Raw genomic sequence first — 72089 nt, forward strand, 5'->3', positions numbered from 1 at the left:
TTCGGGATCCGGAGTTCTTTCTGTTAAAAACGTCTGAGCATGCTCCCGAACTTTTTGTAGAAAGGCTTACAGGGAAAAAAGTGCCTTTAAAAGAACAAAACTGCGGTTCCCAATAAAATGGTTCTCAAATTACGCCATCCGATCAAAGATATGCTCGCCGGCGGTATTTCGGTGGACACAAGATGCGACGAATGCACCGGTGGGGCACGCATTCAGCCCGGGTTAAATAATGAAAGGTGGTGAAAATTATTCCAAAGCCTCCACTAAAGCAGTTTACTTTGTACCCGGACCAAATGGGTCGTTTGCTGACGTTGCAAGCAACAACTATTCTAGGGTTTACAAGGATGAATGATTTTGTCTCATATAGCCTAAAATTATACCAAGCACCTATAGTTGAATTTGCTTCTCACACGTTTAGCGACGATACATACATTAATAAAAAGAAATATTGAAGTGCACTGAGTGAAGAAGTAATAAATCGGGTATATAAGAAGCGCCTCTAAACTTTTAGCCGAACTTGTCCTCCTCCACAGTGCCGCCGTATTGTACTCCACCTTGTTCCCCCGTTTTTAGGAGAGCCTCAGCGTTTCATTCCCCCCCTCCCCCCCCCTTTTGTGTAAGAATTCCTTCGTTAATTTACTTGAACTTCTCATGCGCTTAATGTATTAAGGATTTTTTTGGTATGCATTTCTGCCCCTAATAATCAGGTGTATAACCTTGCAAGGAGAGTCTTGAAGGGTGCAGTTAATATACACATTAATGATGAAATACTCAGCTCCGTCACAGGTCGGGTCGACGAAACTTCACAGGGGACAATGTCGGCAGCACTTTTGTTACCACATCTGCAAAACATCTTGATTGTTCAGAAGCAGCATACGAAGCATTTAACCGTTGCACGGTGGTCCATGGCGATGCAAATCAGGCTGCAGAGTACCAGACGCATAGCAATGCTTCTAAAACGTGCCTCGAAATCTATGGTCAAAGAACAATATTGGTACTAAAGTGTGAATGTAGCAACGTTCAATTCTACTATTCCGCTTTGCTGAGGTTTAATAATTTCACCTGTATTGGAGATTTCCCACCACAGAGCCGTAAGTTGAAATAATAGCGAGGTTTATATTCATTATTATGAGAAATTTCAATCATTGTCTCCAAAGAGTCTGAAAAAAAAAAAGTGGAGGGGACTTACGCTACCCTACTCGAAGTCACCGGCGGCTGAAGAGTGAGTAGTGCGAGGCCGCGATCGTTTCAACAAGAATTTCAGCGTTCCTCTCGAACCGTGCTTCCATGCCAATGCACCGGCAACAACGCGTCAGCTAGAGGCCGAAAAAACACGGTATACGAGCGGTGTTCCCCGTCATAAACGGGATTGCGCGCGCAACCTCTCGCTTCCCTTCCCACCCTGGCACGCTTCCCAAGTTCGCCACGCTGTCGTCGCGCGGTCTTCATTCAGAGGTTGCCCTTCCCGCCGCCGCAGCGCTTCGCTACTTTGCTGCGGCTGTCATTTTTTTTCCCTTCTTGCGCTTCTCTCTGTGCCTCCTTTGCTCTCTGCGCGGAGCTCGTGCTGTCAGGCCACAGCTTTATTTGTTTATTTTCTTGCGGGGCCGCCGTTTCGTCGCCCCTCAGCGCAGCAGCTGTCGGTTACACCATTGCTCTTGTCGCTCCCGAGAACACAACGCAGTGCAGGCAAAATAAGGGCGCGTCGGGAGGAAAGACTGTGCGCGGTAAAGCGTACGAAACACGCGCTGACTTTCACCGCGGGGGCTTTTTGAAAATATGCGTGTTTCGGAGCAACGCCAGTGCATTAATGCGACACTTCGAGGAAATCTCAAAGTGCGAAAAAACAGAACAACAACAACTAAACTTCTAATGGATTTTATATGCCACAGAATAAGAACTTGTTCTCGTGAAAACGGTGTAAATGGAACTCACAAATTAACTTCTATCATGTCGTGTTCCACAAAGTGGCGCGAGAGATATTATGCGAGTAACGTTGCTCATCATCCACGCCGTTAGGCTGAAAAGCTTGGATATTGGCATAGTGTATTTTCTATTTCGTGCCGCGATACATCAGTAAGGCGGGACAAATTTCCTGCCTAGAAAAAAATCTGTTCGGTTCTTCTGCTACATTTAAAACATCATTATTCTCTCTGAATCACGACCTTTACAAATTTATTGAAATACACTAAGCAATTTAACTCATCATGTTTCATTACGCCCGTACGTCATAAAAATGCATTAAATTCACTGCATTTGTATTATTTCTGTATGCAGTCGGCAAGTAGTTTATGAAGTTAAGTGTTATAACAAGCGAAAAGAGGTAATACGACAATAAAGCAAGATAGTTCATTCGACTTGAATAACAGTTAGAAACACTCATTAAGTTTTTCTCGTGGGCTATGATTCCAATGAAGAACTGAATAAGAAACTTGTTTGTCGAGTGAAAAGGGGATCGGCTGCGCATTAGTGGTTAATTCACGCTTGGAAAGATCTAAGACATTCCGTGTACAGGGGCAACGTTACATTACGTTATAGTACGTTATAGGAGTTAAGTCGTATTCCGCTACTGACGCAACTGCAAGTCCATTGTTGTTTGCTGTGTAGTTGGAGATTTTATGAAGCGAGTGTCATTGGCAGACCGGGGCGAAACCAATATACAATCGCGGAGAACTAGCGATTTCTCTAAGAGTAATGTATCCGAAATGCTCGCACCGCATTCTGCGTATCAAGTCTATTCTCACCTGAAGGTGAGCACGGTTAGTGGCCTGTACGACTTGTGACTCTCGGGGTCGGCCATTGGTCGTCCCCAGAAGTCGTTCATCCAGAGCGAAGAGCCGCGTGTCCCGTGCCGACGTTCTCCTGTGACATCGGGGTTTCCCACGACTGCCACCATGTCGTCGTGCACGAACTCTCCGTCGAGCGAGTTGAGATAGCACAGCACGGCAACCACACCGGCGCAAACCGCGGGCAGACACCTGACAAGACTCGAGCACCACCACTTTGAGCACGCACATCTATCGGTAGCCACGGACGCACCGCTCTCTAATCCTGCACGCCGCTTTTGCCGTTGGTGAAGTCGCTTCCTTTGCTCCGGCACTGGTGGCGTGTCGTCCGCAGTGGTCACAGCTGGTTTCCAGTACTTCCGCCATCGCGCGGACAGGCCGTCTCTCAAGAGACCGACCAAGTCAGCAACAAAGCGCACAACACCGATTCCGCGGAAGAAGTTCGAACCGATGCTATTAGACTTAGCGTCCGACCGTCGTGCCGATCTTATCGTAGCAGATGAATTGTCTTTGGAACTCTGCAGATAGTTATGAAGAACAGCTGCCTCACTGTTTGCGGCAGTCCAGGTTGCACACTCCATGGTAAACACCAACAACAAATACTTCTTCGTCCTTGCTTTGGAGAAAGGTGACGCCCTGTAGTCTCAAAACTCTATAAAGTTCTATGCCACCGATCGCCTCAGCACGAGCCGGCTTCGTGGTGCAGATCGTACGTCCATGGATCCAGTGATCATTAGGCGTTGTTATCGAAACGGAGAGAATGGTGCTCAGGCACCGACCAAAAGCTCCTTCAAGGCAAAGCCCACTTCAAGGCAAAGCCCACAGACAGTGGCACGTTATTAGCGGGTAGGTCCGAGAACATATGTGCATTCACAAAACCGCCGTTGACTTCAAGCATGTACATCTGACTTGAATCTTGACTGGGGAAGCTGAGAAGATACCACGGCGTCCCAGTTGCCAGACGCAGCGATACCCTTCCGAGTGCTCTGAGTTTGCGAGGCTAACAGAGCGACTGCGAGTGGGCCGCGACGGTACTGTTCCAGAGGTCGAACCCATGATGAGCGAGCCGCTCGGCCACGGTGGGCAGCGCAGCCGAAAACGCCGCCGGTTCCACCTGGCTGCTCCCGGCGCCCAGACGTGGGAAGGAAGCCGAAACAAACAATGCGCTGGCGGCACATCCGGTGGCTACGCGGTCCCCATTGTGGCCGGCGTGCTAACTGCCTTCGGGACAGGCGCTGTGAGCCGTTTGGAAGACCCGGCTTCACGCTGAGGTTTTCCCGCGGTACGCTTCAGGCCCGAACTGATCGTCCGGCCCGCCGGCACTGCGGTCGCCCCTCGGGGTGAGCGGGGGCTCGGCGAGGGTAAAGGACGGGCACTGGAAGAGAGTGGGATGAGCACGAGGTGGAGAGACCATTTCACGAGGGGGAGCGGAACGTCAGTTCAACGAGCAGCAACAGAAAGGCAACGCGCGTGCGTACTGGCGCTGGTGCGCTCTGTTGGAGAGAGTTAGCCCGCTGGATTCCGATAGGTTAGCGGGAGAGCGAGAGCCGGTCTCTCTGCTGCGCCCACGACGTGGGAGACCACCAGCGCCGCCGCTGCTGCCGCAGAGTTCGCACCGTGGGTCTGCTCAGTTCGAGAACCCCGTGAGGTGCTGCCATCTGTGGGTCAATAGAGAAGGAAGAATTAGAATTCGGGAGCACAGGAAGTGGCGGAAGGGAGAGAGTGAAGTTCCGCTCTCGTGCAGGTTCGTCAGGAAAGAGGCAATTTGGGATGCCACTTGAGGACACCCAGAGGAGCACGACGAGACGAGGGGATGCGGGAATCAGAGAAGGCTGGCTGGGCGTCAGGTGTGAGTGGTTATATTTAGGAGTTTGATTTTTGTGTGTGTGTGTGTCAGTGCGCTACCAATACGTCCTGCATTCGCCAATTTCACCAGTGTTTGTCTGGTATTTGGCTTCTAGGCAGTGGTGGTTGGCAGGCAGCGGCGGAGGCTGAATTAAAGCTATATAAAACAGGTTTTGACCAGGGAGGGCTCTGAAGCCCCCTACGGGGCAAAATGAGTCCAGTCGGTCGCTGCACCATCGCCGCAGCTGAATACACCGAGCGTATAACTGCAAATATGTCGAGCTGTGCTTTACACGTCATAGCCTTCATCAACCTCCATGCCGGCGCAATGGATCCGGAAAACACCGTTGTCGCATTCATCTCCTAATGTGTATTGTACGAATAAAAACATGAATGGAACGCAACCACTACAAGGCCACCTAACACTGATTTCAGAGAGTTTTGACTGATGGCTGCTTAAAGCTTGAAAACCGAGGTTCTAAGTGAAATCGAGGTAAAAACTGCACCTAATTCGCTTTTAGCGTAAGCACCCTAGATGGCCTGTCATTTTCAATATCATTGTTTAACCTCTTTTAAAGGCTGCTACCAGGTTACGGGTATGAGCAAAGCTGAACACAGAACACTACAGAAAGACACAAAACAGGCACAAAAATTTCGGACTAAACTCCATTTCGACAACAAAACAGGTCCAAATTTTGTGTGTCGGTGTGACAATATATTTAGGAAAATATTATTGTTTAAAATAAAAAAAATGAAAAGATACAATGTCACAATTTTACTAGGCAATATTCAAAAGCAAAACAATTCACTAAAAATATAGGTAGACAGGCTGCTCACTGTATCAGTTAGGCAATGCGTTCCTCTCCCAAACCGATTAGAAGGGAGAGTACGTAAACGTGTTAGAGTGAAATTTGAAATCTTGTAAATGTTTACAGTGTCAATGGCAATGAACATGTTCAAACTTTGCGCGCTTTTGCCCTATTGATCCCAAAAAGCTTGTTCCTCGTTTTTCGGTGGATAATATTTTCACCTTCTGAATTGCTTGTTCGGTGATTTACTGTGGCCACCCTATCATCAGCAGTTTACTTTCAAGTGCATGGGTACTAATGTATGGGGATTAACACTCCACATTGACATGGCCTATGAGATATGATAGGTGAGGGCCTCAGATTATCTCCAATCACCTGATGGTCTTTATCTTCACCAGACGGCTCCCAGCACAAGGGCGCCGCGTTTCTGCCCCAATCGAACGCACCCGCCGCGGATGGGATTCCGCGTGCTCGTAGTCGTTAGCCATTTAGCAACGTTTTTAGACCTAATCTAAAAACGTTGCCATTTAGCTACCGAGGCGAGGCCCCAGTACACAGAAAAACACTGGGAGCTAAGCTCATAGAAATTATCGCTATCGTTATTCCGTAACGCAAAACGAATGTGAAGTGTAAATCTAGGAACCAGGTTTACATGCTTGTAGTTTATACGTAGCTGTCTGCTTAGCTAGAGGGAGGGGCACGACTTGATGCGCGTGTTGATGGCAGCGATAGAAGCGCCGCTGTCTTCGCTGTAGCCAAAACATGATACGTTCTCGTTGAGCACATGCACGCATTTGCGTAATTGGCAATGCGGAAAGGAAAGACGACTTCAATGCCAAGGCAGGGAAAAAGCAGGCAGAAGATCAGGCAGTGGGTGATAATGGCATTGGTTCTAGGAATAGCAGGGAGGAGTTACTAGTTGATTTTGCAGAGTGCAATAACTTAAGAATGATGAACATCTTCTGCAGCAAACGGAAGAATCGGAAGTGGACGTGGAAAAGCCCTAAGGCGGAGAATAAAAATGAAATCGACTTCATAATGTGTTCTAACCCCACCGTTGTGCAGGACGTAGAGGTAATCGGGAAGGTGCGATGCAGTGAACACAGGATGGTAAGGTCTCGAATTTGTCTAAATCTGAAAATGGAACGAAACAGATTAGAAAGAAAGAAGTTCATCAACGAATCCGCGGTGAGGGGGAGGGCAGAAGAGTTCAGGATCTCGCTACAGAATAGATATTTAGCTCTAACCGAGGATGACGACATTAGCCTAGAAGCAATGAACAATAATTTCAGAGATATTATTACTGAGTGCGCTGTAGAAGTAGGCGGTAGGATAGTTAGAGAGGATACCGGTAAGCTGTCTTAGGAAACGAAGGATATGATTAAAAGATGCCAAAGTATGAAAGTTTCCAATCCAGCAGACCAGATAGAATTGGCAGATACCAAAGCTAATCCATAGGCGCAAAGTGGCTGATATAAGGAAGTTTAACATGGAGAAAATTGAGCATGCTGTAAAGAACGGGGGAAGCCTTAAAGGGATGAAGAAGAAAGTGAGCATAGGGAAAAATCAGATGTATGCGCTAAGGGACAAAGCGGACAATGTCATCACGAATATGGACAAGATAGTCAAAGTAGCCGATGAGTTCTATACTGATCTCTTGAGCAGCCAATGAAGTCGGGACTATAATGAGATTGGCGGTAGGGAAATGCAGTCAGACGTTCCGCCAGTGACGAAGGACGAAGTTAAGAAAGCATTAGAAAATGAAAAGGGGGAAAGTAGCTGGAGGTGATCAGGTAATTATAGATTTGTTAAAGGACGGGGGCGATATCGTGCTAGAAAAACTGGTAACCCTGTATATGCAATCTCTCGTGTCATCGACGATACCGGACTCATGGAGGAACGCAAACATTATCTTAATTCATAAGAAAGGGGACGCTGAGGACTTGAAAAATTACAGATAAATTAAATTACCTTACCGTCTGTTATGTATAAGGTATATACCAAAGTAATCGCTAATTGAAGCAGGCCAACTTTAGACTGCAACCAAGCAAAAGATCAAGCACGCTTTCATAAAGGATACTGTAGTATTCTAAAGAATACTGAGCATTTTTCTATCACATGGTTTATGGTATATCCATACCATCCACCAGGCGATAGAAAAATGCTCTGAATATAAACAGCCCTTATACATAGCTTTCATTCATTACGAAAAAGCATTTGACCCAGTAGAAACCTCGGCAGGCATACACCATCGTGAAATCAGGGTATAGAGGAGCCGTACGTGCAAATGCTGGACGATATATATATATATATATATATATATATATATATATATATATATATATATATGAAGGAAAGAAGCCAACAGTCGGCGAGGCCAAGGAAAGCGTTGGGGATGGTACTTTATGTCGTTTTTTTTTTTTTTTTGTAATGTTTACTTGGATAATCACAGAAATTAGTAACGTAATCTGTTTAGGGGAAAGATAATTAGACACAAAGTAGAAGAAAAAAACAACGTGCCGATGGTGGGATCTATATATATATATATATATATATATAAAGGGTGCACAGCAACCATAGTTCTGCATAAAGAAAGTATCAAATTCTTATAAAGAAGATTGTTAAGCAAGGAGACATGATCTCCCCAGTACTATTCACAGCTTGGTTAGACGAAGTATTCAGAGACTTGGAATGGGAGCAGTTAGTGATAAGAGTAGATAGAGAATACCTCAATAATCTGCGATTTGCTGATGACATTGCCTTGCTAAGTAACTCCGGGGATGAACTGCAAAGAATGATTGATGACCTAGACAGGAAAAGTAAAAAAGTGGGCTTGATAATCAATATGCAGAAGACTTGTTCAATAGCCTAGGAAAGGAACAGCAGTTTACGTTTGGTAGCGAAGCCCTGGAAGTAGTAGGCGAATATATCTATTTTGGACAGGTAGTAACCGCAGATCCGGACCATGAAAGGGAAATAGCAAGGGGCATAAGACTGGGATGGAGCGCTTTTGGCAAGCCCTCCCAGATTATGACTAGCAGCTTACCGGTATCGCTCAAGAGGAAAGCATACAATAGTTGCCAACAGTTGCATCTTACCTGTATTTACCTATGGGGCTGCAACGCAGAAGCTAACAAAGAGGGTTTTACTTAAGTTGAGGACAACGCAGAAGGCTATGGAAAGAAAAATGTTAGGGATAGCGTTAAGAGATAGGAAACGTGCAGAGTGGACCAGAGAAATAACTCAAGTCACTGACATTCTAATGGGAATCAAGAAGAAGATATGGGCTGGGTAGGACATGTAGCGCGAAGAAAGGATAACCGATGGTCACTTAGGGCAACAATCTGGATTCGAAGGTAAGGAAAGCGCAGCAGGAGACGGCACAAAATTAGGTGGGCCGATGAAGTTGAGAAGTTCGCAGGGGTCAAGTGGATGCAGCTCGCACAGAACTGGGTAAATTGGAGGAATATGGGAGAGGCCTTTGCCCTGCAGTGGGTATAGTCAGGCTGCTGCTGCTGATGATGATGACGACGCATTTGCGACTGTGTCGTACATGCAGCTGATAAAAATGCTTAACCTTCTAAAAACGTAAGAGGGTGGTTATAGTCAACAGTGGCTTACTGAGCAGCGGCTCGGAGGTGGTGCTTCCCAGACCACACACGCATCAAAGCAAGTGGACACAAAGATGAAATTGCTAAACGGAGCTGCTTAACCGAAAATGCTACCTTCGCATCATGGCCTGCTTGGTTAGATGTTAAATTTTTTTTTTAGTTCATATTTTACTAAAAATCACCCAGCAATGAGTTGCACGCAATAAACATGAGTACACACCTTTTTTTAGGTTCAAGCATAATGCCAAAAACTGAAATCTTAGATATCTTTTCTGTCCTGAAAGTTTAAAGTTGAAACTTAGATAAAAAAGCTTATACGCTGTGCAGATCGTATTTTTTCTGTCTTCTGTATACATTACCAGGAAACAATAAATATCATTCGGGAAATAGAAAGTTCCCTCAATTGTCTCGGATAAGCAAGCCGATTCTTGAGGCCGAGCAGAAGAACTCCCTGAAGAAATGTTCATATTGGAATGGTACAGCGGAAAAAGACACAAGACGAAAAGGAAGAAGACGGACAGACGTGCGGTTACTCGCAACTAAGGTTAATTGAAAAAAAAAAAGAACACCTCCTTATACAAGCCTTGCAAGTGATAACAAGAAGCTGGAGCCTTTGCGCGAAACACATTACAAGGACTCAAAACATAACATAAGTCACAATCACTGGATGATAAGTTTCTAAAAATAATTTCGGCCCCTCTCCCTAGAAAATTAAAGACAAGATTATGAATTATCAAGGAACGACAACTCTTTATCGACTAGAAAAACAGAAGGCTGGCTTGCACATGGCCGATTGTCTTTTCCTGATCAAGTAGGCCTCCGTCAGCCCTCTTTGTGTTTTATCCAGTGTTCGCTACTAAACGGCGGCAGTTTTTTTTTTTCTTTTCAACTTTTTACAGTTGCGACAGCGATCTTTCAAATGGGAGTAGTTAATATCAGAGAGAGATCTCAGACCTTCTCGCAGACCAATGTTTATGCGTCTTACGGTTTGTTTTGTGTATAATTTGCTGCATCACAGTGGAATTTCGCACACTACGGCGCACGAGCATTCTACAATGCTTGACCTGTCCGACACATGGCATTTAAAGGGGTTAAATTTAGTCAACCTCTAATCGCGATCCCTAAACGCACGGGGGAGCCCAGTCAACTTATACGGATCTGAAAAAACAACGCCAACATTGAAACGTCATGCTACGTCTTTTAAATTATAGGCTACTTTGTGTGCATGGGGAACGGCAGCCATTTTTCAGCTGCCGTATGCCTCTATTAATAATCCACTGCCCCTCCCCTACCGGTCGCAAAAGCGTTTCGCACGTTGCCGAGATGAAAGATACTGAAGCGCCCGAAATTTTCAGTCTGCCTACCTGCGACCGCACACCATCTGGGATATTATGATGACACGTGCTCTGTAGGCCTGAGCAAATGCGAGAAAAATCGATTTTATTTTTTACATTTTTACAGTTGCCAGACAAATAGTATAGCACGGGTGTTTGGGACCTTGGCGAATACAACCAACATATGTGATCACTCTTAAAAACCAAATTCAAACTTAAATACTGGAGAGTGTTTTCTGAAGAAACTTCAACTGTGAAAGACAGCTCGGTGGCAGTTTTGCGAAGCAACTTAAGGATGTCAACTTTAGCCTGGCTTAATTTGTCTATATCAATGGAAATAAAACAAATCATCTATATATGTGAAAATGTGTGTTGCTAGTCTAATGATGTGCTTGTAGTTTGCATTGTCGACTTCACTAAATATTGCTCAGTACTGGTGCTACCTTTGACCCATTGCAAATGTGAAAAAGATGAAAAGGAATAGATGAAAAACAACTGCCTCCCTTTAGTTGTGAGCCCTAAGGTTTTATTTCGACGTCGGGATAAAACAACAAGAGAGCTGATAGAGGTCAAGCATTATGGTGTCGCAGCGCTGGCAGAAAAGGGCAAAAGGACTAGGGACACACACAACTGCACTGACACACAACTGTCAGAGCAGTTGTGTGTCCTTTTGCCCTTGTCCTTTCGTCCTTAGTCCTTTTGCCCTTGTCTGCCAGCGCTGCGACACCATAATGCTTGACACCCACCACCAACTAGCCCAGCAGCATGCCCGACATAGGCTGATGGAGGCCTACTTGATCTGAAAAAGACAATTGCAATGTGTAAGTCAGCCTTCTGGTATACTAGTCAATAAAGAGGTGTCGTTCTTTGATAATTCATAACATTGTCCTTAATTTTTAAGGCAGAGGGGAGGAAGTCACATATAAAAGCTTACAATTCAGTGATTGCGATTTATGTTATATACTGGCTTTTTGCAATGTGCTTCGCGCTAGGACTCGACTTCTTGTTATCACTTGAAATACTTTTGTAAAGATGTGTGTTTTTTTCCCAATAAAGTTTAATTGCGAGTCAGCGCACGACTTTCCGTCTCCTTCCTTTTCATTCTTTGTCTTTTTGCATTGTACCTTTCCAATATGAACCAATATCAACTCTCCTAAGTGTCTATCCTTCTTTACTGCGAATATGCCTCGCACTCGCAAAGGTTTCCGCTACATCAGGAACACAAGCGGAAACAGCCTGTCTTCCGCTAGGTGGGACTGCCGCCATAGAACCTATGCGTGCCTATCTCGACATGTCTTCCATGGGAAGAATGACTTCCTACACCGTATCCACCTAACTCACTGTAACTTCGTCTTTGATCAAGCGGTGCATCGCCAGCTCCTCTCCCTATTGATCAGCCACAGAAACTACTAGCTTTGGCCTTTCATCCTGGACACTCTCGGCATTAAAGTGAAGGAGTTTGTTCTAGATGTGAATGCAAAGAGTCTCATGGCGCAGGGAGTGTTTCGGCAAGCTATCCTCTCCTACATAACACAGAATTATATATGCAGCTCACCTACATTTTCCCCGCCCGTTTCACTACTCAAGAAACTTCTTCCTGTGACTTTTATGTGTCCTCAGAAAGCCATTGCTTTTCTTACCGACTACACCGGAAGATATCCATTACGACAGCTGGGCTTCACGGCACTGAAGAAGCTGTTTTCTCTATAGCGAGAATAGTGAAAACGTCGGCAGGCGATTGGCCGTGGGAAACTGCGGCAAATCCCCGGCCGATGAGTTATCTTTACCTTTTAAACCAATTCTGTAACCTCTAACCTCATCTTCCTACCTGACTCTCTGGCACTCTCTGCTATGCTGCCTTCTTTTAATCTCCAGACCATCATTACAGGAGTAAAGACACGCATATTTTGTTTGTTTCTTTTTTTCGTTCATAAATAGCTTGCCCGGATCACCACGTGGCATTGGCTAGAAGCGCTAAATAATTTCTAACCAAATTTCTTTGACAACTTTTGGTTTCAAAGGCCGAGCGATTGCAAAGATGTTGAAGTGCCGCACAGATTACTTGAGGGATGAAAAAACTGTCATATATTCTCAGCTTCTTCTTTTCTTTCAATTTCAGGTTTTGAGGCAGGCCAATTTTAGTGTCGTACTAAACTTAGCTGACAATGGAGCGATTTGATCACAGTTGATCTTTTTTTGTGTTCAACGTTACTTATAGGCTGCTTCGACGTCATGGCTATCGCTGAGCTTTTGAAACAGAAACAAGTTGGAAAATAAAGTTGCCAAGTGGTTATCCATGTGTAATAATATTTTAAGGACAAGAATACATGCAACCGAAATTCAGTGCCTTTACATTTCTTCTCAGTTATTGAGGTTGACTCGCGTTTCTTCCCTGACTGCCTGTGATCTCCTCCTGTGTCTAAACGATAGTTCTACGATTGTCATTTGCATAGCTGCTTTTAATCTGAAATGAACTTCAACACTTTTTGTTAGCATCCACGCTTATTATTACTCATAGATGACCCCGGACAAAATATTTTTGTACCTTCTTTTCGTTTTCTTTTCAAACATCATCGATTACAAGCGAGTTATCTCAGTGACTATCATTAAAGATGTCAGTAAATTCACAGCGATTCTCTTCATAACTTGCGACAGCAGTGTCCCTGACTGAACCACAGGACAGAGCAAATTAAATGTAAACAAGAGGTATTGCGTAGAGATGTAACACTCCAGCTTGAAGAGTGCCTGGAAATAGTCCAGTAGTCCATGTTCAAAAGTGCGCGAAAAAAATAACACAAAAAGAACAGGACACGTACATAGTCCACGGACCAAAGCCGTTTATTTGAAAGTTTACATGCCATTATTCTGAAAGCCTTACTAACACGACCTGGGAAAGAAAAGTCATTTGTTAGCAGCGAAACATTATAAATCACTGAGAAGAAAAATTGTGGAACCACTCAAACTTGCCCGAAAAATTGAAAATCAAACCAAAAAACAAATCTGAAGGAGTCAGATTATATGCTGGAGTGCTTGTTGCTAACGCAGCCTCTATCAGCAAACAAAAACTCGACCGGGAGACAACAGTACAGGCAACGAAATGCCGAAAGTTGAAGGGGGAAAAGCATAAATGAAACTTAAAAGTCTCAAATCCAAACCATAACAACATGGCAAAGCAAAAAGGCACCGCCGCTATAGCATACCGTGGCTCGTGAGATAAAATTCCCAGGAGACAAGAGGCTTGACAAGAGCACAAAACTAAAAAAAAAGGGGGGGGGGGGGTGTAGTGTAAAGGCGCGAAAGGTTTTGGTGATGAACGATTCGCTCGGAATAGCGCGCCAAAATACATCCCTAGAAAAGTTTAATATTTATCAAGAAGGATGTGAAGTATTGCTGTAGTTTACTAAGCGAAACGTCTGTATCCAAGGGTTATGACTGGCCTGGAAAGAGACCTACTTTGTATGGGGCGTGGTAAACCGGAAGAGTCCTAGAGAAATCACTTTTATTACTTCCGGTAAGGGTTGCATACATTATTGGGTGCGCTGAATCCGGGCACAATGGCCTTTTAAGTGTATGCACTCCTGAAGACAGCCGGTGAGAGACTACATTAAGTGTTCGGAAGGGTACATGCATATCTGCGTATGATGTATGGATCTGTGAGCCTGGTATTTGAGAAATAATAAAGTTGCAGAAGATTATGTGCTGTTCGCCTTTGCTTTGAAGTAGCAATGTTTGATATACTCAGAGAGTATCTTGTTGTAAACGTTTTGCTTTTTAATCACAATTATTGCACTCAGACGCAATGACTAGAACGCAGGTAATATATTCCCCATTTATGTCTATTGACACACTTAGGGCAAACAATTGTGAGGGTTGAATGTTTAAGAAAAATGCACAGCAAGAATATGAGCGCAGAAACAACATTCCACGGTGGACCATGCCTTGATTATGTATGTGACAGCATTTCTAATGAATATATGTATGCGAGACTTCCATAAGAATGAAACATGTGAACTCAGTACGCGGTAATTGATTGCAGATTAAGATTTTAGAGTACTACGTGGTGACGGCAAAACATACATAAAATATATTTTGGACCATTAGCAATTGTGAACAAATTTTTTACTGCGTGCGGCAGACTACAGTAAGAAGATATGATTGTTTTCTACAGAACAGAGGATAATATACAGTTTCTATTTTGTTTGCGTATGGTGGACGATTGAATCGAAAGATGCTTTAGTTCTGGATACAGCTGTTACAACGATATGAATATGTCCTACATATGACTGTATATAAAAGTGAAATGAGAGATTTATCATGGTGCGCATTGCAACATGAAGCAATTGTGAATTAGACGTAACCATGCCAGCTTTCGGCGGGCTGCAAGTGATAATGGGCTCGTGTACGTTTGATTGTACTGTAGAGATGCTGGAAATGCGATGATGCAGAAAACAAAATGAGTGGGGTGGGCTCGAGTAATTTATTCATGGTATATAGATTGTTATTGTCTTCGTCCATAATTGAAGACTAAATATTCAAGGAACAAACTGAGTATTGTTTTGCGGAATACGTGGCTATATTAGCACGACCTGAGTGGAAGCTGCATTTACATATCCTGGCAGAGCGTTAGCGTCCTGACGAAGCATTTGACGTGACCCTTGCAGACCCTTGCAGTTAAGTTTAGCTGACATCTATGTTCAGGTACTGGAATTTATTGACAGCTTCAACACCGATGCTATGTTATAAATTCTCCTTGTGTCGATGTTATATAATAGTAAAGTGCTAGCCTTTGAGAATGTGTAGAGAAATTCGAAGTTCCTAATTTTACCTTCATCTGCAACATTTGGATTCAGGACGAGATACTCCTAAATGCTTTTTTAGCTGCTCTTGCGGAATGAATATGGCGGTGTCGCAGAAAAGAGCTTAATTTTGTGCATATAAAAGAAAAATGACTTAATGAAACTACGCAAGGTACTGATGAATATAAAAAGTAAAAGCCCAGTGAGGTTTCTTTTCAGGGCATCAGAAAGAACGGTTTGTCGAGGAGCCTTGTTGATTCTATAGTTCAAGAACTGGTCACAATAGAGTTGATAGTACTCAAGCCATTTTGAGCGCTTTGGGATAAACAACTTTCGTACACAGATATGCAATCAGCGATTGAGCATTCAGTGTGCTCTTATAGTGAATGAAAAATTCGCGATTTCCTATTATTGTCTTGTATTAATGTATTATTGTATCCTAACAGATCTAAACACATATGATAATCTTAAAATGGTTGCTGGTTATTGAAATATATGCGATAAATTTAAGCGGAGAGCCTAATCCCGGATAAATGTATTGCATCCAGCATCGCTACCGTCCAGTCTATCGTCATTGTGCCAATTCCTAAGGATTGCTCATTTTTGTAGCCAGACAACGTGGTTACTTCATTATTTTTGCCATATATCCCAGAAAGGTTATAATTTTAAATTACTGGAGTATACCACACACGCCGAACTACATTGAGAATCGAGGGAGAGCTTTCAAATAGCAGCCCTGTCTTCACAGGAGCATTTTTAGTGATTCAAGTTGCCTTATTTTGTAATGAGATACGAGTGCGCTGATTATAAGAGGCTACTTTTAAAGTAATGCCAATTTTTATTTTTGTTATATAACAGGGTTGCTTAGCAAACGTTTTTATTAAATTCTGCACAGCTAAACCTTCATGTTAATAATTGTTCATTGACAAAGATTTTACTGTGACCCAGAGTTCTGCACAATTTCCTTAGAAACTCAATTCAAAACTGAACTCGGGAATCAACATGATCACATCACTACGGCAGTGTGTTTGAAGCTCTTTTGTCTACTGCTTCATATAGTAACTTACTGATGCCTGCGATGTCTATAAGCAGATTATTTGCACATGAACGTGCAATTTATTACTGGAATCAAAACGCCAGCGATGACATTTTGAATTGGACGCGATGAAAATACGCCTGCTAATCGCTTGACCAAAAATTGGTGGTGTACCTATTCTCTATCTTTAAGGGTATGACGAGACATCATTTAAGGCTTCTCTCTGAATGCTGTTTTTGCAGATCCTTATTATCGTACATGTACTTTTAGACTCGTACATTCATACTTTTTTGTTATGTGCCCATATTGCAAAAAGAATTGGTAATACCAAAACGTGTTTTTTAGCGATGGGACAATCTTCCAAAGTGGGCATCTGCCATGTCATACAATGTGCCAAGAAAAAGCGCTCTGTCACTTCTGCTTTTTTATCTATGTGAGATAACCGCATACCCTATCATCATTTGGGGTCGTGGGTGCATATCCCGTTGGCTCATCCGCTGCCAATGAGCAGAGTGCGGCCTTACCAGCTACTTACCAGTGCCGCGGACGCGGCACTCTTAGGTAACGCGGATGACTTTACAATGACTGAGATAGACTCTGACAGCGGATGCACGCCCGTTGAGTCGCGCTGCCTGAAACAAAAATCTCCTCAGAACAGGAACAGCGGATTTGTCGCCAAGAAAGAGTGTTACAAACGAGGGGTGTTCTCCGTTACGTTAGACCGAATGTCCCCGTCGCTACTGTTTGATGCAAAGCTTTGTGTATGAAGTGTACAAGCTGAAAGGAAATGGCATTCTAGGCCCCATCTCGACCCATTCCTTTATTAGGGGAAAAATGCTACCACAGGCATCATCACGGATGTTGACAGTGAGGTAATTATTGACAACGATGTCAGAAAGAACGCCAATGAAAACTATGGTAAAAATCTCCGATGTTCATAGCTTGGGTTGCTCCAAATGTGCTAAGCTAGTTTTTGATTCTGACTGCTCTCAATATCAAGTCTATCTCTCTATCCTATCTCAGGTTAAACTGGCGCTATGTGAGGGTCCAGTCAATTTGTTTGTTCCACGATTGTTTAGTACCACAAATGCAACAAGGTTGAACATTTAAATGGTGTTTTTAAATATGAGGTATCACAGCATCGATGCGGCAGCGAGTGTGTCGCTCGTCGGCCCTTGCCCTGCTAGTGATGCACCCAATATGTGTACATGAAGAGATGTATTTATTACGGACCAACTAAATGTTAAGAATGGCACAGTCTCAGACGTAGCAGCAAAACACAACATATAATCTGAGTTCTCAAGGGCGCAATGGTGCAGGTACGGCAAAACAGGGGCTTGGATAAAGAAAAGCAGAACTCCGCGCGAATGGGACGATGCGGCACAAATAAGGTTTGTAAGTGGTACAAGAAACCAGGCTTACCACGTAGCAGCCACTTTCGGTAATAAACACCTACTCAATCTACGGAGATGCCGCGTCCATCGCCTTTTTAAACAAGGTTATAACTTATAAACCGGCCGTTGTACGTGCACACTGCGACAGCTCGCACTGGCTGCAGGCAGCGAGACCGCGGATCCGCTGCGCTTCCACTGAATTCCGCTGTGCCCTGCTTTCGCGCCCCTATAACCCGAGCCCGTTAGTAGCCCGAAAGAATTGTCCATTAGTGCCGGCGTTGGCGGCGTCCGCCGCTTGACGGCTCGCAGCCTCGAAAATCATGAACACGCCTCTCGCAGGTGGCAGGTAGCAGGCGACCAGCGCCGAGACCCTTGCATTTCCAGTTCGAAGCATCGCGGCATTGAAACATCATGAGCATGCCCTGACAAGTGTTAGTACGCAAGTGACAAACAATCAAACCCTTGCAATCGACATCCCATCTCAAGTATGCATGAGGGGAGAATAAAAGAATCTAGAGATTGCCAGTAACACGCTTTATTCTCAAATTTTAACTGTTGCGCGTCTCTACCACCATTCTTGACAAAAGTAAAGTTCAAATATTTAAAATAACGGTGCGACCTTTTTTATTTTTTCAGACTTAATTTTCGACACTTTTCGGAAGGGCTCTGGGTTATTGGGCGCTTGTGAAGGTAGCGTGAAAAGAAAAATAGATGCATAGAGCACTGCGCATACTAACCAGCGTCTCATTTACTGAATTAGTTACGTAAGCGATAAACACACCGAAATCCAGGTCGCAGCATTATGCACAGCGCACGCAATGCGAAACCACCACGCATGTAAACACGCACCCTCTTTGAAAGGAGAGAAAACACAAGGCTTCTAGTATAAGCATGCAAAAATGATTACTGCCAATTTTATCATCACATTCAAGACTGTCAGACAAGCGGACTCACTGCCTGAATAATAAAAGAAAAGGAGAAATCTGCAGACGAACAGGTTGTAAGCTATAAAGAGAGAAAAACTAAAAATCCAAAACGATTGTCGTTTTTTGGCGGGTACTTGGATTGCTAATGCTCCTTCCTTTTCTACCTTCTCTTTTCTGGCTCTATTCACAAGCCGATGTTCTCTCTGCTGCACCAATAGCAGCGAGGGGGCAAAGGAAGGGGGATGGACGAGGCCCAGTGTAATGCCATTGTTAACGCATCGCGGAGCCCTCTAAGCCGCCGACAGTCATCAGAAGAATGGCTGCCGGTATACGCCGGACCCCTCATCACCGTCCGGACATCGGCCCCCTTGTGGGCGGAGCAGCTGCCGACGGGGGCCGAAGTTCGCCCTTCTTCAGATGCAAACGGCTTTTTATCCTCGCTGCGATGCCCCAGAACGACTCGCCGGCTACTCGCAAACAATACGTCGTTGCGAAGTAAGGCGACCCCTGCTGTACAATACGTGACTCCCACTACGCAGCGTTGCTCTTCTACGTGGCAGCAGGACTCCACAGAAGCTCTGACGACGTCAAGGAAGGCAAAGGTGCATGCTGTGTTTGCCTTCAGACTGCAGAAAGAAACCACGGCAGAATATGAACTATAGGGCCACGAACTCTTCACCGGACTGGGAAACACGGGGATCCATGTTGTATATGCAGCCAGGCGACTCACGGAGTCAAGTCTCAGCTATGCGCAAAACGCATGGGCACGAACGGAGTGCTTTCTTTCTTCTTCGTGGACTTCTTTCAAATATCATTCAGGATATACTGCTTTAGTGGTAGGAACCCCACATGAAAAACATATATTGCTGCATGCATATATATGGCATCTGGCTAGAAGGGAAGTATGCACCCCGAAGTCTTAGCGGACATCAGGAGCCGCCTCTGTATGCAATTTTTCTTCACTCTTGCCCCTGGAATCATGAGGGCGTCGCAAGTTGCTTTAGTCATGGACTGAAAAAATTGAATGTAAACTCGTAAACTCTAGGAACGCGAAACTAGTTGCATGCAGTTTTACAGTCGCATTTCGATTATATGGAGCTTTCGGGTCGGCCTTAATATTGTGTAAATAAGATCGTCATTTAAGGCAGTAAGTGTGACATGACGAATGCGACAAATACGCGATGCCATAATTCGCGAAAGGGTGTTTCAGGCGTCCTTTTTTTTTTCTTTAGCCAGAAAGTAAACTCACGAAATAAACCTACTGCTGCATCGCATTAAATATTTCAGCATATCCGAATCCTGCTTTACTGCATATAGTATCTGTTTTATTCCCTACGTTCATAAGTATGCTTTGCGGCGCGCACAACGAGCGACGCATCTCAGCCAGTCAATTGCTTAGTACTCTTGCGTACTGGAATACGAAGTGCAGCTAAAAAATTCGGAGAGTCTCAGTTCCCCGCTTCGGTACGCTGAAGCTGCCTCGCATACCCATGTATACTGCGTTCAGTAGTAAGGACGGTTTGTACTTCAAGTTTACACCCATCTCAGGTATTCGGTTCCTTTTTGGACACTGTGATTCAAAAGTGAGAGCTGGATCAATGACCAGCTCGAAGCGAAGGCTGATATATGCGTTCAGGCGTCAGCTGCACTCAGTGCGTATCCTAACGGCCTTAGCTGCCATATATTTGGGGCACAATGTGCAAAAAAAGAAACGAATTGCCCTTTGCCTGTCGGCCAAGGTTAGCCATTGCACACCTTGGCGTATATTCTGTTTTAAGAGTGAGGTTACCGTTCATGTAGCCACTTAAATTGTCCATGTTTTGAGAACACTTCATGTAATTTGCCGCCATGTTGTTGTGTACTATGAACAAATTACCGAAAGTGCAAAAAAATGATATCTGCTGTAAGCAATGTTTTGGTCATATTCGATTTTACCTTATATTTGCTATACGAGATGTATTTGAAGATAAGTTTAAGCTTTATTTAGACTCGAAAGTGCGGCTTTGACAAAGCACGTTACTCTGAAGGTTCACGGAGCCAAATGATAAGTATTGAATGACTTCTCCTGATACCTGATCATTATCAGGGGTGGGTGTGGATTAGTTTGGCGCTAATACTCAGGATGTGGATCAACTCTGTCACAACCAGGGATAGGTGTCTGGCCCTAGTGCTTCCGTGCGTTTAAATAAAGCCTGAAAATGTGAGCCCGAGACGTGTCCAATCCTGCACATTCTGTAGTAGTAAGCTTTTGGTTCACAGGAAGGGAAGGCGGGGTATTTGTCACACTTATATTTTGAGGACACCTGAACCGGCCGTAAGGGAAGGGAGGAAGGTGGGAGTGAAAGTAGAAAGAGAGAAAGAGGAGCCGTAGTGAAGGGCTACGGAGTGATTTCGACCACCTGGGGATCTTTAACGTGCGCTGATATCGCTCAGCACACGGACGCCTCTTCGTTTCGCCTTCATCGAAACGCAGCCGCCGAGGTCGCGGAATCAAACCCGGGTACTCCGGCACAGTAGTCGGGCGTCTTACCACTGCACCACACCGGCGGGGTAGTACGAGTCGAATTTTGTGCACGTTCTTAAGGCTGTGAGAAATACCACTCTAGGCCGAGTTGACGCAGATGGCATAGAAACGCTTACACACAAAGAATGTTGCGCTAGGTCCAGCGTACTGAATGTGTGATAGGCAGCGACAGAACTGCTAGGAAGCAGTTCTGTCTCTGGAGGAAATTTTTGAATCAGGAACAACTGATATTCTTTTCTTTAGATGAAATTGAGTTAAACGAAATAGTACTGTGCCAGCACCCAAAACCGCCGCCGTGCGCCAAATATAGCAGGCCGTGATTCAGCCTGACATTCCAGTTGCGGAATGCACTACATAAAGTGTGGAAAGCTAAGTAACCTCATGCTGGTGGCTCCACTAACAGTTTCTGTGGGTCATCCATTGAATTGGCGAGTCCTCTATTTGCCGTGATCGCTAAACAATGTTTCAATCAGTTCTTTGACGCATTGTCCATAGTCTTATTGTCTTATGGTGAGATTAGTTGCCAGCTCTATCACAGTTTCTTTAAGCTCTGCTTGTTTTAGTTGCTAATTACTGCAATCTTTACAAGGTGGCTGTTTGATCGACCGTATCGTCATTCAGAAGTTGTGCTGTCACAGTGTGAAGAATTGTTTCTCATACTCGGTTTCAATACTAATGAACTGAGTATCGCCCAGGCATACTAGAGTACAATGTGTGATGAATTACTGAAAGGAGGTGAAGATAACGTGTGTAGATAGGCAAGAGTAAGAAAAAGCATAAAACTGACAATAAAATGGCCTGTATTGATATTATAGGTGCGTAGAGAGTCATATTTAATTATATTGTAATTAAGAGTGCTTGTGATAGTATTTTTAATTGTTATTAGGTTATGTGGAATCTACAGCTTTGTAAGAAATAATGAAGCTAAAATATTCAACAAGCGGTAAAACCTACGAGTGAGGGTTGTATAGAGTGTAAATGTTTGTGTCGCAAAGCATACGTGCGTCACATCTGCTTTTTTATTAATATATATTACAGAAACATGAGCGGTCATTGGCACAAAATAAATTAAAACGAGTGGTCTATAGACTCCTCATTCGGTCACTGCACGGCAAGAAACTTTAGGAACATTATTCAGTCTATTCCAACACTGGCGAATTCTATTCACTTAAACCTGGCGAAGCGAAGAATCATCGATTCTCTGCAAAATACTAAGAAACTGTTAAAAATACATTAGTCAACCATATGTCACTTTAATATGACATGAAGCTAACATGTTTATTATCTAGCAGAATGTCGATGTAATTGCTTTCTTTTTCTGTACATTTTCTCATCAATTGCAACACCGGATCAGTGGCTGTGGGATTCGGCGGGCGATCTTACGTTCGCGGAAGCGAACATCAGTTGCGGTAGCCTTATTGTGATTTAGTCGAAATGCAAAAATAATTTTGCTGAACCCTCCACAACGGCGTCCTTCACAGCCCACGTGTCGCATCGGAACGTTAAACCTCGCGTACCATACATACCATACAACGTAATGCAGAATATCACACCGAGCACTATACCATATCGTACCACGCAGCACTCCGTATAATTTTCTTTGTATGTTCCGGCCTAACGCGATAATTATTTTCCACATCCGCACGAAAATTTCTTGCTTTCACTTAATCTCTTCTCAAGTCGTTTCGTGTCCTTTTGAGCCGTTTGACTTCTCAGACGCCACACCAATTAGTCTAGATGCCATTACTGGCGCAATATTTTTGAAGTGATAAGCTGTTTACCATGACGCGATCATATTTCATTAAGGGGACATAGTCGCGGTCTTGTAAAAGCTTAAATTTCCAGCAAAGTTATATTTAATGGTGAAAAAAAAAATGCGGCCGATTAAGGCGATAATCCTGCGTTCCTGAAACATCAAGTTCTATTAAGATACTCCTCCGTTATATGCAGCAACCAAATGCAGAGATTTCGGGTTACTTATTTTGAATAAATAAGCGATTAAAAGCATGCTTCCATTTAGTCTCCGCGTAATTATTTTTTAAATATAGTACGACGGAGACGACATTTTAATTAGTCACTCCCCTCTCTTTCTCACTGTGCATTAGTGTCTTTGCATAATGAAGAGGAGCCGGGATGGCAAGGTCGCTCATGACTTAGCAAGCCGTTGCTGCTGAATATAAACGACAGTAACCGCTGTTCCTCGCAAGACCGTTCTTTTCCGTTAAGTGCTTGTTTTTCTCTTAAAGGCAGGAAAGCCCTGCGTCTAAGCTGCACTGACGTTCGGTAAATGCGTAAAGCAAAGGTAGGACGCTAAAGAAAAACAATAATAAAGTAATTTACGAAACCTTCAAGACCGCCGGCATTGGACTCAAAATGCGTAAGGATGCAAATAAATTTTCTATTTTGTTTCTTGGAACCAAAAACCAGATAGTGCCTACGGTGTTTACAGGTTTCTCAAACTTCTTTCATTTTGTTCGGTGATGTGTCCCCTGCCAAGCGATCGGACATAGCAGAGATAAATACTTGCAGTTACTGATGATTGGACACTGACATCACGCTGAAGTGTGCGGCGGTCAAAGGCGAATGAAGCTGTTAACCTCTGAGCGGAATCACAATGATCTGATATCAATGACATTTCCAAGCATGAGCTTTTTCTTGTTCATAACTATCTGTAGAGAGGTGGTGTACGCTTTTTAAAACATAGTACAAAAATAGCAAACTTTATTGCTATTTTGCGTTTGAGGCGAACCGTCTGCAGAAGGCGACCCGTTCATTTCGTTATCTGCTCCGGCAGCGCGGATGCCCGAAATCGCTTTGTGCCTAGCCGGTAAAGATCACTTGTAGTGATCCTGTATCAGTAGACGGCGCCGCAACATACTCTGAAGAACGGCCAACTAATCGGTTTCCTGGCATAGAGCTCGAGAAGTTGAGGGTTTCACCGCAGTACTGTTAGGGTTTTATAATATTGTTACGTATATGCCACCGAAGAGGACGACGATAGAAAATAGAGTGAGAGACGACGAAGCAGAAGAAACCATTGGGCTTGCCTGAACACCTGCTGTGTTCTGCTCTGCTGTGCTGTGAACACTTGCTCATCACCTGCTGTGGTTTCTTGTGCTAGCCTTCTGCCCCGTATCATCTTGGTGGAGGTGCGGGGCAGAAGGCTAGCACAGGAAACCACAGCAGGTGATGAGCAAGTGTTCACAGCACAGCAGAGCAGAACACAGCAGGTGTTCAGGCAAGCCAAATGGTTTCTTCTGCTTCGTCATCTCTCACTCTATTTTCTATCATCGTCCTCTTCGGTGGCATATACGTAACAATATTGTTATGAAATTAATTTGGGCCATTATGATGCCTATAAGTATTGCATAAAAAAGCGCTTAATACTGCCACCAGAAAATAATGTGCATGGTAAGCCTTGGTGAGAGAGCAGAACTTTTTATTTATTCCAGCGGATGAAGAGGCTCCGGCCCTCCGCCGCTTGGGATGGCTTGCGGGTGCCCCGCCTCAGACGCAGGCCGGCAGACGTTGTTGGCCGGCGGCATCCCAGGCCAGCTGGATGGCGGCTAGCTGGAGCCCAGGGTCCGAGCAGCGCAGCATGGTCTCCCAGAGTTGCGGCGTCAGATTTGGACCCCTCCCGGGAGAAAAGGGGCAGTCCCAGAGGATGTGTTCGAGGGTCCCTCTCTAGTCACAGTTTGCACAGAATTCAGATCTTTCTCCTGGGAGCATATGGCTCACCAGGAGCGGGTGTGGGAATGTCCCAGAAGGCGACGCCAGGCGACGGCCTGCCTGCAATTTAGGGTAGGGGCTGGCGCAGCAGCCACCCGTCTACTGAGTCTATAATGCAAAAATGTTCACTGTCAGGGCTAACATTTACTGCGGAAACAGATTTTAAGGGGCAAAATGTTTCATCCGCTGTCTATTTACTTTTAAATAACTTAGCAGTTGCGAAAAGGTAACTTGAACATTAAATGAAATGATTTGAGCACAACTGATGAAGCGAATTAGGCAGCGGAGGCCAGCTGTCACTTCTTTAGTCAAGAGATTCATCCAGGCGTCTGGAATTAAAAATATGTTTGGTACATCACATGAATTTTGTATGGTCGCGAGGAATGATAAATCCCGCGGAAGCATATTATAGGCGAAGTTTTTCTGCGAGGATGAGGAGTCGCCACCACCATCTTGCGCGATACCTGTTATATATCTATATTTTTGAAAAATGACTAACACTGTGTACCCTATCGGCTTTCTTGCAGAATCTATTAAACTGAAAATGCTTCTTTCATTACTTTTGCTCCGGTAATTTTGTTAATGATTTATCCACAGTCCATAACCACCCAAAACATCAGCAATTTAGTATCTCGTAGAAAGTAAATAAATAAATAATTCCACATTGATTTACTTGATGTTTGCTAGGACGTCCAACTGACGGCACAAGCTACTACTGTCCAGAAAATCTGGACACGTATGCTGCGTCTGTAATTTCTGCCCTAGAAAAGTTATAGTTAAAATTACACCAGATTTATGTAGAAGAAGAGGTTAGCGCAGGAATTTTCTTTCAACTTTTATTACATGCATGTGAACAGTTTGCATTTTACTTTTCACTTACGGTGGGCGTAGCAAAACTTTTGCAACTAGAGGACTCGACTACAGTCGCCTTTGTTAAGATTAAGGCTGCAGTATTAATTGCAGGCATCTGAAATCAACGAGATTTTCTGCAGTCGTATAAAGCATCTTAGGTGCAAGGGAAGAATGCGTAGACAAAATAAAATAATTATCTCGAATCGAAGAAAGTACTCGGCTCTCTATCAAGCTTTTCATCACACGTTACAGCTGCCGAGATTATGTCATTTTCTTACTCTCTGTTAGCCCAAGAGTACTATTTGGCCACCGATTCCTGAACCTAGTCAGAGCAAACGTGGAAGGAGAAATTGTCCTCTCTGTGTGGGCCCAGGAATTTCAATGCAGTACTTGGCGGAAAAAGTCGAGAGCAATTGCTTGACTACGCATTAGTCCCGGCAACGTTAGTCCGGTGCACGTGAACACCAGCGCACAGCATCAAGAAAAGTGCAGCCCACGACCATGGTCTACCCCAATTCGCAAAAAAGTTCTAAGCATAGACACTGGGATACGCCAGACGGTAGTAAAATGGAGACGTCGAGGTGGAGTTGAGAGCCAGATGAATCTGTGGGGTCAAAAACAAGTAAAGAAAAAAATGCCTATCTATCCCGTTGACACCGCAGCTGATGAAAAGATTGCTGTCTGTTAAGGTACATCCAGTTTTAGTATTCACTACATCCAATGTAGACTGTCTGTATTCTTTGTGAGGTCCCATGATACGTTCGCCAGATATAATTCCGTGGTATCATCATCCAAGATCATCTGTCACCTTGAAAGAAGCGTCGCTCAGCGCAAATCATTATCATTTTCGCACTAATCTTGTTCGATGCATAATCGGTATACGTGCGTTTCCTACAAAAGCGGCGGTATATGTTGAATGCACTAACATAGTAAGTCTATCGCCGCGGCCAGTATATAAACAACTACCGAAATTGGAGAGGTCTGGATGAGGTATCCGATGCATTTTTACTTACTCAAGTCTGGCATAATCAAGTTTCGCGTTTCAAAGTTTTCTTTCAAATTCGGAAAAAGTTCCGACACTTCGGCTGGCAGGCATGGCAAGAAGCTGCAAGAAATAACGGCTGACAATAATTGTCAGCCGTTATAGGACAGTCATCTGTCCTATGTTTTTATGGCATTGTGCCGAGTACGTGCAGACTATCTCATTTTCTCGTTGGCGGTATCCTAACCATAAAAAGGAAAGGCTTTCTTATAACTCCAACTCAACTCGTATTTATAGTTCGTGGAAGGAAAATGGGCGAGAGCAGGAAACAATGACAAGAGAGAATGAGGCGCGCGACAGAGCCAGCATTTGAGCAGGCAATGGGTACAGCAGATGCAGCAGAATGTTCCACACATCCGGCTTCTGAGCAGGCTGTAGAACTTCTTTACACAGCTGCAGTTGTTGGTACGACGACGACTACAGATGGGTCAGCAGTTGCCTATTGTATGGCCTGAGCACCATGGTGAAATGGCATGGTGAAATGGTGAATTGGTATTGTGGCCCAATGTACGTGGCTAGGGCTCTGCCGAAGAAAACGTCGGCGTCATTCCCTTGCTCACGGCATCGCTGAAGGCACGGTGAAGACGGCAGAGCTTGTCCTCATGTCCTGGGTTCATTCCAACATCCACGTGGTTCAGCTCCTAAAAGTAGTCGTCAGTGGACCTGGTCAAAGCGACAGGCTTGCGGAATGGGTCACCGATCAAACAGTAGTTTTATGTGAACGTTTCGAGCACTTGCTCATTGAGCATCGCTTCTTTGATAGGATCTGCGGCAGTATTCTAGCGGTTTGGCACTAAACAAGCAAAACGTCGGTATTTAAACTTTCTAGTTACATGGGGAAGGTTAATTGCTTCCATTATATCTAGGTCGTTAGTCCAGAAAGGAGTGACGTCATCGACGAATTTAGACTCATTCGTGTTAGGTTTATCCACCGGTAAATCTTGTAGGTGCCATATTCCATAACGTCCTCAGATACCGCGATTATGTAAGCACTTCTCCCGCGTAATTGAAGAACGTCAAAGAGACGGCAACACATTTTCCTTTCTTGCACGGGATGCAAAAGGAAAAGCTATGAAGCAGTTTGAGTAACCAATGGAATGATAACTTAAATATTTTCGCAGCATCGTTTAACAAGTGCTTCCATGGTTCACTGGGTGCTGTGTGTGACAAATATATTTTCGCCTGCGTCCTTAGAAAAAACCCTAACGGCTGAAACAGCATTACGCCAACGTGCTCCTAACTGCTTGTGTTGGCACTATTATGATGTCATACCGGCTTAAGGAATCTCCCGAGTGAGCTTGTATTGCGGTCCCAAATTTCAGAAAACATTGTTGACTCCTTTGTCGATTGCTTTGTTCTCGTATATGACAGTGCTGTCAGTAGTCTTAGGGGCCTTGGCATTGTAACTTATAAAACAAGGAACCAGTTCTACAGTGGGCTCAGGAGGAGGATCATAAAAAAAACAAAATCAGAGAGGGTCCCCGGCGAATAATCCAATTTGCAGTCTTGTACTGAGATAACGTCATATAAGAACGTAAATGTAACAAGTAAAAAGGGTTACAGAAAATTGTAGTCGTTGGACAGAAAACATCAGTTCAGTTCAGTTCAGTCGTTCAGTCGTGCCCGACTCTTCGTGACCCTATGGACCATATCACGCCAAGCTTTCCGGTCTCTCACTATCTTGCTAACATCACATAACTTCATCTGCAGCGCCTCGAGGATGCCATCTAACCATCGCGTTCACTGCCTACCCCTTCTCCGGCGACCCTCAACCTTTCCCAACATCAAATCTTTCTCCGGCGATTCCTGTCTTCTCATCAGATGACCAAAGTAGCTGAGCTTTAACTTTAGAATTTGACCCTCCAATGAGCAGTCAGGGTTTATGGTCGACAAGATCGACTGATTTGATCTTCGGGCAGTCCAAGGAACTCTCAAGAGTCTCCGCCAGCACCACAATTCAAACGCGTCAATTCTTCGGCGGTCAACCTTCTTCACAGTCCAACTCTCGCATCCATACATCACAACTGGAAAGGTCGTCCAGATCCGACGCTCTAAAGAAACGGAGCAACGCTGGGCAGGCTTTACCCCTCTTCACCGTCAGAGGGCTTGGATGAACATACTTCAGCGCACCGCGGCACAGAGACTGTCTTTCGGCGCTGCACTCAGCCGTACGCAAGCCTTGTACAAACAATGTGTACACGAGCTTAGGATCGTATCTGAAAGCCGTTATGAAGATTGGAGCATTTCATTCGCGAAAATGTGGCCGCAAAAGGCGTGCGTGAGGTCAGAATGGGCGGCGCAACGGAAACAGAGAGGCAGAGGCGCTGCTAAGGCGCACGGACAATATCGAACCTGCCCTTTCATCACCCGCCGTAATTAACGAAGGCCGCTGGTTCATTAAGGCTGAGATCCTGCAATCAAAGTCGTTAACGGGTTTCCACCCTCCTGCTTTATTCCCATGCAGCACGCGATGAAGACGCCCTGAGAGAAAAGGAGGTGAGGCTCCGTATTTGGGCCGCGAAGGCAGTGTATTGAGGAAGAGACAGTGCCGAGGGAGTCGAGGACATTTTGCCGCGTGCAGTGTTTCACTGTGTATTGACGCAATTTTGAAAGACGCAATTATTTTTCTCGTGTGTGTATGGGTGCATAAACCGTAAAGGTTGTTGCGGACGGGAATTTAAACACTCAAAACAGTTTCCTATTTCAAAAGTATCTTCACCTGCCGCAAACTCTGTTCGCGTACATTTCTCACCTTTTACATAAGTTGCGCGTCTTGAGGAATCGGAATTCTTTCTCTTGATCGCGGTAAAGGAGAACTGAACTAAACTGTTTTATTTTTCAGGCCACTAAGCACAATCTGTCGGTTAGATGGGGCGTTTCATTTACCTTTCTTTTATAACTTCTTGGCCCTTCTCCTTAGTATAATTGGTAGCTTGTTTACCTAGTATCCCAATTTAGACCACTCAGGTAAGGACCACATAATGTACGCGTACGAAGCGATAGCTTCGTTCAGTGGACTCGTTGAATTATCTTAGGTTTGGTTTGGTCTGTGGGGTTGAATTTCCCCGAGCGACTAAGCTATGAGAGACGTCTTAGTGGAGGGCTCCGGAAATTTCGACCACCTGCGTTTAATTAATGTGCACTGACATCGTAGAGTACACGGGCGCCTTGCTTTTCGCCTCCATCGAAAAGCGGCCGCCGCAGCTGGGGTTTGATCCCACATCCTTGGGCACAGCAGTCGAGCGCCCAAACCCCTGCTCTACTACGGCGGGGCTGTTGAATTACCTTACTGAGGTTTCGAGGCAGCTGTTTAATGTAAAAAAAAATTTCTGATAAAAACTGCTTATCAACGGCGGAAATGCGATGTTTTTCATGGTTACACCAGCCTTTAGCGGCTCACTATACAGTAGCTCGGTGCAATTTTCTGCGAAAGATGCTGCTTCTGGCATACTGTAGTGTGTTAAGATATGACAATAATAGAAACTTGTGTTTTTGGAACGCGTGGATTAAGGTTCGGAATCGTTTCATTGATAGAACATTTTAAGGTGAGAATCTTTGCAACACGGTTTAATTATATATGCATAGTGCTATCACACAAAGGATGCTGTAACGGAGTATAGGAAAACGAGGAGAAAAAATACAAGTAGATTTGTCAAGGGTTGGGTTTAAAATCGCAAAAAAAAAAAAAAAATATTCAGCAACTTGTGTCTGGAATAAAAAGAGGCAATAATAATAAAAATTAACGCACACTCCATATATTGCAGGCAATCAGTAGAAGGTATACGTTACGTAGCGTGAAAATAGAGTGCGATACAATAGCAAAGTTGGAATTAGAGAAAACGTATATTTCTAGTGAATGACGCTTGAGATCGCTGCAGAATATCGTCGCTAGTAAGGTGATTCCAGGGCATTATTGATCGTGGAAAAAATGAATAGCTGAACCAAGTAGTACGTAAGTAGTTTTGAGACTAATGCGGTTTACTGTTGTAACCTGAACAAAAAGGTACAATTTTGTCAAGGATATATTCTGAAAATTACAGCTTAGATTTTGAAACAAGGTAAACGGTTGCTTTCATTTAACGGTATCAGACCAGCCCTGTGGAACCAGTACGTCCACAGAAATGATAAGACTGCTATATCTTATAAATTGCAAATTTTATCAAAATTTGCTTTGGTGAACATGTCCAAGATTAGAACCTCATAATCTAGTATGGGAGCACAATTGATTATGCAGGCGAGACTTTTGGGGTAGACAGCTTAAGTTCAGACCTAAAAAAGTGTTGGTTTGCATTGCTTCAAGCTTGATTACCGTGCTTTGTGATGTTTGGAGTTTTGGGATGCATGGACCCAGATACTTGCAGCGCGAGACATAGGAAAGAATGTCATTTGAGGAATAATGAGGAATATGAGCGCATTTGTAACAAAGAAATCTAAATAGGCTTGTAGAAATAATAGTATTTTGATGCGAACCGAATTCGAATAGAATAGGCACTTTCTTTGAAGTTTTACGAAACGAAAAATGCCTTCAACTCTGGCGCACAAAACAAGTTCAGGGGCGCCATAACGACATTGAAAGCCAGCATTTCGCTAGCACACAAAACTAATTAGTGAAAAAAAAGAGAGTATATCGACCGTTTATTGCAGTTGACGAAACTATGTCAATATGAATTGTTTTGAACGTTTCCGTCTTGATTTAAACTTATGCCCACGAAATTGAACGAGCTTGCCTACAACCCGCGACGACCTAATTTTGGGAGTGTACCGCTTAACAGACCGCTTGCTGGTGCATGTACTGTCTTTGTCAAAAGTGTAGAGGCCAAGGGGTCTGATTGTGAGCCGCTTCGTGTGGCTTGTAATGTAATTACGATGTTCCAAATCTTTTGAGAGTAAGAAGATTTTTTGCCCTACCCTCTCCTATGGGAAGGACCTCCAGTAATGCTATATCAGCTCCACTACACAGCTCAGACGTAGACCACCCGGGCTCTACACTTTTGACAAGAGCTGTACTTGCCATGGTTCATAGAACTCCGCTTGCCAAACAATGTCCATGTTTCGCAGAAATGGCAATCGTATATTTTGGAAATGGGCCATCAAGCGCAACCCATATATGTGGTGCGTGCAAGGCTTCGCCCAGTGTTGTGGGGAACCCGTTATGAGCACATTTTTTACAAAAGAGTAGACAATCGCTACTGATTTGTCAAGTTTCACCATCCGGGTTCACTCTGTATTTCTGCCAGGAAAAGAATGCAAGTAATCAGTGGTGGCTTATCGCGATTACGATGATTTATGCCTTTCCTTCTTTGTCAGTGCAGGAAACTCCGGCACTTGATTCCACGCAGCCTGTACATCGAGATGGTTCTCTTCTACAGTGAGCAAGAACTGTACGTCCATCTTATAAAATGTAGGCTGAGATATTGAGAGTGCTTTGCCGGGCTGATTGGTTCATGCTGAACGAAACGAAGAAATAGCGCTTACAGACGGGTCGAGAGAAAAGGCGCGACAGACACATGCGCTGAATCTACAAGGTTCCTCATCACTGTACGCACAAATGCAATTGCCAGTTTCTATTCGCAAAGAAGGAACACTGAATTCATGAACAATTTCGCGAAAGACATGGTTTCGCCGATGTTACCCCGATTTTTTGTTTGAGCGCATGACAAAATGTTACATCAGTGATGACTACGCTGATCAAAACAGGTTGTTTTTTGTTTATCTCCGATTTGCAAACACAATGAAAATATTAAAAGTCGTATATGCAGTGTTTGGCGATGGACTGCTAATCCATTGGGCTCTGCCGGCGTGGGTTCGAATCCCATCCTCGTCGGAGGCTGTCTTCTATTTTCTGAATTCCTTTGTGGAAATCATAGGCGCTGCCCTCGGCTGCTGCAATGCTTATCCGGACGAGGTGGCCGAGAGGTTAAGGCGATGGACTGCTAATCCATTGGGCTCCGCCCGCGTGGGTTCGAATCCCATCCTCGTCGGAAGCTGTTTTATATTTTTTGAATTCCTTTGTGGAAATCTAGGGGCTGCCATCGGCTGCTGCACTGCTTATCTGGACGAGGTGGCCGAGAGGTTAAGGCGATGGACTGCTTATCCATTGGGCTCCGCCCGCGTGGGTTCGAATCCCATCCTCGTCGGAAGCTGTTTTATATTTTTTGAATTCCTTTGTGGAAATGTAGGCGCTGCCCTCGGCTGCTGCAATGCTTATCCGGACGAGGTGGCCAAGAGGTTAAGGCGATGGACTGCTAATCCATTGGGCTCTGCCGGCGTGGGTTCGAATCCCATCCTCGTCGGAGGCTGTCTTCTATTTTTTGAATTCCTTTGTGGAAATCATAGGCGCTGCCCTCGGCTGCTGCAATGCTTATCCGGACGAGGTGGCCGAGAGGTTAAGGCGATGGACTGCTAATCCATTGGGCTCCGCCCGCGTGGGTTCGAATCCCATCCTCGTCGGAAGCTGTTTTATATTTTTTGAATTCCTTTGTGGAAATCTAGGCGCTGCCCTCGGCTGCTGCGATGCTTATCCGGACGAGGTGGCCGCGATAGCGAACGGTCGCAGAATCATGAGCTCCGTCGGAGCGGCGATAGCGGCCGTTGCTGGCCGCGGAAACAGGTTTAGCGCCGAAGAAGACAAGGACTACGAGATCGTTTTGCCTACCCTGCCCACCGGACGTGTTGTGTTAAACACGATGTTTTTGCACGGCGACGTGCGTATGAGGCCCTACAGGGTCGAGGACTTCAGGGATGCCCTCGCTAACGTCGGTGCGCTCCCCGACGTCGTGGCGTTGGGGGCGTACCAAATCAACCATGTGTGGGCGGTAACCATGAACAGCACGGAAGCCGCGAAGAAGCTGGCCGCCTTAAAGGAGCTGGAAGTCAAGGGACGCCGCTGCCTCATATTCGACCCTGAAGACCAGCAGGTGAAGCTACGCCTGCACTGGATGCTACACGGTGTCCAAGACGAGGACATCCGGACTGCATTCGCGGCGTTCGGAAACGTGACCGAGGTGACGCGGGAGCGTTGGCGCGTCGTTGGAATGAAGGAAAAGGGATCCACCACGAGAACAGTGCTGCTCAAGTTGAAGCCAGGTATGAAGGTGGACGACCTGCCCCACCAGCTTCGCGTCGCCGGCGAGTTGGCTCTCGTGGTGGTTCCCGGGCGGCCGATGCAGTGCCTGCGGTGTCACGGCGCAGGCCACGTTCGCCGTGACTGCAAGGTGCCCAGGTGCTCCAAGTGCAGGCGCTATGGACACGCGGACGAGGACTGCGTCCGCACCTACGCGTCAGCGACCGGGCTCGGTGCGAAGGACGACAACAGGGAGCTGATGGACGTCGCCGAGGCTGAGGAAGCAGCAAAGGGTGCCGACGTGCTGGACAAGGTTCCCGTGTCGCAGGGCACCTCGGTGACTCCGAGTGGCGACGCCCCCCTTGCCGATAAGCCAGAGCTCGCGCCAGCTACGGTGAATTTGCCACAGCCAAGCGAGGAGACCTCAGCGGACGCGGAGAGCCTGCCGGCTCCCAAGGACGCAGAAGCAAAGGAAGTGAGCGAGGTTCACCGGCACAACTGCGGTGGTCGGACGACCACGGCCGCTACCACCGGGAAACGCCCACATGCCGACACCAGCACCGGCGACGACAAGGAGGCAACGCCCACTTCCGAGGAACCACCAGCAAAGGCGCCTCAAACAAGGAGGCCCACGTTGAAGCTTCACCCAAACCTTGCGAGCGAGAGGCGGGCCGGCGACACGGCGCCTCTCGAGCACGGCCAGAAGCTCGAGGAGGACGGCGCCAGCAGCGACGGAGGCGTCTAGCCTTGTGCTAGGCGCGAGAGGTAAGCACCGTGCTTTCGGTCTCTTCTTCTTATTTAAAAAATGGCTCCTGCATCACCGTTGAAGGTCGCCACGCTAAATGTTAGAGGTCTGGCAGGAAAGAGAAAACAAGGCCAGGTGTACCGACTTTTAACGGAGCATGATATTGATGTATTAGCTGTGCAGGAGACGAAAGTTGACGGTGAGGAAGAGACCGAGAGCATGGTGCAACGTTTCACGCCTAGGTTTTTTGCTGTGGTTAGCCACGCTGTAGGCACATCGGCTGGCTGTGTTCTTTTTGTGAAGAAGTTGCCGGGGCTTGAAGTGCTTGGTCATTTTTCTTGTGAGTCGGGCTGGTGTGCACTTCTAGATTTTTCGCTGAATAGCACGGATTGGCGGATTGTCTGTCTCTACGCGCCTAATGTAGCAGATGAAAGGGCGCAGTTTTTCCAAGGCATCCATTAGCGGCTCTGTACCGATAGACAACTGATCGTCCTAGGTGATTTTAATTGCGTCCTTAGTGCGCGAGACAAGACAAGCCGGCGGCCATACCGAGACGCAAGCACTGAAGTGCTATCGCGAATTGTTGAGGAGTGTAACCTCGAGGATGTGGCAGAGTGTCTCGAGGGAGCCCGCACCGTAAAGCTCACGCACTTCCAGGGTTCGAGCCATGCAAGGCTGGACCGCATTTATGCATCCCTCGACATCTTACCTGAATACAATAGTTATGAAGTAGAGCCGGTATCGTTTTCAGACCATTGTTTAGTTAAATGTTCTTTTGGATGGGTAAAGAGAGGGAATTCTTTTTCGTGGGAAATGTGGAAATTCAATAATAAACTCTTGCAGGATGAACATTTTACCCGCATAGTAAAAGAAGAAATTGAAAAAATAAACCCAAGTAAAAATATGCACCTTTGGCAACAGTGGGAGCTGTGTAAAGAAACTATAAAAATTAAAGCAATAGAGAGGGCAACCTGTATACGGTTTGAGGAAAAACAGAAAGAGACGGAGTTAAGGACACTGCTCCGTACGTTGCTTAAACAGGAAGCTCGAGCGCCGGGGAAATGGATTGAAGATATACGGAAAACAAAGCAAAAACTAGAATTGATAGACGAAGATCGTTATCGAGGTGCGTTAGTGAGGGCAAGGGCAGAAGACACAGCTGCAGGGGAGGCGCCATCAAAACGAGCGCTGGGGTTCGAAAAAGCAAACGCTCAACGGAACCACATCGACCAAATAGATTGGGGCGGTATCTTGGCGGCGGACAACGACCACATCAAAGCAGCGTTCAACGCCCATTACCAAACCCTCTTCGCATCCCACACGGTAGACGCTATCACTTTTAAGAATAAGTTTCTGGCGACGATACCGCGTCTGGACGATGAAGTGAAAGAGAGATTAGAACTAAAGATAACTGAAACAGAAGTGGAGCACGCTATTGACAGTTTAAATGCCGGTAAATCGCCGGGACCGGATGGGTTCAGCGCGGGTTTTTACAAAGAATTTAAGTACAAAATCACACCTATTTTGAACGCAATTTATAACGATGCCTACACAGTAAATGCCCTGCCTCCGTCATAAGGGTCATCCCACACCGTACTCATTCCTAAAACTGATGAAATAGACAAATTACGCCTGGTAACATCTTACAGACCCATAGCACTTACAAACGTTGAATATAAAATTTTTATGAAGGTTTTGGCCCGAAGGTTGCAAACGGTTATTAAGGATATAGTAGGACCACACCAAACGTGTGGGATAAAAGGGAGGTCAATAGTGACCAACATTCAAAAGGCGCGAAGTGTCCTTGAGTGTTGTGATGACTGGGATGGTCGGGTCGCCATGCTTCAGATCGACCTCGAAAAAGCATTCGACTGCGTCGATCACGAAATTTTGTTTTCCCTTTTAGAACATGTGAATGTTGGTTCAGTTATATGTAAGGGTGTGGCCCTGGCGTACCGTAACTGCACGACGAGAGTGATTATTAATAAGAGTCTGGGAGCCCCCATTCGACTGCAGCGTTCGGTGCGACAGGGCTGTCCCCTCAGCTCTCTTTTGTTTTGCATTTATATTGAAACATTGTGCATGAAACTTATGAATAATGTCAACATTAGTGCGTTTAGGTTACAAGCAGCCGAAGTGAAGCTGCTCGCGTATGCAGACGACATCGTTATTTTTACGGTTGACCAGGAGAGTATCACCGAGGCTGTCAAATGTATCCGTGAGTTCTCTCAAGTTACCGGTAGCGGGGTGAACTGGGCCAAGTGCCTTGGGCTCTGGCATGGACAGTGGCCGTCGAAACCAGATCGCTTTGCCAATGTTACGTGGACAGACATACCTACCAAGTACTTGGGGGTCGAGCTGGATGCCTACCGCGAAAGCGAGCATTATTGGAAAGGGCAAATGACCGAACTACGGGAGAGAGCCGAGAAGTGGAAAGGCGCCAACATGTCGATTTTTGCCAGAGCTACTGTATGCAATCTTTTTTTTATCAGCAAACTTTGGTTCGCAATGCAAGTTTTGAGTTGTTCGCGCGTAAACGTACAGAAGTTACACAGGATTTTCGCCGTTTTTGTTTGGGCAGGTAAATGGGAACGCTGCAGCAGGACGAATTTGTTCCGTCGGGTAAAAGACGGCGGTTTGGGACTCGGCCATCTGTTTTTACGGCAGGTGGTCAACCGGTTTTTGTTTTTTTGGGATGCTTCGGACCCTTTCTTACGCACCATCTGCCAAGTTAGGCTACGGCGCCTACTGCCGGAGTTTGTTGTCTCCACCGAAGAAGCTACGGGTGGGATTTTTGGTTATTACAGGGAGGTCGTCGCTAGTGTAAGATTTCTTTCAGTGCATTTTTCTAATGAATATTTGTCCACTGTAAAACGAAAAAAGCTGTATCGCGATTTATGTGACATTGTTTTGCCACAACCCTTGTACAGAACCTTATACAGTGGAGGTCCGGGCAGAGATGTCTTGAAGAGAGTAAAGAAAATGCAGGTGTCGCCAGGAGCTAAGACATTTTTCTTTAAATTACACACCGGAACATTATCAGTAAAGAAGTTTTTGGAGGAAAGGGATTTTTTTTTTTTACCGTGGGGGGCGCACTGTTTAATCTGCAAGCAGCCGGAAACAATAGACCATGTTATTTTGCATTGTTGGGAAGGGGTTTATTTCTGGGATGTTTTGCAACGTACGATAAAGAAAGAATTTCCACTAGACTCCCACGGCATCCGGTATTTAAGCATTGATAATGAAGATGGCGTTCCGTATGATTTAATCATGCTCATGGGCCTCCACTCTATATGGCGCTCCAGAATGGCGGGCTATCACTGCGACAGGGATGCTCGACCCGCTAGACTATACTTTCGAGAAAGTGTGAATTGGTTTATTGCCATACAGAAAGTGGCTGCTGAACCTCCCGAATGGCTCTCAAGGGTAGAGCCTTTGCTGTCGTTGCGGGAGTTTTAATGTACTGAGACGAAGCCAGCCTGACATTGGCTGATGATGACCTTCCAATATGTACTTTGTTTTGTGTTATTCGTGTTGTGTTCTTGTGAAATGGTATGAACCAAAGCCAGGAAATAAATAAAAAAAAAAAGAGGTGGCCGAGAGGTTAAGGCGATGGACTGCTAATCCATTGGGCTCCGCCAGCGTGTGTTCGAATCCCATCCTCGTCGGAAGCTGTTTTATATTTTTTGAATTTCTTTGTGGAAATCTAGGGGCTGCCATCGGCTGCTGCACTGCTTATCTGGACGAGGTGGCCGAGAGGTTAAGGCGATGAACTGCTAATCCATTGGGCTCGCCCGCGTGTGTTCGAATCCCATCCTCGTCGGAAGCTGTTTTATATTTTTTGAATTACTTTGTGGAAATCTAGGGGCTGCCATCGGCTGCTGCACTGCTTATCTGGACGAGGTGGCCGAGAGGTTAAGGCGATGGACTGCTAATCCATTGGACTCCGCCCGCGTGGGTTCGAATCCCATCCTCGTCGGAAGCTGTTTTATGTCTTTTGAATTCCTTTGTGGAAATCTAGGCGCTGCCCTCGGCTGCTGCAATGCTTATCCGGACGAGGTGGCCGAGAGGTTAAGGCGATGGGGATTCTGCTTCCGGCCACGCCAGTGAACGGACGCAGGATGCAGGGCTCCTCAGGAGCGGCTACAGCGGCCATGTCAGGCCGCGGTAACTGGACTGCTGAACAGGACAATACTTACCAGGTTGTTTTGCCTGCACTGCCAACAGGTCGGTTTGTTTTGAATACCATTTTTTTGCATGCGGATATCAGGGCCCGCCCGCACCGGTCGAAGATTTCCGGGATGCTTTGGCGCAACACTCGCTAATGCCCGACGTTATCGCAATGGGGGCGTATCGGATGAGCCACGTCTGGGCCGTTACTCTCAAGGATACTGAAGCAGTGACCAAGATTGTGATTGTAGGTGAGCTTTGTGTGAAAAACGGTCGCTGCTTGATGATTGACCCGGCGAACCAGGACGTGCGACTCAAACTTCACTGGCTGCTACACAACGTGCCAGACGAGGATGTTCGTGCTGCATTTGCGCCGTACGGAAAGGTGTCGGAGGTTTCCCGGGAGCGCTGGAGTGTTAAAGGTATGCTAGGAAAGGGCTCCACAAATAGACTCGTCACGCTGAAGCTGAAAGCTGGCTTGAAGCTCGACGACCTGCCGCATCAGTTGAATGTTAGCGTCGAGCTGGCGCTAGTGATTGTGCCAGGCAGACCCACGTTGTGCCTACGCTGCCGGAGTACGGGTCACATCCGCAAAGAGTGCCGGGTTCCTCGCTGCGGAACCTGTCGACGGTTCGGCCATGAAGACAGCCAGTGTGCACGAACCTACGCTAGCATTGCCGGACCTGGGACCAGCGAAGACTCGTCCGAGTTAATTATGGACGAGACGGATGCGGAGGAGGCTGCTGACATTAGAGGTCAGTCAACGAAACAGGACGCGCCTTCCATGACGGTTTTAAAGAATAAGGTGACGGTCTCAAATGAAAAGAATGAAACTCTGCATGTCTTGAACGTTCCATCCCAGGACCATGAAAGCGCGTCCAAGGAAGCGTCAGAAGACGTAATCAAATTTTCTGATGCTGAGGACCATCTCAGTACTAAGCTTTCCTTTACTGATGCCATGGAGGTTGGGCCGGAGACAGCAACCTTAATTGCCGCGAAACGTCCGCACGAGGAAAGCGTCGAGGAGACTCAGCTGCCAGGCGGTGTTTGTGGTGAGCCGCCGCCGAAAACTGCGGGCATCCGAAGAGCAACTTTGCGACCGAAGCCGAACTTCTCGGCCGACACGCGGCAGGCGGGGAAACCGCCTCCGTAGTTTTGTGGTGTCCTGAACAATTTGTGGTTCGGCTGCCTACCGACCCGTGTCAGGAACATTCTGCTACCAAGAGGGGCATGTGTGAAAAAAAAAAATGAAAGACGGTGCTTGGACTTCGTTTGAATGCAGCCCGACGTTCTGCTGGGAGGACAATACATGCACACATATGCCACTGTTCTTCAGAAGCGGAGGCCACGCAACCATGAAGGTAGGCACCATGCGGGTACGGGCGTCTCTCGCTAATACATGACTCTCAAGCTTAATTCGCCGTTACACGTAGCTACTGTGAATGTCAGAGGGCTGGGAGCGAGAAGGCGACAATGCCAGCTCAGACGCCTCCTTTTAGAAAATGATATAGATGTATCAGCTGTGCAAGAGTCAAAGATTGAGAGCCAAGAAAGCGCTGACCGTATGGTGGCTTCTTTTCAAGCAAACTTTTGTGTATGTGTATGCCATTCTGTTGGTTTATCGGGTGGATGCCTTTTATTTATACGTAACACGCTGGGAGTAAGCGTAGAGTCCGTTTTTGCCTGTCCAAGTGGTCGGCTTTTGGTTACTGATTTTACCTACTGTAATTTATGCTGGCGTGTTGTGTGTGTGTGTATGCTCCCAATTAAAATGGGAACGTAAATCGTTTTTTGAGTCTATTGAATTGTGGTTGAAGACTGACAAAATCTTGCTTGTACTTGAGACTATAACTGTGTGTGCTCAGCTGTGGACCGAGCGGCGAAGTGTAAACCTCGAACAGACAGAAGCTCCGAGCTGTTGAATGCACTTGTGCATGAGTATGGCCTTGAGGATGTTGGAAGTGTGTTCTCCACTGGAACCCAACCACAGTTCACGCACTTTCAGCGAGATAGCCATGCTAGATTGGACAGGGTGTATGCCTCGGTTGATCTTGTTTCCCTATGTACTGCATATGAGGTCAAGCCTGTGTCTTTCAGTGATCATTGTCTCGTGAGTGCAGTGTTTGGTAGGAAAGGAAAGAAATCGCGCTTTAACTGGTACCTATGGAAACTGAATGCCAAGCTTCTCGCCTATGAAAACTTCCTCACGGAAGTTAAGACCGAGTTTGAAAATCGTCTTGTTATGCGACCAATAAGTTTTGCACCGGAATGTGACAACTTCAAAGAGTGGGTCAAATTGAAATCCATAGAAAAGAGCAGTAAGGTGCGGCGCAAACAGAAAGGAAAAGAAAGAGAACTGAATGAACAACTCCAGTTTTTTTTGAGCATGGAAAGTTCTTTGCCAGGGCATTTCGCCACTAAAATACGAGAGATAAAAAGTGAGTTGGAAAAAATCGACAGTGAAAGATACACAGCGGCTGTCATACGTGCAAGGGCTGAAAAACTTTGGGCTGGAGAAGTACCGACAAAGCTAGCGCTAGCAGACGAGAAAAGATACGCCTGCCAGAAAGAAATAAGGAGTATAAGATACGCCGGCCATATCACTGAAGATGCTAAAGATATTCAGCGTGCGGTAACAGAGCACTTCGAAGAACTCCTTAGCGCTAAGCTTGAGACTGTAGGCGGCTTTCGAACAGATTTTCTAAGACTGATGCCTGCACTGGATGACGAAAGTAAAGCGCGCCTAGAAACACCGATAACGTTGCAGGAGATAGAATATGCAATAGATGACCTGACACCTGGGAAGGCCCCTGGGCAGGATGGTCTAAGCACCGCATTCTTTAAAACTTTTCAGCAGTATGCGGCTCAGTTTATGCTCTGTGTAATCACTGAAGCTTATGAACGTAATTCTGTTCCATTGTCTTTCTCTACATCGCACATTGTTCTAATACCCAAGACAGATGATCCAGAGAAACGACTGTTGGTGGGGTCATATCGACCGATTAGCCTCACCAATGTTGACTACAAGGTGTACATGAAGGTTTTAGCAAAACTGCAAAGCGCAATAAAGAAATTGGTTGGGTCTCATCAAACGTGCGGCATCAAGGGTCGATCCATTGCCACGAATATACATGTCGCAAGAACCGTACTAGAATGTGTTGATGCACTCGGTGGTCAGATAGCCATGATGCAGTTAGATTTGGCGAAAGCATTTGACCGTGTTTCTCACGAAATTCTTTTTTTCCAATTTGGAGCATTCTAACCTTGGTGAAGTCATAGTGGAGGGTGTCAAAATGGCGTATGCGAACTGCACGACCCGTATTATAGTGAATGGTGAACTGACTGACAGCATCGCAGTACGTTCATCGGTAAGGCAGGGCTGCCCGCTCTCACCCCTGCTTTTTGCACTGTATTTAGAGCCACTTTGCTTGGCTATCATTGATAGCGATCGCATTTTAGGGGTCAAGCTGCAATCAGCACACGTAAAAATGCTAGCATACGCTGATGACATTGCAGTCTTTTGTGCAACCAGAAAGAGCATCTGTGAAGTCACAGGTGTCGTCCAAACATTTTGTGATCAAACCGGATGTAAGATCAATTGGGAGAAAAGCTCTGGGTTTTGGCATGGTGATTGGGGCGTGACGCCTGATTTCTTCTGTAAGCTGTGATGGTCTGCTCTCCCAACACGATATCTAGGCGTGCCTTTAGAATGTTATCAAGATTCCAACGTGCACTGGATGGAAGAAACATCCAGAGTGAAAGAAAAAGCGGATGCGTGGCAAGGAAGGCAACTGTCAATGTTTTCGCGCGCTTCTATTTGCAATGTTTTTCTTATTTCGAGACTGTGGTACCTCATAAATGTTTTGTGTATCTCACGAACCTCAATTCAGAAAATGCACCGCGTTTTTGCTGTTTTTATTTGGGCATCCACATGGGAAAAAACAGCCCGGACGAATTTGTTTATTTCTGTTAAAAGGGGCGGGCTTGGCCTTGCACATCTGTTCTTGAGTCAGGTTGTTTCGCGATTTATATTCCTCCGTGATCAAAAAGATACCTTTCTAAGAACTGTGATGCAAGTGCGAATGCAGAGGCTGCTCCCTGAATGAATTGTGTCATGAGAAAACATGCCTGGTACTGTGACTGGCTACCTGCGCGAGGTTGTTTTTTCGTGCAAGTTGCTGGAAGTGCGGTTTTCTTTTGATTACCTTTACAATGTTCCCAGAAAAAAACTGTATAAAGATCTCATTGACGTGATGCTGCCGGTGCCTTTTTACCGGGCATTACACTGTGGAGGCCCAGGGCAGGACGTTTTCAAAAAAGTTAAGAAGATGCCCGTGAGGCCATCTTCTAAAACGTTCTTTTTCAAACATCACTCTAATACGCTCCCTGTTAAAACCTGGCTGAATGGAAAAGGTATCTTCGTCCCATGGACAACAAATTGCCTGTTGTGCAAAAAACCGGAAACAATTGAACACGTTTTCTTACAGTGTTGGGATGCTGTCTTTCTATATGGACGTCCTCCAAAAGACAATTAAAAAGGAACTTCCATTAACTCCTTACGGTATAAGATTCCTACCAGTGCAGAACGATGATGCACCTTATAATTTAATTATGCTTCTTGGCCTCCATAGTTTGTGGAAAACACGAATGCAGGTGCGTCATGCCGATATAGATACACGATCTGCGCGTGAAAACTTTATTGAAAGTGCTGCGTATGTACGCGAAACTTTCGGGATGCAGCAGGATCCGCCACAATGGCATTCTCTGTTTGATTAGTTGGTGCACTTGAAAAGATTTTAGCCGCGTACGCGTTAGCTCAAGTGTAGTTGACGTGTTTTATCATCTGTATTTTTGTTTTGTGTTTCACGGCAATAAAGAAAAAAAAGGTGGCCGAGAGGTTAAGGCGATGGACTGCTAATCCATTGGGCTTTGCCCGCGTGGGTTCGAATCCCATCCTCGCCGGAGGTTGTTTTCTATCTCAGCTTACTACAGAGCACGCGTATGAAAGATAATGGTCAAGATCACATCGCTTCAGCTTGCTTTTGTTAGAAAATGGTGGTAAAGAAAGCTTGTCAGCGCGTATCTGAAGTTGAGTGAAGTCAGCTACCGACACTGTAAGTCGTCGCACAGATAAAACTGTCATATGTACCTGTGTCTTTTGTCACCTGCGTAGGGATTCAGGTAGTAAGCATATATTACTTTTTGTTTCAAGCTTTTCCTGCTTCATAGTACCTCGCTGTTTTCATTCTTGTGGATAGATTGTACGTTCAGTCCGCCGTTATTAATGTTGAACCGGGTGCTTCGCTAGCCCACGGTTACTAATCTCATTTTCTACAGCTGTTGCCTAGTCTCCAGAAGCTTGTTCGTCTTGTGAAGGCCATTCCTGTATAGGTGAGCTCGCCATTCAGCATAATTTCCGAGTTAAATTCGTAGTATCTGGGCTGCCACACAGAAGTAGGTTCCTTTCTTTTTGCTTCTTATACCTCTTAGCTATTGTTATTCACCCCTCTTGTAATAAGGGCATGACGGCGCCTATATTATTGAATCCGAGCGAAAGAGACACATTGTAACCCCCGTCGCTGCCGGCTGTTTCGAAATTGCCGTCCTTATGTCCATGGGGAGAGAGCCAGGTGCTAGGACCATTCGACAGAGTAGCACAGTGTGGTATGGGAGGAGCTGCGACGAGGCGTCCGATGTCACCTTCCCCCAGCTTACATCTCATTCAGCGTCAGCTTGTAGGCAGAAACCTTGCGTTCGGCCTACCGTGAACTCTCACCCATTTCAAATATTTGAGGCCGAAACTTACGATGAAAGCTATGGCAGGAACATACGCTGTGTAATTCTCTGAATTTGCTTACTGGAAAGCAGCTGTCGCACAGTGGGTACCGCAGAAGGCTTATAAGACTGAGTAAAGGGCGAAGATACACTTCGATGAAGTACTCAGCGAGCTTCGTAAGTTGGCAGAAAATTCATTCAAGTGATAAGATACCTCACACAATTTTGTTTTCTTTCCTGGATATGCTTTGCTTTCTGATAGTTGACCTATTTACAGCCATTTTGTTTTTTAGTGTAATCAACCCGCTTCTGTACGACAAGACAAAACGAGACTTGTTCGTAAACGTCTGCTTTAAATTGGTTGGCTACGACAAAAGCTCTACACCAATGCAAGTGTACCACAATTAGGACCCCAGGTTGCTTGTCTTAGGTACTCATTGCTATGGAGAGAACAAAGGTATCCTCTGCAAAATCAGTGGTTGCCTTCCAGAAGCAGGCACTGGTAATGCGGATGGAATAACGACACCCCTCAAGTTGAAAAAATCTCGAAGGTATCATCATCATCATCATCATCATCATCAGCCTGATTATACCCACTGCAGGGCGAACGCCTCTCCCATGTTTCTCTACTTAACCCGGTTCTGCTCGAAGGTATGAAGGAACGTAATTTTGACAGTATAATGCAATGTCTCCAAATTATATTTTCCTGGTAGCTTTAAGTGCAGTAACAGTTATTCTTGGGTGCTAGCGAAGATATTTATCCTGGTCACGCCTTCGACTGCCCAGAACATACTGGTGTTTTCATCAGTAAATTTGCGGCGTCGCCCAGAGCACAGCGACTACCGTGCAGGGGCTAGATGTTGGGAGACTCAAGTCATTGAAAATGACGAGGCTTATTGCAATAGGAAATGTTAGCTTCATTCTGTGCATCTTCGAGTATTTCTCGCATTAGCAGACAATGTTCATGTACACAACTTAGTGGACGACGCACTTTATTTCTTTGATGTCACTGTCAGTCTCATAGAGACATCAAGGACAAGCAGCTGTTCTCTTGCTCAGGTGTTCTTGTACATTTGGAAGCAAGAAAGATGCCTTAATTACAAACCGAGTTTATAGAAGGCATAAAAAACAGGCTCTAGGTATCTCTGCCAAAAGCCCTTTCGTAAGAGGAGTAATTTTAGTTGCTGCGAATGTATAACTTTCCGAAGTTCAAGTATCTGTATACAGAGGACTGTCCCCAGAATAAAACAAAAAACTGCATTGAGTTAGGTACTCATTGCCATGGAGAGAACAAAGGTATCCTCTGCAAAATCAGTGGTTGCCTTCCAGAAGCAGGCACTGGTAGTGCGGATGTCAGCTCTGTCAGCTTCAAGAAATAGATTTCGTGCCTGGGAACGCAATTGGATACGTTGAAATGTCTAGCTACAGTAACCCTGAACGAATGGGCTGTCATAGCAAAAATAAAGAAGGGCTTGCAAGTAATCAGCCTATAAAAGTGCTGCAGAAGGTGCTTCAATTTTTCAAAGACTGGTCCATGATTTTTTTCCTGTAACACATACAAATTAAGGCTTCGATTTATTCGGTTTATTTAGAATATTTTCAGGGAGGCAACTCTCCACATTCACGCATATGTGGCCGAGTTTCGATTTAATAATGCTGTCGAGAGTGGGATGAAAAATATATGCGAGAGGAATAAGTAGAAAAAAAAAGTAAAATCTAGAAAAACATCATATTCTTGGAATAATTTTTTGACGCAACCTTTTACCTTACTCGGCAAAACTAATTTGTGCCCCCCATATTCCAGCAGTCGACGATATGCCTCTACTTTTCATTGTTTGAAATTATTCTACCCCTGTATTTTATTAAAATTGTGCAACCAATGTACGAGGGTTGTGCAGAATGTAATGCACTACAGTTTTTTTTATAAGCTTACACTAATTGTACAAATGCGAATAGTCCTGCCTCGCAAGCAATAGCCTTGTATTTCCAAATAAACAATAAAGGAAAAATAACTTCATATATATGCATTATTGTAATTTTCAGATGCGCGGGTGTAAAATGTTCCTTTGTTCAGACGACCGCGTGGAGCTGCAGTGCTTCAAAATGGCTTTTGAAAGGAAGTACGTTACAAGCAAAGTGTCTTCCTTAAATTTATCACTGGGGAAAAACTATTGGAAACATTTACAAATGTTTCTGTACAATCTGTGGAGCATCTGCAGTCGACAAAAGTATGGTCACTCGCCGGGAACAGAGGGCGAGGTCATTAAAAGGCAGTCAGGCAGAGCTCCCAGATTTTCAGCGTTCGGGGCGGCCGTCCACGGCTGTCACACCTAACAAGACGCAATTTGCTTGTGTGCTCATTCGTGAGGACCGAGGCATGTCGATTAGGGAGTTTTGCACGGAAGCTGTCAGTCAGCAAATGAAGTGTGGATGCAGTCATTCGTGCTCTTGATTGCTTTAAAGGATACACAGTTTGAGTTTCAAGGTGTCTTACGGTGGACCACAAATCTTTCAAAAAATGTTTCTGTTGGGCTGCTGAAACATTTTCTACTTGAGGGAGACGTGTTTTTGTCCAGGGTTGTGATAGGTGACGAAACCTGAGTGATAGCCATCTATATACACTCTCTGCCTGTCAGCTAGCTCAACGCGATAACAATGGAGCGGCGCCGTCGCGGATGTTGAGAAGAGCTGCCGTTCTCACTGCTGGCGGCACCACTGACGTAGGTATGAAGGGCCGCAGCGGCAACTAGCGGGAGTGCTAGTAAATCTGTATTGGACCATTCTATTCTCCTTGAAAGGCTACTTATCATCTACGCATAACTGCCAGTTAGCGCATTTGGTTGTTGCGGCATATGAAATGTTTGATATTTCTCGCCGACAGAGTACAGCGTAGAACACTACACGATTCATCAGCAACGTTCTGCTTTTCCAGTAGCGATACCTAGAATAAATGAAAACTCATAATGCACTCATGTAAAGCAAAATTAAGGAGCACAGGTAGCAGCATTTATTTACAGTTCTCAAACCAAAAGTAGGTGCTCTACAGTTTCATGCATTTCTGTGAAAGAGGCTTCGGACTTAATGGCTTGGAAACGTCATTTTTGTTTATTCGTTACTGCACTGGCATGGCATAGCAATACAGCAGCAATGAGCTTCTAATTTGCTTGTTCCCTAATACATGCAATGTTACCAAATTCCGTCTTCTTTAAGTCTTTTCCGCTCTGTTTTGTAGTGATGGACTGTGGTGCGGAGCCTCTCTATTCGTTTTAAGTCTGTCTCCTTCCTCTTCCATTTTCTTTCTATACCGCCAAACGGTAGACATATCTGAGGATACTTGAGTTCGTTTTTCAGCGCGAACATTCAACTTAAATCGCACTAATGCAGCCTGAATGCCCTGCTTCCTCATAAAAAAAGCGGTTGCTTGGCATGAGAGAGCACCCATGACTGACATTAAGTAATGCCACTTCAGGAACTACACTTTCGTCACCCCTCTTACGTTTTTTCGTGTATTCATTTTGGCTGTGCTGGCTGTTTGAAGCAGATCTTTTTTGATGCTTTCGCTATTTCTTTCTTTCAAGGTACGGGGTTGCATGTACGGTGGGTAGTTGGAGAACACAGAGGGTACAATACCCTCCTTCAGACGTCGCCGTTTCCTCTCTAAAAGGTCTGAGTCTGCGGAATGTTTACTACACACCCTTGAGTAGTTCGGGTTCAAGTTGGGATCCAGTCATTCCCGCTTAACGTTTTTAGCCGTTGCTGGCGTAGGCAAACTTTGGCAGAAATTTCATGGAAGCAGACGCCAGGTTCCTTATTTTCTCGCTTTATCGGCGCAGTAGCACGGCACATAGCACTTTGTCATTGGGACTTGTAAACAGAATATTCCGACTCTTAACAATGTTTATGCGCTTCGTCTGCAGAAAATGACATGCCAGTCACACTTGACAAACGAGGGAAACTGAAATGTGCATTACAATGTTCCATTTCGCTCACTACATGGTTACAAACGCTTGCAGCGCATTCCAAGGAAGGAAAACGTAGCAGGCAGTGACCCCCCCAAAAAAATATAGGCGCAGGAGATTAGTATGTTTGAGGGGACCAAGTATAGACGGCTGGCGCAGAGCCTCTTTGCTTTTCCCTTCTCTTAGCGTAGTCAGATTGCTGCTTCTGATGATGATGGTGATGATGAATGAGCTCACTTGCTGTTTGTGTGTGGTGAGATAAAGGAACAACGAGCAGGCAATCTAAGTAAAATACATGGTGAAAAAGCAGTGTAAATTGCAGTAATTGCGATGTTATATCGTGGAGCATAGATTTATATGCACTTAATTTGTAGCAAGAGGCTTATTCAGGAATGTCAAGGTCAGCGGTGGCAGCGAAGCGGCACAGTCCATGATTGTGTAGGTCATGATGTTTTATCCCTGAACGACAGCAATGCCGCTTTTCAAAAATGTGTGCTTTTGTCGTCATTGTCAGGTGAAGTGCCGCCTTCTTCAATCATTATTGACTAACAGAAGCAATGTAAACTAGAATATGAACAAAATGAAGAGCAAATAAAAGGCGCATTATAACAACACATTACATCTCATGGTGTTAGAGTTTCGTAAATCATTAAAATTGTAATACATGGTTCCGACCATCGGTCATCGGCGTGGTGTTTTGCCTGGCGTGCAAACAATCTACCGGGACTGATTTACTTTTTCGTCAGATGCTTCATGAAAGTAAATAAAAAGTCTATATCTCGCGCAAGAAGCGACTCCCTCACTGCCAATCCTGTCCTTGACAAAATGGAGAAAGCGGGACCAATGTGAGGTAGGGCGTTGTTTAGAAAGTTGACGTTGCTTTGAATGTGTAGCTGCCTTCATAGCACTGATATGTGTCGTATGGGTACATAAGTCAGTTAAAGGAGCATATCGTTGATTATGTTTATAGTGGTAAAATATCGAAGCACGAAGGTCTGGTAAAGAAAAAAAGTAAGCTAACTATTTCTGTCTTCCGAGTGCGCCCATCTGCTAAAAGCAACATCAGTTGGAAAAACATGATGTGCCTTTTCTATAATGATAACACTGAGCATTTTGTATATAATATTCATATCAGAGGACAACTCTTAGCTTATTGCCATCGCTCAGACGCATTTATGTGGTACGGTCCCTTTATCTCTCGACTTTATAAGAAAGAAAAACGGTCGGAATGCTTTGTAGAGCAATCATAGTTGCAAGGTCCACACATTATAAGGAACTCACTTTCGGGTGGTGTCACTGGAAGAACATCTGTTATTCGCTCGCTTCTTCGCTCCTCACTATGCGGCGAACCTCTTTATCCAACCTCTTATCTTATGCCATTTCTATATAGTCCCAGATGATAAGCGAAGCAAGTACATTGACAAGCAGCAGAACGTAATGTGAAATGCCACCAATTTTAAATTTCTGGTAGCGAGGCTCAAGGAGAAATATGTCGATGACGCTCACAGCAGGGTCGTTCTCTAAAGAAACCGAAAGCTACGGACGACAAGATATGTTGTTACGGTCTCAAGGGCCCTTGGCTTGAATACGATTTTTGTTTTCAATTTTAGTCCCATTCACATCTTTTTCCTCCTGATTGCTTGAAAGGTAAGCATTTAAAAGCACATTTTGTTTATGGCAGCGGCAAAAAGTAAAATTGAGCGTGTGCTTTAGGGCTCCCAGCAAAGCATTTTGTACCGCATAGCTGGAATTGAAGCACAATCTTAAAGCGATATATTAGTAAGCACTGAACGATGCGCTTAGGAAAATCATGCGGAAAAGATCATAGGATTGTATAAACGGTGAATTACATTCCGCGGGAAAACAAAAATAAATAAAATCTCAACTTCTACCTGAATTTCAGAACCATTGAAGAAGCAAAAGGCGGATATTGGATATAAATAAATGAACCAACAGTCAGTGATATCAGTGTGGGTGATATATTTATTTCAATTACTATTGACGCGAGTTAGTACTCTAATCTTTTAGGGTGAAAGTTAAAGAAAAAGTAGAAGTAAAGCAACTTGCCGACAGTGGGAACCGAACCAACGACCTTCAAATATTGCGTCTGGTGCTTTTACCAACTGAGCAACGTCGACGATTGTCCAACCAGCTGAAGGGCGGACGGCTGTCGATGTAGCTCAGTTGGTAAGAGCAGCAGATGTGACATTCGGAGGGTGTAGGTTTGGTTCCGACCATCGGTCATCGGCGTGGTGTTTTGCCTGGCGTGCAAACAATCTACCGGGACTGATTTACTTTTTCGTCAGTGATCGGTCTATTAGAGCATGTTAGGGAGTCCCACAAGCCCAAAATGCCGTATCATGATATGCACTTCAGGGAAATCATCTCTCACTACGCATGTTATTTTGCAGAAGCTGACCTTCAAGAATGACTGCAGAAAACGTTTACACATGTCCGTATATGAATATATGTACTACACGGAATTTGTCTTTGGTTTACTGGCTACCAGTATGACGGTTAGTTTCTATAGCTAGATTGGTCCTAAACTCTGTACAAGATCACCTTGAAGTTGTGGTATTTTCTATATAACTAAAAAAATGGCTTCATCTGTTTTCGAAAGTACCAAGATGATATACGCAGTTGAAGATACGCGTTGGTACTTGTTTTATTGTCGAATTATTTCACATTTTGGCCTTCATTCATTTCGGCGCTTTTACGCGTCATTATTGACACCTGTCCGTAGTGTCGATGTGCTGTGGACTTGACTGTCTCCCCTCTACCTCCGCCTCTCAATGTGCTCGTACAATCACAGTTGAAAAAGGGGGATTGCTCCCTTCGTCTGTGGTCAGACAGCACGATGCTCTTGTGAGGAGTCGCATAATGAACCAACTACGTTTCATTTCTTTAGTATCACAGCTTGAGCATCTAGAAATTGAGCACAGAACAAGTTTAACGAGGGTCCTCGCTGCCCTACAGGCGGCCTTGAACAATGCAATAATTCATGCGTCACTAACGCCTCCGCTTATCCTTGTCGCTTCGCGGAGATTACTTACGCAGCTAGGCCCCGTCGGAGAGGCAGAAGTCGAACTCTTCTACGGTGGCGCTTGAAGAGATCTAAGACGCGAGCCTTTTTGGCATCTAATAATGTCTGCTCCAAGGTCTTAACGTTAGTTGAAAAATAACCAAGCGGTTAGGTGCGCATGGTAATTTGCTGGCCACAACTGTAAATTCATTATTCCTCATGTTCGAGAATATTGTAAAATGAATATTGTAAAAATTTATTGTGACAACAATACAATACAATTCCCATAACATACAATTGCTAGAGTACTGTAAACTATTGCAATATTTTAGAACGAATAAAGCAACGCGCAGCACAAATGACGGACGTGCGCTCTTCAAGCGCGATAGATTTGAGCATGACTGTTAAGAGAGGCCAAATTAAGGCAAGCGTGCAGGACCACGTAATGAGTCGTTAACCATAGTGAGGGCGTCATAATGATTTCGTTTGTATTCTTTGCCGTTTTGATTTGTTTTGCGCCTTTATATAGCCTTATAGCAGCCTTGGCGCTGAAATCCCTTTGTAGGAAAGGCTCTTGACACTTTTTTATTTACCGTGTTCGTGTGCAGCAAATACCTTGGTTATGGCAGACAACACAATGTAAACACATTAAAGAGCATTTGACTTCACCTAGGGTGGGTGGAATGTAAGCAACACTATCATCATTTCGGTTCGCTAAACAGTTTATACAATATATATACACGCATGACCGATTTAGTACAACAGATTATTTTGAGAGAAAAATATATTATTGTAGCGAAGCCTTGTTGTTGGTGGATTGAAAAATGATTCCAAGATGCAAGAGGAATCTGCAAGGGCGTGTGTACATTTATAATAGAATGTCAGGTCTCGTTTTTCTAACCTCGCTGACAAATCTTCCAGGTTACACATTTTAAATGTTCTTGTATAGCCGTAATTAAAGAACCAGAATTTAGCCGTACAACAGTAGGTGTCGAGCAGCATTCTTGCAGTTGTTATCTGTCCTTCATGTACTGTTTATGAAAGAATAGGATTACATGACCTAGCTTCTTTTTGCAGTGACTGCGTAGAAAAGGCATCCTAGCTTCTGGCTTTCTTCTTACAGGTGATTAGAAACCTGTCATATGCGTAAGCAGCTACCAATATGAATGAGCAAGCAATACACTCAAATACACGCAGATTTATAAGTTGATGTTCAAGAACAAGGATTCTAAAAATTGCTACCTTGTTTATTTTTGAAAAAGGTTGCACCAAAGGGAGCTTTGTCTTCCTGATGTATATGACTCTAGGTTAGAATGAGAAGAAGAAGATGGCTGCATAGTATGAAAGAGCACTGAACAAGGATTGAGGGAAAGCATCCGTTCGCGCCAAGCCAACGTTTCGACAAATGAACTTGTCGTCTGGGAGTGTCTGGGAGTCTGGGAGCACTCGATTGCTGGACAGATCCTCTGGAGTCGACACGGGACGCTCGTTAGCATGGTTCTCTTTGAAACTGGCAATGAGCAGGAGAGGTGCTTCCTTGAGCTCAGGCTCCACCGCCATTTGCAGCCTGTCTTTCAGAGATCCAGTGTTCTGCGCCATTCTGTTACATCAGTCCTTCACACAGTATCCTGTGAAGCGTTCTTTCTTTGTTCGAAGATGTTTTTACAATACTGCTGGATCCACCACATGGGTAATGTGCAGGGTGAGGTTTACAGCAGTGAACACCACTATAGTGTCCAACAGTTGGTTGACAAAAAAGAGAGACTGCAGAAGCATGAATAAACAATTATGAATAGAAGTACGATGCGTTTGTAACATCCAAGAAGAAGAACTTGTCCTTACACACTACTTCATGAATTCCTGGAGTTCATGTACATCATTCACTTGAAGAAAAAATCCGCTATAAGAATTGTTCCCTTCGACTACCGAGTGAGAAAAAAATGCATACTTAATCCATTGTTCTTTCTTTCAAAAGAAACTGTGTAAATTTGTAGCCCGACTTTAACGAAACGTGACACATTGGTGTGTTGCTTACGAATTTACTTTTCACTGTTCTAAACAACAAATGCATGAATATATATATTTTTTCTGTTTAATAGGAACCTCTGGCATGCGCACCCATAAATTAGGTAAATGACGGTATGACATCCATACTGGCTAAATATATGCCTGACTGCTCTCTTTTCTCCCCTTTCTGTCTTACTATAAAGAAAAGCAAATGGATTCAGATAATATCACAATGTAAAAGAAGAGGCAATGCTTGAGATTCGTGCTCTGGGAGTTTAGAATTCTTTTATCATTGATGATGGAAAGTTACAATTACTATAATTTTCAGATTTATTGATTTATTAGTACTCATAGGTAATCAACAATACAGTCTCAACATTGTTTTCGGCTATATAATGACCCTGGAACTTTTCTTTCGGAACTAGAACACGTTGGTTTCCATAGTTCAATAGTAAAAAATAAATAGAGGCTTATTATTGGCAACAGCAAATACAACATTTTTAGCAAAATTTATACACACCTGCCATTCACTGAATTCTGAAATCCAAGTGGGGAGTTTTGTCTGGAAGGGAGTTGAAAGGGGTGGTTAAAACGCAATGACAAAAGAAGACATCACAGTAAATCAAGAAAAAAAAAAAAGATAGGTAAGGGCTGTCTGAGATAATGTACGTCATCAAGAATAAAAAATTGGCATGAATAAGGTATTTAACGGGAATGGAATATAGTCTACGGCATTTTATGTTGATATAGTGGACATTTAGAAAAAGGAAGCCAAACTGGGTCAGCAGAATAAGTGGGGCAAATAAGATCACAAAAATCTGTAATTATAAGGAGGCCGCACATTTCATAACATAACTGAAAGAATCGCAGGTAGGTATTTGCTCTGCAGTTGAGGAATGCAGGCTGAGATAATTATGAGAAGAATATGCGAGTGCATAGTGGCTCGCTTATCCGAGCGGTATTGTCAAAGTTCTGAGTTATGGTAAATCCAACTAGCCGTAGCCCGGAGTGGCATTTTGGCGCATTCCGTGAAAGTGCTTCCTGTAATTGGGGCATGTAGCTTCCCCGTGAACGTGGGTGATGATATCCCTTCAAAACTCTTATACTTCCTCGCTGCCTCGGTCATCGTGGTGTCGATTTTAGGCCGCGCCGCGAGGACCTGTAATGAGCTCACCCATCAGCTTGTCTGCGATACTTATGTGGGTATAGGATTCTGATAACTTTGTCACCCATGGAGAAGGAGGCAGATTTTAACACTAATAACCTGATGGGGGCACAATTTAGCGCAGCTTCAAGTCCCAATGCAGACACTCCCTCACGCAGGGTTTATTTATCGTTGCAGATAAACAAGCGCTTATGACACTTGTCGAAATTATGTAATATGTCCGTTCGGATCTCTCCTATTCCTATTTTGCCTGTGCTTACTCGTACGTAGTAGAGGGTCTCCTAGTTTCTTACAGCACAGCCTGCTGTTTCTAAGTCTTTTTTCTTTTTTTTTTTTTAGACGAAGCCTACATACCTAGCAGTAGAAGGATGCACCGCAAATACAGGCACCTCCTCATTGGCAGGTTTCGGCTACGGTAATGCTTAGATATTCTACACGCTTTTAGGCAATGAACAATTCTGGTGTAAGAAAAAAGCCGTGAAACATTTTACTGTAAAGGGCTGTCTGTTTGGCTGCTGCAAAAGCTTGTCGTATATTCTGGCGCATATTTACAGGCATTCCATACGGGAAGCGCCTGCCCTAAATATTAGTATATTAATAATAATAATTGCTTCACAGGAAGGAAAAGGCGCAGTATCTGTCACAGTTGTTTCTGAGGACACCTGATCCGCCCCGTAAGGGGAGGAAGGAAGGTAGGAGAAGCCGTAGTGGAGGACTACGGAGTAATTTTGACCACCTGGGGATGTCTAACGTGCGCTGACATCGCATAGCAGACGGATGCCTCTTCGTTTCGCCTCCATCGAAACGCAGCCGCCGCGGTCGGAATCGAACCCGAGTACTCTGGCACAGTAGTCGGGCGTCTTACCACTGCACCACCCCGGCGGGCATATTAGTGTACAAAAGCTTCCTTTCAGCGCAGTTGTTGTTGCTCACTCTAGACGCCTAGAATAGAACAGGGCAAGGTGGAAAGAGTGCCCATATTAGCCTAGACTAGGGAGTCGAATGACGAGTGATAACGGAAAAGAAACAAAAGCACGCACGAACAAAACTTATACAAAAACATGCACCTTTTTAAAAAAAAAAATTAACATAAATAATGACGTTAATAAAACAGTACCTCTGTGAGCAGAAACAAGAGAACCAATGAAAAACTATGCATCACAATTTAGGACAAGTCTGCTTTCCGATCCGCTTCAGGGAAAGCTACTCAGAGAGCGGACGTGCTCAAAATAAAATTTTTGTCGACATTTAAGCTCCGCGTTTAATGGTCTGACGCGATACCTTGGGCTGCCATCTGACATATCAAAACTCCACTCTAACCAAGCCGTGTCAACGTGTATGCGTGACATATGACTAGCGTGCTTGACTCGACATTCAATAGCAATTAAAAATTGACTTATTTTCACTTAAAATGTGATGAAAACAATGCCCCTACCAACTTTCTGATATCATGAGGTCTTTCTTGTTAAGTCGTACAAACCATCGAAGAATCAGTGCTCGTCCATGTGAATTGCCATCTACCGCCTATCATTGCCATCCCCACTAGTTCTTGCTCATAACGGCGACGCACGAATTACTGGTGAATGGGACGTTTAATGCTCTCGCATAAAATTTTTTATTGTATAATGTGTATCTATATTCTGACCCAGCCGTTCAGATGTATTACCAAAGGTTGTCTTACAATGTAGGTATTACCTTCTGGTGCGACCAAATTTACCCAGATTCCAATTGCCCTCGGCCTTACAGACAAATGCCATTTAGCAGAAGAGTAACGAATGCTCTCATCTGAGCGATGTGTGAAGATGTGCGACATAAAGTGTGACAGTGTACAACTGTATTTAAAAAAAGAGCCGTGCTCATTTGGTTCGGGAAATTGTGTTGCTGAGAGAACACCACAATGAAGCGGCGTTTTTTCAGAAACATATATTTCGCTTCACATGAGACCCGGTAAGCCGGTTGCTCCAACATTATATAGCGCCTGGCTCTGCTGCAACCCGCAGTCCCGGTGCAAGAACCGGTCTACAACTGGTTCTTGCCCTACTGGCCCTACGGTGCCCTTCATGTTCCTTTTTTTATATGCTGCTTATGAGTCCCGGGTTCACCTTAATAATTACAAAATCATTTTGTACTCTTGTTTTGAATTGTGTGACTAGCCTGCATGGAGGTAGGAAAGAAATGAAAATTTGCCGTTGGGCAAAAATTAATTTGCTTATGGTCCTTCAAAGGGTGCCATATAGAGGCTGAAAAATCTGATTCGAAGAAAGTAACGCTGATCGCTCATTCCTGATAATTGAATGCCGCCAATGCTGAGCATTAAAAAGGGTTGTACTCAGGCCATGGAGCCTGCATGTATTGCGCTTGTCAATATAGAATTGTTTGTTATTATATTTAGGCACTGTTGTAGCGCCGGACAGAGCAGCGGAGCCGGTTCGAGGGCAAACGCAGGACAGGTTTATTTTCGAAGACTAAGAACTATATGTAAGATGCTTGCCAGGTGAGGTAACATGTAAACACCCAATCCTATTTTACACATGCGAGTGCCATGCTTCATATGAGTTCCCCCTTTCTTTAAGGCTGTAGTGTTTGCACATGCCTTCGTTGTCATGTAGGCCTTTGCTAGACGGTAGGAGTCAAAAGACGTGATGCTTGTCTGGCAGGCGGCGAAGCGAGAGGCACCTGAACATCGTTACTGGGCTGTGTAGATTCTGGGCTTGGTTGTTGTTGTAGTTAGGACCGAAAATACTTGATGCCTTGGCCGGACTAACCACAGGCGGTCGCATCAACCTCTAGAGCCCTAGGTGACAGAGGCACCCGAGGGCGTACTTGTCAAAAGGACGCCGCGCGTGCCGTTCCAGAGTATGAACCGTGACTAGCGGGAGCCTTAGATGCCTTTGATGAGGCCTGCACACAAACTCCTACGCTGGGCAGACTTCCGCACTCATACGAGATCCCCGCACTCAAACCTTGTAGCCTTTAGAACTCCGAGAAGTAGAAGGTAGGCATGCATCCAATTTGGCACTTCAGTAGCATTTCTGAGACGGACGCACTGCACTATAAAAGGATACGTCTGTAGCTGAGTAGCAAGCGCCGTGGTGGCGCCTAGAGATTGCTCACCGATTAGAGTTTTGAAAATCCGCCTTTTATGATGCGAATACCGCGCTCCGAGGGATCATTGGACTGCGTATGATACGGAACACAGCGTAGGTGCGTAACGTTGTTGCTGCTCATGACCTTGGAAGATAAGCACCGCTATGTGAACGACTGTTTGCGGCAAGTCAAACGAGCAAAAAGTTCGCGAAGCTGTGCAGTTGCGACTTCAGTGATTGACGGCCGGACAGAAAATGGCTCGATCCACATTGGATATAAGTCGACGACTATCAGCAACATGTGTCCATCGATTAGTGCGGCATAATCAGTCTGAGGCTACGATCACCTTGCTCTTGTTTCTGCCCAAGCTATTGGCATTTCGCGGGATGTCATTGGTTGCCATTGTACCCATGGTATGCAAGAACGTGCTATTTGTGAACTTCAGCGACCGACCCAGGCCACTAGGACAATGTGTGTGCGCCAGTCTTTTCACAGCCGATGAAATTTGATGGGACGGATTCAACACAGTCAGCATGGGGCCTCGAGCTTTGCGGGCTATGATGATCCGATGACCCTAGTAAAGAAGGTCACCTGAGCTTGACAGCTCTAGCCATTAGCGAAAAAAGATTGTAAATGACTGTGTCCCAGCAAACATCTTGTAGGCCATCCATTGGCTACAAAGTTTCTTAATTTACATGGGCGTGCATCTAATGCGGTAACGCCCGCAACACACTAGGTGGAACGTAAGAATATTTAAGGCTGTCAATACAGAGCGAATGTTTTGGTAAGGATTCCGAGATGTCGGCATGGGCAAACGGCTAAGTACGTCCGCATTGGCATTATTCTTCCCAATCTTCTATTCAATGCGGTAACGAAATTTGCTCAGGAACAAAGTACATCTGTGTATCCGTGCCGACTCCATTGGAAGCAGCTGTGGATTTTGTCTCAGAAGTCTCAAAAAGTGATGACAGTCCGTTACCAGTACAAATTCTTGCCCAACAAGTAGTCCCTAAAATTTGTTACTCCAATACTTAATGCCAGAGCGTCATTCTCGAGCGGTGAATAATTACATTCTGTGGAGGCTGACGTGCGTGAGGGAAAAACAGTGGTATTCTCTAGGTTTTCAAGCAGTGAAAAAATTACATCAGCTACGTCCAACAGTGTCGCATCAGGTTCAACCCGCACTGGTTTATCGGGGTCGAAAAACCTGAGCACCGGGAAGGTCAGAATCCTTTTAACCTGGTGGTATGCATTTTTTGTGTGGCCTTCAATTGCCATTTCTGATTTTTCTCAAGCAGCGGATATAACTAACCCAACAATGTAGATATAAGCGGCAGGAAGCGATGGTAGAAGAATAGCAGGCCCAAAAGCGAGCGCAGTTCGCTTAGATTCGTAGGCCGCAGTTAATCTTGTACCGCTTCAATTTTGGGTGCAAGCAGTCCTTGTCGATATGATGACCAAGGTAGACGATTAAGTTTTTACGGGAATGGCATTGGTCTGCCTTCAACTACACACCATTTTTGTAGCCTGCGCTGAATATCCTGGATAGCCAGATCGTTACCCTCTTGACATTCAGCTATCAAAGCATCCTCTAAGTACAATTGCATAGTAGGAACGCCTCTCAGGTCTCTAGATTCAACCCTAAAAATTGCGGGAGCCGAAGTAAATCCAAAAAGGAAGGTTGGTGTTGCAAAACAACCCTTGGTGTGTTGATCACAGCCAGGTTCTTCGCTTCTTCATCCAAGAGGATTAGAACGCAAGCATCTTTAAGGTCAAGTGCGACGAATAAGTATCCATCCCGAAGCGATGGAAAAATATTTTTAAGCGGATAATGCTCGGTTATGCAAGCAGCATTTATGGTGATCTCGAAGTCTGCATAAATGCGGACGGACCTGTATTTGATCAAAACTGGCACAATTGGCGCTGCCCACTTTGAATATGGAATAGGCGATAGTATGTTTTTTTCACTAAACGGTCCAACTGTGCTTCAACTTTAACACAGAGGACCTAAGGTATTGCCGTGCTTTGTGAAACTTCGGTTCGTACCATCTCGAAGGTGGAATTTCTGAGGTGTCCCTTGAATGCAGTCTTCCACGAGAAATGAGCGAGAGTGTGCAGCTCACAGAGAACGGGCAACTTTACATGGTAGCAGCTGAGATTTTGTTCGTACTTTAACAGATGAGGCCAGCTACGGCGATGCTTTAAGTATGCTATGTGTGGAATGATACGAAACGGTGATTCAGTATGGATGATAACATAAGAGAGATACCACCCCAGCGTATCACTTTACGCGATGGCTGAGACAGATTAGGCTTTTATTTTAGATTGAGGACGGTTTCGGCGATCTCCCTGTTCCGATAGTGTGGCTCGGGTTGAACAATGTAAGCGTCGCTACAATGGCGCCTGCCTCCGGCCCGAACATTGTGTTTGTGAGTGTCAGTTTGGTGCGAAATGGTCGGCCATGCTAAAGCAAGAACATTGCTCTTTCTTGCACTGTACGGACACTCATTGCCTGATGTTCCCGGTCTCCCCAGTATAGGCACTCTAACTGACCGGGCATCTTAACTTTGGCACGGTTCTGATACTGCCGCGACTGACCGCAGAGACTGCCCACCACTGCTTCGTTATCCTGCAACTTCATGGCTCTCAATTCTTTTGCAGTGGTGTCTACAGCCATAGTAATAATTTTGGGCGTTGGCTAATTTAAGTGTGGCCTTTGCAAGTAGCGGCTGTTGGACGGCGCGATCTCGGATGCACAAACGATACGGTCGCGTAGCATGCGGTGAAGGCTGGGGGCGAAGTTGCACTCATCAGGAAGGGGGCGAAGCATAACAACGCATTCTCGGACATGTTCATTTTGCTGCCTGGTTTCGAGCAACGTACTTGTAACTGGCGGAAATCTCGTTGTGCTTCGTCGTATAATGCTGATTAATGAAAGCAACTGCCTCCTAGTAGCTTAGCTGATTAACGTTTCGCACAGCGCAGCTTTTTGCTGAGAACTGATCGATATTCATAGAAAAAGTGATTTGATTGCTAAATGATTACCGGATATAGAATGAGCTAATAACTATACTGAATACTTTGGGAGACCGGAAGCTACAGTCAGCTCACCTCTAGATAGCAGAGCTTTTGGCTCCTTATTCTAGTTAGTTACCGCCCCATAACTAATGTGGATGCTACGCATTTTATAGCACGCTGAGCTCGTTCTTCAAATTGGTCTCTGTGCTACATCAAAATTCACCTTAACGTCAGAACAAGACCGGCGACGATGACGCATTGAAGCTCAAAACTGGAAGTAATACGGAAAGGTTCATATATTTATATTCAGAGTGCCTTATATCGTTCCACGCGATAGTCGTTCCTTATAAACTGGCCTCGAAATTTTGCGAACAAGGATCCTTTCTAGCATTTCTATGACACTGATCCCCTTTAATGCCTTCGGTGCCACTAACCTTGATTTGTCAACACACTGGAGCTGACACAGGCAGCCACAAGATGACAAATAAGTACAGTGGCTGAATCAAACCTATCGAGTCTACGTCACGAATTAGGTATATCAGGGAAGACGAAAGTGCTGCTTTTTAAACCTGCAAGGTACTCCTAATGGTGAAGTTAGCTATTCTGAGTGATTAAATACATTACGGTCTACTGTCATCCTTTTTTTATATGTAGCGTCATTTCGGGCTTAAAAATGTCGCGAAAGTTTCGTTTCGCATTGCAGTCAAACTGCGCCTGTGCATACTATTTTGGAGAGATAAAGCCTAAGCAAAATGGTGTTGCTTACAGTGAACGTCTCGCGTGGAATGTTTGCGCCAAACAAAAAGGATTTCTTTTCTCAAGAACCCAAAAGCCGAAGCTCATGCTCCCGTTACAAGCTCAATTTCTTGTCCAGTACCCGCAGTTGTTTAAAACTCAGCAATGCAGATATGATGTTTGAATACCGGAACCTACATTTTATTTTTTTTCGGAACTGCTTGTAGTGCAAAGGCGATTTGCTCTGTGACCGCCATTCGCATGCTTCCCACATACGCACTGTCATCCGCACTGATGCCCTCCAGGTGACAAAGCTACTTAGACGCGTTAGTAGCAGCACAGAAATCTGCCAAAACATACAGAGTCTAGCGGCACGCATACCACAGCCACTTTGAATTGAATAGACTCCGCGTGACATTTCAAGTGCTTAAAGCCATGCGGATTCTGCGACCCGCCCTTCCACCTCAACCTCGACATCGTCAAACCTCATAAAATTGAACAATGCTACATTACGTTTTACAAGAAACGAGTACCTCCGAAGCCGTACACGTGCCCTATACCTCGGTGTACGGTAAGCCTCCCCCACGGTCTAACCGGTGCAGAAGAGATGGCGCTTCGGAAAATTAGAGTTGGGGTGGCTTCGTGATTTGAAAGTGGCCTCAATTTTGAGATTGGTATCCACACCCTGGGTGCCCCGTCTGGAAGTTCAGAAATACAGAAGCTGACATCCATCACTTGCTGTGGGGATATCCAGCGCTGAAGCCGACGCGGATCCGGCAACTGGTGGCAGCAGGCCTCTTCCCATAATCCGCAGTCATAGGCCGCTTGGACGTGGGGACCGCATCATCGTTCACTCCTCGACTTCATTGCATCAACTAATCTTGTTTCATTTATTTGACCACACCCTTCATCCTTCATAGCATTATTTTTATTCCTTGAGGCAATAAACATCGCAAAAAAAAACGTTTGCATGAGACAATAGATTAGAGAATTTACCTCCAGCAAGAGAAGTTACCACATCTACTGCAGATAAAAGCACTGTGCCTGTGAAAAAAATTAGCGCCGTTGTCCTCAGGTGCTTACTGAGCGTCGCTGATGAGCGTTGCTAATTTTTGAGCCGGACAAAGTTGAAACTCTAGCGTAAGCAGAATGCCTGAGGCGTTTGCGTCAGCAGGTGCAACAAAAAGAAAGTCTGCGTTAAAGACTTTCGCTATACGTACGTACACAAAGCCTGTCCCAAAGCTTTCCTTCCAAGGCGGCACTATCACTGCATAAATTGACTCCCTGAGATGTCTGAAGCAGGGTATCTGCCGCCTATGCTTCACGCGCTCGCTCATGGCAGCGAGCAGAGCTCTTCCTGTTTTTCACTGGCACCTCAAAGGCGAGCACTTCTTCGTTTATGTGCGTGACGTGCGTCTTCAACTGCGCTCTCTCCTAACCTGTCGCCTTCACAAATTTTTTGCTGCGTGAGCTAATTCATTTAGTTTGTGATTCTCCGGTCACTCTTCCATCCCAGATGTTGATTGCGTTGATTTCTTGCGCTTGGTTTCAGTCGCTGCTCATCCGCTGTGAGCTCCCTCTTGGGACCTGTGGCGTACGTGACACATTTCTTTGTCGCTCTTGTGAGCGGCCAGAAAAAGACGGCGCACTTCATTATCGAAGACAAACTTCGTTACCATGGCCGTCTCGGTGTCTGGAGTGACGCAGTACTTTCAATCTCGCCAGACTCTCTACTTGGCTGCTCTTTTTTTGCTAACATGGTGACCGCAGTCCTCAAAACTGAACTCTCACTTTTCATCGTTGCACGATATGGTGATTTAGGGCGGATATATTTGTTTCTTATTATCAGCTTTTTTTTTATCCTGTGTAATTTTTTAGACTGTTTGACTCTTCTCTGGGCGTTGACGAAAAACGAGTTGGTACGTCATTATGAAATAGTTCGAAAACAGCGCTCTAAAACGAACTCCAAGCTGGGTGATCAATATGGCAGAGATACATAAATGGCGATGCAAACTCAATTGGGACACTACGCTGTACATCCGTTAGCGGAAAAATGAACGCATGCAATTAATCTCGGATTGTCCTGGAGACAAATATACCCCTTCAGCTTCGGCATCATGTGGAAGAAAAGACTTCGTAATTTTGATATATACCATAAGTAGAAAGCAGTACCCCTTTAAATACTGGTTATATATCTAGTGAGCAAGGGGGAGAGCTGTGTACATGCTTTTTGACCGTTATTTAGTAGCATCAGGTAAATCATACCAGGCGGATTACCACGGAAACGACTCCAATATATGTCGTCCAAATACCACTCCTTCCAATGCCGAAATATAACATTATTCTTGATTCTGAGGATTCATCCCCCTGGCTTCGTTCACGCGTCGATGGTGTAGCACTGAAGTCGGGTCTAGCGAGCGGACCCTCCTTGCATTCGATGAGTTGTAGGTCACGTGCACAAATCCATTGTTGATTCCTTTTACGCTTCCTGGTGTGTGTATACACGAGTGCATGAGCGCGCGAGTGTGTGTGTGTGAGTGTGCACGTGCTTCCATGCGCTACAGTAAATAAGCATTCGAAATCGCACATACATGTTTGTATGAACTTCGCCTGTTTTGGCCTTTGTGCAGTTGTGGGCCGGTGAATTGATCTGGGAATGCGCATGAGTAAGGGCTTGTTTGTGTATTCGCGTATGTCTTTCGCACGTGCGTCTCAGTTCGATTTCATTTGTGTATGTGTGCGCGCGCGTGCGTTCGTGTGTGTGCTGTGGATTCTTTTTGTGCGCACCGTGTGTATATATTCTGTGCAAACATGCATGTGAGTGCGTACGTGCGTTGGTGCGCATATTTGTTCGCGCGGGCATATTTGATCGAGGGCGCGTCTGTGCGAGTATGCAGGGTGGTGAGTGCGTGTACAAGTACGAGCGTGCGTCGATGTGCGCACGTGTGTCTGGTTACGTTTTGACTATAAGAAAATTTAAAACACCGCTGACACACTCAACCTTTCAAATTATCCTAAAGTAAAAATGAACCAACTCGCCCAAAAAGAAGAGTTCATGAACTGTTTACGTTTGTTGGTTTGTGGGATTTAACGTCCCAAAGCGACTCAGGCTATGAGAGACACAGTAGTAGAGGACTCCGAAAATTTCGATCACCTGGGGTTTTTAACACGCACTGACATCGCATGGAAGATATATATATATATATATATATATATATATATATATATATATATATATATATATATATATATAGTGGCTGCACAGCAAGAATAACAATAATAATAATAATAATAATGATAATAATAATAATAATAATAATAATAATAATAATAATAATAATAATAATAATAATAATAATAATAATAATAATAATAATAATAATAATAATAATAATAATAATAATAATAATAATAACAATAACAATAATAATAATAATAATAATCATCAGCCTGATTATACCCACTGCCGGGCGAAGGCCTCTCCCATATTTCTCCACTTAACCCGGTTCTGTGCTAGCTGCATCCACTCAAACCCTGCGAACTTCTTAATCTCATCCGCCCACCTAACTTTCTGCCGCCCCCTGCTACGCTTTCCTTCCCTTGGAATCCAGTTTGTTACCTAAGCGACCATCGGTTATCCTCTCTTCGCACTACATGTCCTGCCCATGCCCATTTCTTCTTCTTAATTTCCACTAGAATGTCGGTAACTTGAGTTATTTCTCTGACCCACTCTGCACGCTTCCTATCTCTTAATGTTATCCCTATCATTTTTCGTTCCATAGCCCTCTGGGTTGTCCTCAACTTAAGCAGAACTCTCTTGGTTAGCCTTCACGTTTCAGCCCCATAGGTGAGTACAGGTAAGATGCAACTGTTGTATACTTTCCTCTTGAGCGATACCTGTGAGCTGCTAGTCATAATCTGCGAGTGCTTGCCAAATGCGCTCCATCCCAATCTTATTCTTCTTGTTATTTCCTTTTCACGGTCCGGATCTGCTGCTACTACCTGTCCTAAGTAGACATAATCGCCTACTACTTCCAGTACTTCGCTACCTAATGTAAACTGCTGTTCCTTCCCGAGGCTGTTGAACATTACCTTAGTCTCTTGCATATTGATTTTCAAGCCTACCTTTCTACTTTTCCTGTCTAGGTCATCAATCATTATTTGCAGTTCATCCCCCGACTTGCTTAGCAAGGCAATGTCATCAGCAAATTGCAGGTTACTGAGGTATTCTCCATCTACCCTTATCCCTAACTGCTCCCATTCCAAGTCCCTGAATACTTCCTCTAAGCAAGCTGTGAATACTACTGGGGAGATTGTGTCTTTTTGCCTAACACCTCTCTTTATCGGAATTTTGTTACTTTCTTTATGTAGAACTATGGTTACGGTGCAGCCACTATATATATCTTCCAGCACTTTCATGTACGGCTCATCTACCCTCTGATTTCGTAATGCCTGCATCACCGCAAAGGTTTCAACTGAGTCAAATGCTTTTTCGTAATCAATGAATGATATGTATAGGGGCTGGTTATATTCCGAGCATTTTTCTATCGTTTATAGTTCGGAAATGGGAATGTTAGGTTATTTTATTGCAGGACTGTGATTTGTGTTTTACGATTACTGCCCCTTCCCTGTGCTTCTGGCATAAAATCTGAAAGTGCTAATAGTGTTTGCTCCTTATCTCTTGTCAATAATTTTCGCACTAACTTTTGTTAGATTCCACGCTAGACAACGGTTGTCTGTTGTGATCTGACGGGAGGCGATCAGCTAACGATTTAGATTCCTGCGTGGCGTGTAGTGAAGATGCGGGAGATAGCTACTGAAAGGAACATACTAAAAAGCGATGGGCAACTCTCCTTTCACATCTTTTAAAGGAAACGAGGTTGGTTACCGAAGGTAATCAGTCATTATACATTAGATTTGGCAGCTTGACGCAAAGGTCGTCCGTGATGGCTTGTGCGTTAGAAATTATTTTGTAAGCTGTGACGTACTGCGTTGGAAAGCAGAACTGAATAAAATTAGAGAGCCTGGCACGCAGAGCCAGTTTGCATGGCTTTGATAACGTGTTCGCACCACACAATGTTTCCGGAAATTAAAAGGTGTCTCGTCTGCTAGCAAATAATGCTTTGAATTATTGCCTTTCCGGTGGGGTTCTCAGTTTGTATTTCTCGAAATATTTCTGGGGAGGCCCTTTTCTGAACGACCCGCTATTCGTGCTCTTAATGCGTGCGAGGCTTTGTAAACAAACACATACGTAATTTTTTAGTATTTGCATTCGGGATCACCGTTCTTGTATTTGTTTTTCTTTACCTGCAATGCGCAGGAAAAAATTCAGAGTGGTTTCAAGAGCAGACAAAATATAAGTGTTGGTATCAACATTAAGCACTGCGCCACAAAGACAACGAACCAACAATATAAAATTCAGTTTTACGCAGCTGTAGTAGTTCCCAGAAAGAGGACACAGATTGTGGTAGCTGGGCTCATTACTTACTAGGTTTCGAATATGACAATTGGAAAGCATATATGTCGGCTATGAGGAGAATGAGAAAGCGAATGAGAGTGCAAGGGAAAGCAAGGAATTCCACCAGATGATTCGTTATATATCGTTAATGGCGGTGCATGAAGGCAGGTAAAAACAAAATAAAGCACAGTTATATTCATTCACGTGATCATGGTACCTTTAAATAAGGATATAAATATTTCGCACAGAGTGAGGGCCACGCTTCAAGTACCAGTGATGATGACAGAGAGACAGGCAGAGACGGCAACCACAAGCTGTCTTGATTGGCTGTCCTGCACTTATGCATAGGTGGGAGGGAGGTAAAAGAGAAGGAAATAAAGAAATATGGCGTGGAGCACAATTTTATTCTATAGCATAAATATGACACCCTCAGCTAAGGACGATGATGTCTCTATTTATTAAAACCATCTATTGCAGTCACCCTTGCATGAGCGAGCATCGAGCCGTTCTAGGGCACAGCAGATTATTGCACTCAGGCGCTACAAATTGCTACTCTCAAGGTCTATTTTACATTGCCTCTTTACATTCCGATGAGTCATATTGAAATGGTGAGAGTAACTTTGTAAAAGCAAACGATATTATGTATGGCAAAGGAATGCCGCTTCTGGTGTCTTCATGTAAAGTAGATGATGAGAATGCAAAGTACTGAGGCGAAAGTTAAAAAAAGAACTTCCCTATTTGGACGTGGGAAGCGTGACGTTCCGCCCCGCTCAGAAAGCTTAGCGCGGCTTTAAACATTAATACAGCAATAGGCAGCCATGTAGGAATATAAAACGTCCGTTTCTGTAGGTAAGGCGGACGACATCGCATGTACGCTAGATTCCTGTAACTTTGCGGTATCCTCGCGGTCCTTGAAACAGCGTATTGTGATATCCGATTCTTGATCCATGACAGCTTAACGGAAACAAACTAGGTGCGTTGGTAACATTCTCAAATTTCTGAAGTCAGTTGTTCGAGCACACCGCGGCTTTCAACCTTGAAATATGAGGATATCGATTCTGAAGGCGCCATGACCTGAATAAGGCGCAGGCGCAGATGATATCATGACATAGATCCTAATTAGTGCTACGGACAGGAGAAACAGGAATAAAACAATAGGATGAGGACGAATGCTTGTTTGCAGTTTATTTGTTCTTTGTACTAAGGGAAATGGTCGAAAAATACAACAGAACTTTGTCAAAAATACGACAAAATTTCCTGTAGTTCTGTCGTAACCATCTGAATTTTCTGTAGTTCTGTAGTTTTCCTGTAGTATATTTCTGTTGTCTGTAGTTCTGTAGCACATTTCTGTATGTAACTACAGAAATTTCTGATGTTACTACAGAATGTTTTGTTGTCACAACAGGTTTCCCGTCAAAAACCGCACAGAAATTCTGTCGTAACATCAGAAAAGTTTCTGTAGTTTTTTCCGACTGGGTGGGGCTAGAATAGCTATTAGCCCAAGAACTAACTATCCTAAAGCAAGTAATAGGCATAGCGAAAATTGTGATTATCAGATTTATTGAGTACTGAGAGCAAGAAAATTTTATAGCCGACTGAGAGATTGCCCAAATCACGCATAACATTCATGGATTAGATATTTCGCTAAGAAGCATAGCTGGTCAACGTTAGTCGTGTTTAGTGGCTTTTAAATGTCCGAGGAGTATTGGACGACGATTTAGGGGGTGGATGTATAGGAACAGCCTGAGAAGACTTGTTTTTGTATGGAACGAAGGCTTCGTATTCAGCAGTCTTAGCGACGAAAGTTGCTTTTAAATGTTACGTATGCTAGGAGCCAGTATAAAGATAACACTATATAACGGTACACGTAATGCGCATTTGTGAGGCCCATTCATGCAAAATAGTTTAAAATGTACAGAAACATTGCTGCTAAAGACGAAACTGACACTTGCATATATATAAAGCCATAGTTGATTGCTCCTATGTGCATTAATTCATTCCTTCAACTCGTAACAGATCTTCAGCTGTCGGCCATCTCATCGAGTGCAGGAGTCATCGTGAATTTCGTGGCTGCTTCCCGTCAGCAGGGATGATTTTGTCGATATTACGCTCACTCTCTTGTCTGAACCTATGCCACATTATAAATTTTGAACAGAATTTCTGGGACATAATTCAAAGGTCCATCACTCGGCTGAAGCATTAAAGACGTGGGTCATACCGATGGGGAGAATGCTAATTGGACGTACAAAGGTGAAACGAGATATGATAACAATGATTTAGCTGCGTCCACTTATGTCAGTGGGACAGACACTGATACCTCTTGCGTGCAGCGACATCACCGAAAAAATAGTGCCACCTGTCGTCATTGCAGCTGATATTTGTTGAGGTATCTTGCGCTCAATAAATAAACATTGCCTGTATGGGTTTAGATAGTCATACAAGTGTCAATAAAAGTCACACTAAATAAAGAGATATTTTTGTTTTCTGTGCCGTATTGTTTGTATGATGCATGACATTGTCGAGCAATTATATGAAAAACATGTCCTTATCTTGGGACGTCTTACAAAAGGTTTCACAAATGGGCAGCCCTACATCATATCTTATGTCGATTGTAACGTGAACATTTTGATATCTTAACCTTGTTTTTTGCACACTATGAAAAACAAGCATGTTGCACAGCCTTGCTGAAGATGTCGTTCTCTCAAAAAATGAAACCCACATAACTCTCCAACTAAAGAACGTCTGTAAGGTTATAGAGACGTTACAGTGGATGTGTAATGTTGATCACTGAAATGTACACTGTCCCAGCATCAACGTTTACCTACCTGCTTATCTTAATGCCCTGAGAACAGTGATTTACCCTAAAACGTATTCCATTATCCAACACGGAAAGATATACAACCTGGGAAGAGGATAAATCAATCAATCAATCAATCAATCAATCAATCAATCAATCAATCAATCAATCAATCAATCAATCAATGCAAGCTATCTTTATTTGTATGCAACGAAATGACGGGCTGTTGGCTTTCTTCGTAATTTTGTTCTCACGATGGTACAGGCAGCTTTGCTTACCTATTTTTGTCACAGCTGTTTCAATATGCGATTTTGACTTAGAGCATCGAAGAATGTGCCCTAAAGGAAATACGTGTAGAGAAGCTGGTAACTGAATTATGAAATGTTATTTCGCGTTATAAAAAAAAGAAATAGAAAAATATTTGCCTCCAAGAGAGTTTTAAATTCTGTTTATCGCTTTCGAAAACACGAAGCTCATTGTTTACCCCCCCCCCCCCCCCCTTAGTTGTATTATTTAAATATTATGCATATTTAGCTGCATTTTCGTACTTATATTGTTTAAGGAGACGGATAAGAAGATAAATAAACCTAATGATACCCGTATCTGAAATTACCGAGCTTTCTCCACAGTTTACCACTAAAAAACATCAAAATTCTGGGAGGCACAGACACACGAAAGTAGATACGGTAGACGGTCAGGTTATTTTGGCGAAGCACATTCTCTCTGCTACGAAACCCGCTTTTTCAGAACTCAGTCATTGATGGCGATGGTGATTCGGCACAGCGGAATATGATACGTTTGTTCTGTCGAGTGAATAATAAATAATAGTGGCAAATAAGTGAAGAAAAAGAAGACAAAATGAATGATACAAGTTTGCTCACGCGGCGGATATTTAGTGGTGTAATGGTGCTATTTGCCAATACTTGCTGAGCGTTCGTACCAATATAACTAATAGGTGAGGAACTGTACAGCTTTCGTTGAACAGCTTTTGTTGTTTCTGCAACAGGCGGCGATTTACTGGCCACGTAGAAGCAGCTTCTCAGGTGAAGAGGCGTTATTTTTTTTGATAGACCTAAACGGCAATTATTATTTGAAGAAATGAAAAACTTTGTTGTTGTTGTTGTTGTGTTGGGTTTTTTGGCGCATAAGCAACTAAGGCTATCATGCGCCACGAGCAAGGTGAAAATTTTGTCTTGCAAGAAATGGGAAAATGAGTGTGTTAAAAACTAATTTGTTTAAAAATTCTCCTTTTAACAACTTGGGTTGTGTTAGATTCAATGGCGCTTAAGCTGCCAACACCATGCTGTGCCTAGCACAAGGTTTCAGTTTCCCTTAGTGAAGTATGTTTCACTTTTTTCTACAGTTTGTGTAAAACATTTGCTTCCCTTATGAAACTGAAAACACAAGATAAGTCAACAAGTCCATCATCTTCTAAAATCAGTTTAGGTTGAAAAGGAATGCATTCTTTGCAAAATTTAGCAAAAAAATTTTTCTTATCTTTTCAAGACTTGCGCATGTGAATAAAATGTGGTTAGTAGTTAGTTCCTCTCCGCATTTTTCGCATCGTGGTTTCTCTTCTTTTTTCAACAAAAATTGTTTGTCAGGTGCGTGTGTCCAATGCGGAGACGGCATAGGATTACTTCTATAAAACGCTCCTGATGCCGGCACGACATCCATTCTCCCAAAATGGGCTTTACTAAGTGTAGTTTATTTCCCACTTCACTTTGCATTTTGTTTAAAATATTCTACTTTTGTTTTATTTTGTTTGAAGTGTTTCTTATACCTTGCTCAGCAATGTACCTTTTGTACCGGGCTCCTTTTCTATATTCACAGGATGTTTTGACGATGTTCAAGGCAGCATATTGGGGAGCGGCGGGGATTTACAGCATTAGGCTTCCCTTCGGGCAGCCCTGCACGAAGACGAGATAACGAGAAAAGACTTTAAACTGATTCCATCTGTATTTTTCTCTGCTTTATTGATCAACTACAACAAAACGGAAGATTTACCATACGTCTGAAGCGAAAGTAGCCTGATGCACAGGATCTAAAGATAGCAGTCCATATTGCCGTTCCTCGTAGTTTTACGGTTCCTGCAAAGACACGCGCGAAAAAATAAGTACGTGGACCGGAAAGCAGACCTGCGCATCTTTCGTGGCATGTCGAGGCGCTTTTGGAATAAAAACAGAGTGCGACACTAAATGAAACATACAAACCGCGGCTAAGGCCGCAGCGGGAAGCAAACAGGGGTTCAGGCAGCAACGGCGCCGGCGACAGGTGAAGAACTCGCGAGGAATGCTCGAAATGTATGATGTGCAGCTATGTACGCAATACGGTTCAGTATCCCGAAGACACTGGGTAAGAAACAGTCGTTCCACAGTGGCATAGAGAAACAGCAGACCAAAGTCAT

General features: G+C 44.5%; 1 protein-coding gene and 6 non-coding genes across 7 annotated transcripts; all 7 read left to right on the plus strand.

Annotated features, from left to right (window-relative positions):
* The first annotated feature begins 32580 nt into the window (after nucleotides 1-32580).
* Nucleotides 32581-32662, plus strand: TRNAS-GCU (transfer RNA serine (anticodon GCU)). Its single transcript has one exon. It is a non-coding gene; the product is annotated as a tRNA-Ser (tRNA).
* A 74-nt stretch (nucleotides 32663-32736) lies between these two features.
* Nucleotides 32737-32818, plus strand: TRNAS-GCU (transfer RNA serine (anticodon GCU)). The gene has a single exon. It is a non-coding gene; the product is annotated as a tRNA-Ser (tRNA).
* Nucleotides 32819-32892: 74 nt separating this feature from the next.
* TRNAS-GCU (transfer RNA serine (anticodon GCU)) lies at nucleotides 32893-32974 on the plus strand. The gene has a single exon. It is a non-coding gene; the product is annotated as a tRNA-Ser (tRNA).
* A 75-nt stretch (nucleotides 32975-33049) lies between these two features.
* On the plus strand, nucleotides 33050-33131 carry TRNAS-GCU (transfer RNA serine (anticodon GCU)). Its single transcript has one exon. It is a non-coding gene; the product is annotated as a tRNA-Ser (tRNA).
* Nucleotides 33132-33223: 92 nt separating this feature from the next.
* On the plus strand, nucleotides 33224-37568 carry LOC146196226 (uncharacterized). The gene has a single exon (XM_084598127.1). It carries the CDS (start codon nucleotides 33242-33244, stop codon nucleotides 34487-34489), a length of 1248 nt encoding a protein of 415 aa, XP_084454253.1. The 5' UTR covers nucleotides 33224-33241; the 3' UTR covers nucleotides 34490-37568.
* A 663-nt stretch (nucleotides 37569-38231) lies between these two features.
* On the plus strand, nucleotides 38232-38312 carry TRNAS-GCU (transfer RNA serine (anticodon GCU)). Its single transcript has one exon. It is a non-coding gene; the product is annotated as a tRNA-Ser (tRNA).
* Nucleotides 38313-38386: 74 nt separating this feature from the next.
* On the plus strand, nucleotides 38387-38468 carry TRNAS-GCU (transfer RNA serine (anticodon GCU)). The gene has a single exon. It is a non-coding gene; the product is annotated as a tRNA-Ser (tRNA).
* The last annotated feature ends 33621 nt before the right edge of the window (nucleotides 38469-72089 follow it).

The sequence above is a fragment of the Amblyomma maculatum genome, chromosome 3 (genome assembly GCF_055883805.1).
Source record: "Amblyomma maculatum isolate TAMU_Amacu chromosome 3, ASM5588380v1, whole genome shotgun sequence".
Lineage (NCBI taxonomy): Eukaryota > Metazoa > Arthropoda > Arachnida > Ixodida > Ixodidae > Amblyomma > Amblyomma maculatum.

Excerpts from the sequence above, each read along its gene's own strand:
- LOC146196226 (XM_084598127.1), top strand. The coding sequence starts at position 33,242 with ATGAGCTCCGTCGGAGCGGCGATAGCGGCCGTTGCTGGCCGCGGAAAC.